General features: G+C 46.5%; 3 protein-coding genes across 6 annotated transcripts; 1 reads left to right on the forward strand and 2 right to left on the reverse strand.

Moving 5' to 3' along the window:
* Positions 1-6,012: 6,012 nt before the first annotated feature.
* Positions 6,013-31,842, reverse strand: dph2 (diphthamide biosynthesis 2). Of its 4 annotated transcripts, XM_085983147.1 has the most exons (8): positions 31,666-31,842; positions 24,692-24,854; positions 19,884-19,996; positions 14,442-14,662; positions 12,703-13,422; positions 11,636-11,818; positions 8,724-8,879; positions 6,013-8,450 (listed from the first exon to the last, which is right to left on the reverse strand). In XM_085983147.1, the coding sequence occupies exons 1-7, from the start codon at positions 31,719-31,721 to the stop codon at positions 8,755-8,757; spliced, it is 1,581 nt and encodes a 526-aa protein (XP_085839273.1). In that variant the 5' UTR covers positions 31,722-31,842; the 3' UTR covers positions 6,013-8,450; positions 8,724-8,754. The 4 variants fall into 4 exon arrangements, with proteins under 4 accessions (XP_085839273.1, XP_085839272.1, XP_085839274.1 ...); XM_085983146.1 differs by having other exon boundaries at positions 6,013-8,879; XM_085983148.1 differs by having other exon boundaries at positions 6,013-8,879; positions 31,704-31,789.
* An 11-nt stretch (positions 31,843-31,853) lies between these two features.
* LOC147122233 (uncharacterized) lies at positions 31,854-35,365 on the forward strand. Its single transcript, XM_085983150.1, has 3 exons — positions 31,854-31,910; positions 32,122-32,270; positions 34,201-35,365. Exons 1-3 carry the CDS (start codon positions 31,903-31,905, stop codon positions 34,968-34,970), a joined length of 927 nt encoding a protein of 308 aa, XP_085839276.1. The 5' UTR covers positions 31,854-31,902; the 3' UTR covers positions 34,971-35,365.
* Positions 35,366-48,139: 12,774 nt separating this feature from the next.
* Positions 48,140-55,944, reverse strand: selenop2 (selenoprotein P2). The gene is made up of 5 exons (XM_085983152.1): positions 55,600-55,944; positions 52,914-53,135; positions 51,782-51,994; positions 50,521-50,653; positions 48,140-50,303 (listed from the first exon to the last, which is right to left on the reverse strand). Exons 2-5 carry the CDS (start codon positions 53,117-53,119, stop codon positions 50,070-50,072), a joined length of 786 nt encoding a protein of 261 aa, XP_085839278.1. The 5' UTR covers positions 53,120-53,135; positions 55,600-55,944; the 3' UTR covers positions 48,140-50,069.
* Positions 55,945-71,612: the final 15,668 nt, after the last annotated feature.

The following is a 71,612-nucleotide window of genomic DNA, read 5'->3' on the forward strand; positions in this document are numbered from 1 at the left end:
AACAAATCCACCCTCCCCCTTTAAGAGCTGACCGGCACCAGTGTGTCTGCCTTCAATCAGCAACTCGCCGCACCTGCACTGCGCCCACCCTCGGTGGTAGTGCCCCGGCTCGCCGGCTTAGCGCCTTATGATAGTCGTGCATCGCCTGCTTTAGCGCAGCAGCAACCTCTTGGGGCGATGCAACTGAATATCGGCGAAGGTGGCGCGAAGTTGCGCCGGGCGCTAAATTTAGCGAACACCCGGCTGTAGCGCCCCAAACGTGGCTATACTGAATTTCTAGGCCTAAATATATTAAAAATGCAGTTCCCAACATTTTCTTTCCTCTGAGACTCACCAGTGCAACATTGAATCCTTCACACCACTTCTGCAGCGGTCAGCAATCCAGAAACATTACAGCAGACTCACACAGCACGCCACACTTACCTGGCGTGGTGTCCGGACGGTGGGAAACCAGAGCCAGAAGTGGCAAAATTCAAAAATAACCTAGCAACTACCTGTTAATAGGCAGATAATTGCCTTTAATCCTCTTCCTGCCGCTAGGTGTCGGGTCCATTTGCAAATCGGGGATCCAACACTTGGGAAAATTGTTTGGAGGCGGGTTGATGGCGGGAATCGCAACCTGCCATCAATCAAAACGATTTTAACCTTAGACCTGCCTCCAAACCCGCCCTCCGAGCGCTGGCAAAATCCAGCCCTAACTCTCCAGCCAGGGGAAACAACCTCTCAGCATCTACCCTGTCAATCCCCCTCAGAATCTTGTATGTTTCAGTAAGATCACCTCTCATTCTCCTAAACTCCAGAGAGTATCGGCCCAATCTACTCAGTCTCTCCTCATAGGACACCCCTCTCGTCCCAGGGATTAATCTAGTGAACCTTTGTTGCACCGCCTCGAAGGCACGTATGTCCTTTATCAGATAAGGAGACCAAAACTGTGCACAGTGCTCCAGGTGTGGTCTCACCAAAGCTCTGTACAATTGTAGTACAACCCCCTTGCAATAAAGGCCAACATACCATTTGCCTTCCCAATTGCTCGCTGTACCTGCATTCTAACTGTAAAGTCTGTGGGTTGTGCAGTTAATAACGACACAGACTTCAGGAGTAACAAACAAACAGGACTTTACTATTCGAAGGTCAGGGCGAATCTGCCCTATAAATCATGCCACAGCACTTATATACCGGTGTGGTCACCGTCGGTATTACTGTATACAGAAGCCAAACAAGTAGTGCCACACCTAAAATAGTTCTCTTAAAGGTGAACGGTTACATACAATAGTCCCTTAAAGGTAGACGGTTACATACACTACAATCCTCCCTTTTTAGCTTACAACATACGTATTCCCCATTAAACATAACATATATTCAACTTCATGTAAAACAATTTACAGATATAGTCTCTGCGGAAAACAGTTCACAGGTTCAGTCTCTGTGGGAACAGTTCACAGATTCAGTCTCTGGTCTTGACTCGGTCCGAACATCTCTGTGGTGTAGTCGGTTCACATTGCTAGCGTGACTCATCCAATAGTCTTTCCCTTGACGTAACAGCTTGAACTTCCGTCCTGCTGAACCAGCAGTGCTGACTTTTACAAACAGCTGGACTGCCTTCGTAATTTTTCCCTACTTTCCCATTAGAAGTAATAATGATTTAGATGGTTATCATCTTCGGCTTCGTCTTTTCCTTTTTTGCTTCTTGGAGACTCTCGGGGCTCCCTTATCAGCTGCCAGCTGTAGCGCCACCATCTCCCTATGTTCTTTAGACTTTACGTGCTTCATCCTGATTTCTGCACTTTGGGAGTTTTCATCACAAGCTGGGCAGACCAAGTCCTCGTAATATTCCGTGTCACTCAACAGGTCATGGTAATATTCGGTGTCACCCTGAGCTAGTCTAGCGAGAGGGCCTGCTACTTCTTCCGTACCCAACTGGACGTTAGCCGACTGTTGTTCCCTCCCAAGACATCTTTCCTGAAGAGACTTCTTTATGCGTTCATATTCATCCCACTCTTCCTGGGTTTCCTGCAAATCCTTCACTAATGACTTCAATACTTCCCCTTCCATCGGAGATTGATTGATCGGGCTATTCAATCCTTCTACTGGAGCATCTGTTTCAACAGTCTGTTGTTCCCATTGACGTGATTCAGCGTACTTTTGGCATCCCAGTAAAATCCGTGTTGCACCCTCAGCTATATCCGTAACTTTTGAGAGCTCCGAACTCCTTCCCTCTGAAGATTGAAGCTCGTGTTCAGATTGTTCCCATTGCAGAGTCTTGTCCCTCAACATATGAAGGAGTTGGCTGACCGTTAACTCTTCCGCGGGAACACTGTGAATCAGAGTCTTCTCCATTTCATCCACCTTTTCCTCCAATGCTTTCACCTTCTTTTCCTCTTGGACTTTGGCTTTCAGCGCTCGGAGAAGTTGTGCCATGATGCTATCTAGCTCTTGTGCCATGATGCTCTCTAGCTCATGTCTTACAGTCTCTGTGTTTCTTACAGTTTCCTTTTCTTCCGCTGAAAGGATTCCCAGTTGAATCTGTTCTTCAAGTTGTTGAACCTCGGTCATTGCCGCCTTTGTCTTGGGTTTCCTTCAATAATTTTCTGAGTTCTTGGACATCTTGCCTTTCATGTTCCGCCATGTCTTTCACCTCTAATTTCTCCTCTATGGATGGAACTTCTACCGATGTGTCTGTCTTGGCCTTGAGCTCATCAAGAATTTCCTGCAGCCTTTGGACTTCTTGCTCATGTTCAACCTTTAGTTGCTCATATGCTTCTACTGAAACTAGCTTTTCGGAAGTTGCCGAGTTAACCCCCTCCAGAATTGTAGCCTGGGCCTGTTCATACTGTTCTTTCAACTTCTCACACTCTGCTTGTAAGGAGTCGTAGAGAAGAACTGGAATAAAATCCTGGCTTCCTGAAGATTCCTCTTCATTTGCTTCTTTCGCAATTTTCTGTTGGAGTTCAGCCAAGGCTGCTATGCTATCTGCCTCTCGAAGTCTCACTGCCATCAAATCTTCTTTATTCTTGCAGTCTATCTCAGCCATTTTCCCTTTACTTTCATTTAACTGAGTGAGTAGTCCCTTATTCTGGGCTGAGAGATATTGCACCTTCTCCTGTAGACCATTGCACTCCTTCTCTGCTCGACATAGCTGGTTACTGCTGATTTGGTTCTGTGTTTCAAGTTCCAACATCCTTTGCTTAGCTTCTTTCAGTTTCGCCCCTATAAGCTCCTCTTGCAACATGGCCACATTATTCTCATCAGGTAAAGAAGCGTTTCTCTTTTCTATGTCCAAGATTTTTTTCTGCATCTCTAAGTGCACATTGCGATTCAGCTTCTCTTAACCTTGCCTGCACTAGCTCCGTCTCCAATTGCAGAACAAAATCCTCAGTGTAGCGTGGTTTGCCTTTATGCTGTATCTCTAGATCATGCAAATATTCTAACTCCTGAACATCATAAGGGAGATGTGATCGGTAATTGGTCACGATGGCTCTATGGTCGCTCTCTGCTTGAGCTAGCTGCTTCTGTTGTCTTTCCAGATTCTCCCATTCGGTGTCATGGAACTTTTTCATTGTTTTCATCTCTTGTACGAGACAGTAACTCAATTGTTCTAATTGTTGTCGTTGTTCGGTGGAGTTCTGTTCTGAAAGTTTGTTCTTCTCTGGAGCATAAGCCTTTATGCATGCCTTCGTTTTTCCAACCTTCGTCGGCAAGTCCATTTCAGCCTTGTCTTTCATATTTGGGTTGGTCTTATCGTCATCCGTTTCAGAATCTGAGCTGCTTGTCTGCACCGAGTCCTCACTCGTTATGGCTTTTAGATAGTGCCATTCCATGTCTATTTTCTTGATCCACTCCCGTCCTAGAAGTGGTGGTCCTCCCTCATGTAGTATGTATAAGTTCATTCTTGGGTGTTCTTTACCCCTATCTCTCACTTTGACTCTTATCTTTCCCATGGGGTATACTTTATGCCCCGTGTATGTCTGCAATACGAACTTGGTATCTCTTAAGGGTATATGTGAGAATAGCCGGCGGTAATCCCTTCGATTTATGACTGATAGAGCTGATCCAGTGTCCAACTCCATTTTCACTTGGATTCCAGCTATTTTCAGCATGACCCAGATAGTTTGTAGGTCAGCTTCCTTACTCACATTGTGAATTCTCAGACTACCCAGCTCCTGGCCGTTTGGGTCTGAGTCTGAATTCTGTTCGTCTGAACTCTTCTCAGCCACCTTGTGTACCTTGTTGTACCTTTCCTGTGATGGCTTCCTTTGGTTGTTGGTCCTTTGGTTGTTGGTCTTCTTCCCTGACCGGCATACCTTAGCTATGTGACCCAGTTTGCCACATTTCCTACATTCCTGGTTCTTAAACCAGCATTGGTTCTGGTCGTGTGTTGTCTTCCCACAACGATAGCATTTTGTTGTTGTCGAGGTAATTTGATCCACACTTAGTGCTGCTGTCTTTAGCTGTATTTCCGCAGTTCCCTTCGCTGCGGCTTCGTGCAATGCTGCAATAAGGACAGCCCTGTCAAGTGTAAGGTCATTCTCTTCGAGTAGTCGCTTTTGCGTTCCTTCCTTTGCCAACCCGCACACGAACTTGTCTCGCAATGCCTCTGTCAGATTCCCTCCAAACTGGCAGTATTTCGCTAGTCTACGCAGTTCGACCAAGTATTCTGCGTTGCTTTCGTCTTTCCGTTGCGTTCTCACATAGAATTTGAATCGTTCAGCCAACATCAACGGTGTAGGGTTCAAGTGGTCCTTCAGGACAGCCACAATATCATCGAAAGTCTGATCCGCCGGTTTAGCTGGTGCTAGTAGATGCTTCAAGAGCCCGTATGTCTTTGCGCCCATCGAGTTCAGCAAGGTTATAGCTTTGTCATCTTCTTCTATTTTATCGGCCTCACAATAGATCTCAATGCGTTCCATGTACGTCGCCCAGTCTTCTACCTCGGAATTAAAATCGTTGATGTTACCACGCTTAGGCATCTTCCTCTCTTTGGGAACAACACAAGTATTTCTTTAAATTATTATTTCTTTTTTTTTTCTAAGATGGCGGCTTTTCCCGCGAAAATGGCGGTTTCCCGCTCTTTCCTTCTCTCCCCGCCCCTTCAATGGCGGTTTCCCGCGTCTGTCGTCTTCTCCGCCTAATGGCGGCTTCCCGCGTTTCTTCCCTGGTGGGAGGGGTACGCTTTCCCCACAGCGGACAGGTTCAGCCGCTGGGCTGGCTCTCGCACAGTTCCCCTTACTCAGCTCTGTCTCTCTCTCCCGCTCGCACGGCTCTACCGGCTCTGGGTACACCCCGTTGACGGAGAACAGTTCAGCCGCTGGACTGGCTCTCGCGCAGTCTCTCTCCCCTTGCTCGGCTCTGTCTCTCTCTCTCCCGCCCGCTCGGCTTTACCGGCGCTGGGTACTCCCGTTGGCGGAGAACAGTTCAGCCGCTGGACTGGCTCTCGCGCAGTCTCCCTTGGTCGGCTCTGTTTCTCCCGCACGCTCGGTTCCCATTCGCCTCCCAGCCCTCTCGCAGTCCGGTGCTTCCCTCCCCGGCTGCGGCTGAGTTTCTCTCTTCCCGCGCCTACGCTCCCGGTCTCAGCGCTTCGTGGCTTCGGTCGCTGCCCGGCTTTCCCGCCGATCGCGGTCTGGCTGTCTCACGACGCCGTTGGACCCGACTTTCCGTCCGGCTCCTTTCCCCCTCGACCGTGGTCGAGTGCACAGCCCTTATCCTCCGGATATTCTTTACACTTTCCCTTACTCACAGTCTCCGTGGCCGCCTTGCTTCCTGCTGATCGGCTCACTCCGCACCGTGGCAGAAGGGACAGTCAGTGCCTGTTGCTGATGGAAGCTTTTGTTGCTAAAGTCTTCCTCCTTTCTATTGCTGCAGCCTCGTGTTTTCTCCCAGCAGAACGACGAGGGCGGTTGCCTCTCTTCGACGCTCTTTAGTTGCTTTGGTAGTCTTGCCGCAGGGTACGATCGGACTCGTCGCCACTGTAAAGTCTGTGGGTTGTGCAGTTAATAACGACACAGACTTCAGGAGTAACAAACAAACAGGACTTTACTATTCGAAGGTCAGGGTGAATCTGCCCTATAAATCATGCCACAGCACTTATATACCGGTGTGGTCACCGTCGGTATTACCATATACAGAAGCCAAACAAGTAGTGCCACACCTAAAATAGTTCTCTTAAAGGTGAACGGTTACATACAATAGTCTCTTAAAGGTAGACGGTTACATACACTACACTAACTTTCTGTGTTTCCTGTACGAGGACACCTAAATCTCTCTAAACACCAACATTTAATAGTTTCTCACCATTTAAAAAATATTCTCTTTTTCTATTCTTACCAAAGTGAATAACCTCACATTATACTCCATCTGCCACCTTCTTGCCCACTCACTTAACCTGTCTATATCCCTTTGCAGGCTCTTTGTGTCCTCCTCATGGCTCATGCTCATTTCTAATTGCTCTTTGCTCAGCTGACTGCTTTTTTTTTTTTTAAAAACACATTTGTTGAAGGGTCTTATATTGTTTCTAGTGGTTTCCTTCATATTTTTCCCTACAGAATTTGTAAGAGTTTAAAAAAAAACTTATTTCTCTTGTATTTTCTTACTAATCCATTTTGGATCGCATTTCTTAAATCTGTGTTTAATAGTCTTTGGTGTGTCTTATCCTGCATGCTAGGTAGAATACTCCTAAAAGGCACATGACTTAATACTCTTTGGCTCTTTCAGCAGTCAGGAATGGCCTATGATTTATAATTCACAGAAAGAGAAAAGCCCAGACCTAATTTTTTTGTTAGTTTGCTTTAACGTCTAATTCTCGGCAGCTGAGTATTAGGTACCAACAAATACTCTTCGATTCCAAATGGATATAAAATAGACAATCCTACCTCACTAAAGGGATGTTTATATGAATTTAACTATTAATCTATCAGGTGTGTGTTGATAAACAGTGAAAACCCCAAACTATAATTTGCTCCACACCCACATCCCCCTGCAATCCAATATTAATTTTCTTTAGAATTAAAGCAGGCATAAAACACAGACCAATTTGCAGTCCTGAGGCGGTAACAGGCAGATGGACTCAGGACAGAAATTCACAAGCAAAATAATGGGAGATCAACTAGTCTGCTTAAATGTTTCCTCCCAGTTACACAAGCTTAAAACAGTGACAGCAAAAGTCAGATGGTGTGTGTACAGTATGAACAACATTCCTAAAGGCTAGAAATAAATTACAGCCGAATAGAATAACATTGTTTATTGATTCAGTATAATTTCAGACACTAATAAAATGTTACAAATGAAAGTTAGAGTAAGGCATCCCAGCATTTAGTCTTCAAACTGGAACATTATTACCATTCTATAATATCTATAATGTGTCCCTGGGTCAAACAAACGCTCATTTATCACTAGAGTTAAAAAGAGGATTGTAGTCAAGATGGGACAGAAGTACTTAAAAACTGCTAACCTGTTAAATTCGTAGACATGGGTCCGCTTCAACGTGTTTGGACAAGATCTAGTCCTACCTCTCCACCACTTTCCTCAATCCCACAACCATCTCCATGCTGTCATTAAGTCACTGATGTGCCACAACATCCTACAATTGCACACTGGGAAGATCAAAGGGATCATTTTCAGCCCCTGCCAAACCTGCACACTTTTTCCATCGAGTCAATCCCCCTCCTTCGCTGCTAACAGGCTGAATCAGTCAGCATGCAATCTGGGCACTCAAATTTCTCTCCACGGATGTTGCCTGACCTGCTGAGTTTTTCCAGCATTTTCTGTTGTTATTTCGGATTTCCAACATCTGCAGTATTTTGCTATCGTACTGGGCATTTTGTTTGACTCAGAGCTTGTTCCAATGGATTGAATTTAAAATCCTTGTCTACAAATCCCTCCACAACCTCGCCCCTCACCTTCTCCAAATCTATGTCCCGCTGTCTCCAGCCTCCTGTGCAACCACCCTCCCTCTGTTCAATCGTCAGGCATCTTGGGCCTACACTTCACAACTCCCTCCGTATACTCTCTGCCTCCCTCCCTTTAAAAGGCTTTCAAAACTCTCCCCACCCTTAAAATCTTTTTCAAAACATCGAATCCTTGCACAAAGCTTCAGCATCTGCTTCTTTTCTCCTTTAAAGCATTTCAGGCATTTTTCTGTGTTACGGGCACTATACAAGTCCAAGTTGCTTCTAAATATGTGACAATGACGCAGGTCAGAAAGTAGCTTATGAAGTTATTAGAAATCAAAGTGCTCCTTTCCATCACGAGACCCAGCATGGCATGGTCAGTGTCCACACAATTGTACCCTCTTTCAACCTTTCCAGAATGCTGCTTCCCTTTTGATGAATGGCAGAGCAGAACAGCTTGAATCATACAACAGTTGCACAGTTCTGTCCATGTTAAGTGGGACATCAAACTTCATCTTTTGTACCTGCTCAGCTGCATCATCTTTGAATCTTTTGGTTGGGTCATTACTGTGAATAATAACAAAACATTTACAATTTCTTGCAAGGCAGCAGCATCCCTCAGGATTCAGAGAATGTTGAGGTTTCTCATGGTTCCTGAGCTGGCTCAATCACAAGGTATTTTACTGCTGGGTAACACGCTAATCAAAAAAAATTAAATCCGGAGAGTGATAAAGACATTTAAAGGAATGTTATAGATGGATTTTTAAAAAATATTTCATAAATATTTCTCGTCAGTCCATCAGTTTATCCTTTAACTTAGATTTCAGCCCATTTGCTCACACAATTGACAACTGCCAGTGCTCCAGTTCCTTCAACTAGTGCCTTCTTCCTCATAGGCAATCGCAATCCCCTTCCGCCCTTCCACTGCTTTTGACACAGGAGTCTCCCCAAGTTTCTTCTCCAGTCCCTGCCAGCTCCTAGTTGCTAAGAACGAGGCTGTAAAATAAGTAATGTTCATGTCAGTGCTACAGACTATAGAACGTGAAAGGAGAAGACAGAATAAATAATGAATATCTGGGATTGAGTAACAGACTAACCTAATGGAAGGATTCAAATGGTTTATTTATAGAATGTGTGTCTGGAGATGATTAAAGGACTAATCAAATCAAACAGCTCAGACAAGTTACAATTAGAACCATGTATACATGGGATTGAGCTACAAGCTGTAATCTAATGAAGGGGTTAAATTGGTTTATATAGACAATGGGACTGATGTGGCAGTGAATATTTTAGCTATTCAGATGACTCAAGTAGTAAATTCCAATATTATTTATAAGGTAATCCATTTCTTTAATGCTCAAAAATGTTCATAAAAAAGGATTAAACAGTATTCCCTTGATGGCTCAGTTGTTAAATGCACAATACTCCGGTTGTGGCCGAACCAGTATTTTAGAAAGTTTCATCATAACTTCCTTGCTTTTGTACTCTATTGCTCTATTTAGAAAGCCCAGGATCCTGTATGCTTTTTTAACCGCTTTCTCAACCTGTCCTGCCACCTGCTACGATTTGTGGACATATACCCCCAGGTCTCTCTGTTCCTGCACCCGCTTTAGAACGGTGCCCTTTAGTTTATATTACCTCTCCTTGTTCTTCCTACCAAAATGTATCACTTCGTTGTAACAAACCGCTACAAAAAACAAGAATAAAAAAACCCAGACGGACCACCCGGCATCGACCTTGGCACCGGCTTCCAGCACGACACGGTCACACCCAGCCCAGTCGACCTTGCAAAGTCCTCCTCGCCAACATCTGGGGACTTGTGCCAAAATTGGGAGCGCTGTCCCACAGAAAGTCAAGCAACAGCCTGACATAGTCATACTCACAGAATCATACCTTTCAGCCAATGTCCCAGACTCCTCCATCACCATCCCTGGGTATGTCCTGTCCCACCAGCAGGACTTACCCACCAGAGATGGCGGCACAGTGGTATACAGTCGGGAGGGAGTGGCCCTGGGAGTCCTCAACATTCAGGTCAAGCATGGGCAAGGAAACCTCCTGCCGATTACCACCTGCTGCCCTCCCTCAGCTGATGAATCAATACTCCTCCATGTTGAACACCCCTTGGAAGAAGCACTGAGGGTAACAAGAGCACAGAATGTACTCTGGCTGGGGACTTCAAAGTCCATCACCAAGAGTGGTTCAGTAGCACCACTACTGACCAAGCCCTGAAGGACATAGCTGCCTGACTGGACCTGCGGCAGGTGGTGAGAGAGCCAACACAAGGGAAAAATCTACTTGACCTCGTCCTCACCAATCTACCTGTCGCAGATGCATCTGTCCATGACAGCATTGGTAGCAGTGACCACCACACAGTCCTTGTGGAGACGAAGTCCCGTCTTCATACTGAGGACACCCTCCATCATGTTGTGTGGCACTACCACCGTGCTAAATGGGATAGATTCAGAACAGATCTAGCAGCTCAAAACTGGTCATCCATGAGGCGCTGTGGGCCATCAGCAGCAGCAGAATTGTATTCCACCACAATCTGTAACCTCATGGCCCGGCATATCCCTCACTCTACCATTACCATCAAGCCAAGGGATCAACCCTCGTTCAATCAGAAGTGCAGAAGAGCATGCCAGAAGCAGCACCAGGCGTACCTAAAAATGAGGTGCCAACCCGGGGTAGCTGCAACACAGGAGTACATGCATGCTAACAGCAGAAGTTCTGATGAAAGGTCATCAACCTGAAACGTTAACTCTGTTTCTCTCTCCACAGATGCTGCCTGGCCTGCTGAGTGTTTCCAGCATTTTCTGTTTTTATTTCAGATTTCCAGCATCCGCAGTATTTTGCTTTTGTAAAACATAGTTAATGTCTGCCTAAGTGCTCCAAGCTGTCCTTCTCCCATAACAACAATGTATATTTATATAGCGCCTTTAACGTAGTAAAACGTCCCAAGGCGCTACGCAGGAGTATTTTAAGACAAAAAAATTGACACCGAGCCACATCAGGAGAAATTAGGGCAGGTGACCAAAAGCTTGGTCAAAGAGGTAGGTTTTAAGGAGCGTCTTAAAGGAGGAAAGAGAGGTAGAGAGGCGGAGAGGTTTAGGGAGGGAATTCCAGAGCTTAGGGCCTAGGCAACAGAAGGCATGGCCACCAAGGAGGGCAGAATGAGAGGATAATACCACCCTACGGTGGTTTCACAACTGCTTAGTGGTAGCACAGCTCCCTCAATTCACCCAAGTGGCCGTTCTTTGGATGTGAATCCCACACAAACGCTGGTGGGCTATTTAACGATGCAGTCATCAATCTGAACACAATCCAATCCTCATCCAATAGCCACTTCCAGCAGGTGTCGTGGGGCAGAAATCAAGAGCCACAACAATGGGCAATCTTTTCTTTCCTCAGGCCAGCGGCACTTCGGCTAACTATCTCCACTGTTGAATGGCCCTCCGTCTGTGTGTGTATGTTGGGGGGGTGGGGGCTATAGATTTGTGCCCATGATTCCCCAAATGGTGCATTCACTCCACAAAAAAAAAGGGACAAGACACCTTGGTCCTCTCATGCCCCACCTCCTTACATTACTGGCAGGCATGGGAGCAAATCACCTGCCTTCCGTCTGGGTCAATTACAATGTGAAGTGTGGATAGACCATTGAGAGCAGAAAAGGGAGAAAAAATGCCTTCTCCCTCCCCAATTATTGATATTGATATTCAATCTTTAAAACGTAACTTAAAAATTAGGATTTATACCTGCTGAGTGTGACTGGGTTACTGCTAAAGCATCATTCCTGTGGATCAGAGATGTGCTAGATGCTTTGTTCTGCCACTCTGACTTTAGCAGGTGGGTTGCTCGCAGGCCTCCTGTTATCAGTGAGACATCAGTCTCCTCACCATTGAAGGTCTCATCTGGAAATTCAACATGGCAGCAGGCACCTGTGAAGCAGAACAGGAAAGTCGTTGTGACATATAATGAGGATTGTTGCTAGTCAATTTCAACCTAGCATATACACAAGGACACAAGGTATTGGTGGTTAGATCACACCAGTCTGGATTATTAAGGGAAAAAACATAGCGAGGAGGGGAAGGTTAGTAACATAGAACTGCATCCATTTTGAGGAGCTGGGTGGTGCAACAAGCTGTCCTCACACCTCCAATGTCTTAGTTTTAAGGTAGCTCACACTGCTGTAATGAGCTTGGGCAGTCTCAGCCTAGTTCCTACTGGCTGTGGGTATGCAGAACATTAATTTTTTTTCACCATAATCCAAGGCTAACTGGCCACATCACAAGGGATAGCCAATAGGGTAATATTCATACTGGTAAAATCAAGGGTGTGGGTTTAAAGCATCTTGTTGGGTAGACTACAGGGAGCTTTACTCTGCATCTGAGCCACATTATACCAGATCAAAGTGTGGTTCATGCATGTATTTGTTGTGAAAAGTGTTCTATTCCCCAACACTGCTGACTTCCCTCGAGTATAAAAGATTAACTAAAATGCAATAGCAAACTTCTTGAGTCTGTTGCTGTACCAAAATAAATGAGATGTGGCGGTAGGTAAGCAGACATGCACAGCTGCTGCAATTCTCTTAGCCTTGCTAAAGTGGAAAGCGATTGTCCACAACATGGCAAAGATTGCAAAACTCACTGTGTGGGGCCAGGAAAGAGAGGTGGGGGGGGGGGGGGGGGGGGAGGAAATGAGGGGATAAAATCATGGCTATGTCTATTTTTTTTAAATATAAAATGGCCATACGGCCAAATCGCTCTCACACACTTCCCCTATATCCACAAGTGCTTCCATGAGGGTGTGTAGATATACGCACCTGGAAGCAGGTCCCTGAAGTCAGTAATGTACTCTCCAGTCCATTTTCTTGCTTGATTGCAAGCAACCTCCATCTCGTATGGCGTTATAACTGGCCTATAAAACTCGCTGGAATCCAGCAGCGAGTTTTCTGGACAGGCTACAAGCACATATATATCCACCTCCAAGAAATTAGCCAGTTTGGCAGCATTCAGTTTACCCATTACAAAGGTGTAGCTTTTCTTGCCAGCCTGCTTGGCGATCCATTTAAGATGGTCAATAGTAGAGAGATAGTCGGCAACGCCAAGAGTCCCCACTAAAATCCCCACAACTTGAGCATCCTTGGCTCTTTCAATCATGTAGTATCGCTTCATCAAAGCCCTGTTAACATTCAGGGTTTCCCATCTCCCGACCCCTTTCACTGGATCAAACGAGCAAAAGGAACATTGATTCCATGTCATCATAAAGTTAGTCAGTGTCAGGCTCTCCTGTCCAACGTAGAACATACTGTAGTCTTTCACGTCACTGTTGGCACAGATGGTGAAGCGCCGGCCAAACTTAGAAATAACTTGATGGCTTGGCTGCTTGCATGCATGGCTGCAGGATCTGAGGGTAGAACGAGGATCAACATCACTTTCACTGCCATCAGTCCTGCATGGATCAGTTGTTCCATTTCTGTCACTACAAATCACTGAAACAACAAGGTTCTCATACTCTGGGTGAAGAAGCTGCTGTAGTTCTTCTAATAAAAGATCAAAGAAGTGCCTTAGAGGGCTGTATAATGAAAAGTTAGACAAAGCAAGAGGTAGAAATTATGTTATGCACTTGCATGCATTATATATAAACAGATGTGGTTTTAGGATCAGGCTCTTGTAGACAGTGGTCCCATCCAACTACATTCTACCCAGCTTTTTAGATTCTCCCCAGCTTTTTAGATTCTCCATCTCAGTCACTGCTGATCTCTATGTAAGTAGGGCCAACTGGGTTGTTTAAAGCATCCTTTGAAGGAAAATAACATCATATTATAGCACAGAGGGGTTGGGATCTGAAGGCCAACTGGTCCTCGCATCCCACAATATGTGTAGAAAGTGCAACAGTAGGAAGGGGTGGGGGGGCAAGTAAAAGTACTTTCCATCTTTTTAAAGCAATCACTGGGAAAGCAATGTCAGTTTCTACAGCATTCATTTTTAAAAACATTTTTTTATTCTCTCAGGTGGGTTCTCATTTATTAATTTCTTCCCTGACAGCTCCTAACTTCCAGTTCAGGACAGGGGATACAGGAAACTCTTTTTTATCCGGCACCGACGGGACCGGCGTGGTGCCGGTTTATCAAAAAGTCCGGATTACAGAGAGTTATAGTTAAAAGGTACGAGAGCTCCGTACACAGAACAAATCCAGGCTTCCCTGTTGCTTAGCAACAGGTGCAAGAAGCCCGGCCACAGACCAAGCGTCCCCCTTGCTTAGCAACAAGCGCAGGAACCCCCGATTACACAGCCAAGAATCAAGAAACGGCCACTAATATGAAGAAAAACTTAACTGAACCTACTCCTGAATTTTGCCGGTTAACCGAGATTTCCGGTTCTTTGGGTGCCGGTAAATCGAGAGTTTCCTGTACAATACACTGACAAAGACTGCAAGGATGCAACCAAGTCCAGAAGCATGGTCCTCACTGTAAGCAAGTCTCTGTTTCTAACTATATAGCACGGGAGAAAGAGAGCGCAACATAAAAGAGGGAAGAGAGTAGAGAGGAAAAACTCTTACCAAGTCCATACGAGTAGATGACATCACACAGGATTATAACATGGGTATACTTGTCTGGATACAGGGCTCGGAAGGAGGCAGCACACTGATGCACATCCACTGGCTTTTGTCCAAACACATACATCACTGGGAGCCTTCGGGAAGGACTGAGGCATGCTCTTCCATAATGTATGATACTGTCAGCCTCAAGATGTTCAGCAGCAACTTCATCTACACAGCAGCTACACAATAGACAAGAGATTTTCAAGAACATTTTGGAATATGTCTGTGAACATGAACAACTACACACCATGAAGAACAATTATTTATAGGTACAGTAGCCTCGTGGTTATGGTATTGGACTAGTAACTGAAAGGTCACTGGTTCCAATCCCACCATGGAAAATTGTGAAACTGATTCACTAAGTTTGGTAATTTGTTAGCTGTAATGGCCATGAAAGCTGCTGGAGCATTGTAAAAACCCAACTGGTGTCCTTCAGGGAAGAGAACCTGCCACCCCTGCCCGGTTCAGCCAGTTCCACACTAAGTGGTTGACTCTCAATGCCCTTGGAATTAGAGATGGACAATAAATACTGCCTTGCCAGCATTCCCCACATTCCAAGAGATAAAAATATTGTATTTTGGGGGAAAAATTCAGTATCGCCCCCTTTGGGGCGCCATTATCGGCCATGCGCAAAGTTTAGCGCCTGGCGCTAATTATCGCCTCCGACGGCAAACTTGGCTTTTAATCGCCCCTGGAGGTGATTGGAGCGCTAAATCAGGCGCTTCACACCTGTCTTAAGACGCAAATGCCGAGGAGCGAGGCGCTACCTCAGAGTGCTGGCGAAGCAAGGAAGAGCAAATCAAAATGAACCTGCAAAGTGCTGCTCAGTATTCAAAACTCATTCACACAGCGTTGAATCTCTCCAGAAGTCTCTCTTTCTCTCTCTCAGAATGCGTGGTGCAAAAATGTCACCAATAAAAAAAGGCAGGAAGCGGTCGCCTTTAAATAGCGCTCCCCCAGTCCCTTTCTGACAGCAAATCGCTCCCCGCAACCTGACGTTGCTAGCGGCAGGTGGTAAGGCAAGGGGCGCCACTCAATATCCGGTCCGGGGCGCTATGCGCTCGACTGACATCATGATCTGCCGGCGCAGGAGATCGTGGCGGTAGTGTTTAGCACCGCCGCAAAATGTCTAGTTAATTTTGCGAGCGGCGCAAACATCGCCGCGCCCGGGCGCTAGTTGCTTTGCACCCCATTAGCGCCCTCTTAAGGCGCTAACGGGAGGCGCAAAGAACTGAATTTTTCCCCCTTTGACCCTAAAATAAAAATGTGAATGTACAATGCAAATTTGTGACCCATCAATATTCAGTCTTAACATCTGTTCATTAAAAACGATTCCTGTTTTGAACCCTGGTTGGCCATGGAGGGATTAATTAAGATATTCTCTACTTTTTCAGATCTTCTCAAGGCACACAGTACTCTTTGACTGCTAGAAGCCTCGGATAACTCATGCTTTTTGGGATGTCCCTAGCCTCTATTCTCTACTTCTCCCAAACAACATAGCTGATATTGCATATTCAGTGTGTGGAGAATTACGGGCAAGAACAACGTAGGTAGAAAGAGGGACGTGGTCCTGCAACAAGAATTTAGGGCGCTAGGCAGCAGATTAAAAAACAGGACCTCAAAAGGTTGTAATCTCTGGATTACTCCCGGTGCCACGTGCGAGTGAGTATAGGAATAGGAGGATAGAGCAGATGAATGCGTGGCTAAAGAGTTGGTGCAGGAGGGAGGGCTTTAGTTTCCTGGATCACTGGGTCTGCTTCTGGGGAAGGTGGGACTTGTACAAGTCGGACGGGTTACATCTGAACCGGAACGGGACCAACATCCTTACGGGGAGGTTTGCTAGTACTGTTGGGGGGGGGGGTTTAAACTAACTTGGCAGGGTGATGGGATACGGAGTGGAGCTATAGTAGGGGTGATGCACAGCCAAATATAGAGGAAAAAACAAGTCAGCCGGGAAGGCAGAACAAATATGTAATGGCTCAAGGGAGTATGGCAAGGCTGGATGGCATTTATTTTAATGCAAGGAGTCTTGCGAGTAAGGCAGATGAATTGAAGGTGTTGATGAACACATGGGAGTATGATATTGTTGCTATCACGGAGACATGGTTGAGGGAGGGGCAGGACTGGCAGCTCAATATTCTGAGGTATAGAATCTTCAGGCGAGACAGAGGAGGGTGTAAAAGAGGAGGGGGTGTCGCAATATTAATCAAGGAGTCAATAACTGCTGTAAGGAGGGATGATATCTTAGCAGGTTCCTCTAATGAGGCCATATGGGTAGAACTTAAAAACAAAATGTGGGCAAGCACTTTGCTGGGAGTGTACTTTAGGCCCCCAAACAGTCAAGGGGAGATAGAGGAACGGATATGTAGGAAAATCTCAGAGAAGTTTAGAAATAATAGGGTAATAATAGTAAGGGATTTCAACTTCCCCAATATTAACTGGGATAGTCAGTGTGAAAGGCTTAGAGGGTGCGGAATTCTTAAAGTGCATCCAGGAGAGCTTTTTGAGCCAGCATGCAGAAAGTCCTACAAGAGAGCGGTCGGTACTGGACCTATTTCTAGGGAATGTAGCCGGGCAAGTGGTAGCAGTATCAGTAGGAGAGCATTTTGGTGACAGTGACCATAATTCGGTGAGATTTAAGGTAGTCATGGAAAAGGACAAAGATGGACCGGAAATAAAGGTTCTAAATTGGGGGAAGGCCGATTTTAATATGATAAGGCAGGATCTGGCCAAAGTGGATTGGGATAAGCTACTTGTAGGAAAATCCACATCAGAGCAGTGGGAGTCATTTAGAAAGGAAATAGAGAGAGTACAACGCCAACATGTTCCCGTAAAAGTCAAGGGTGGGACCAACAAGCCCAGGGAACCCTGGATGTCAAGGGATATACAAGAATAGATTAGGAAAAAAAGGGAGGCTTTTGGCAGATACCAAGGACTAAAAACAGTGGAAGCCCTAGAGGAGTATAGAAAGTGCAGGGGGGTACTTAAAAAAGAAATTAGGAGAGCGAAGAGGGGGCATGAAAAAACACTGGCGGGCAAAATAAAGGAAAATCCCAAGGTGTTATATAAGTATATTAAGGGCAAGAGGATAACCAGGGAAAGAGTAGGGCTCATTAGGGACCAAAGTGGCAATCTGTGTGTAGAGCTGGAAGATGTGGGTGAGGTTTTAAATGAATATTTTGCATCTGTGTTCACTATGGAGGACGATGTAGGCATAGAAATCAGGCAGGGGGATTGTGATATGCTTGAACAAATTAGTATTGAGAGGGAGGAGGTACTAGCGGTTTTAGCGGGCTTAAAAGTGGATAAATCCCCAGGCCCAGACGAGATGTATCCCAGGCTGCTGTGTGAGGCAAGGGAGGAGATTGCAGGGGCTCCAACACAAATTTTCAGAACTTCTCTGGCCACAGGGGAGGTGCCAGAGGACTGGAGGACAGCTAACGTAGTACCATTATTCAAGAAGGGTAGTAGGGATAAACCAGGGAATTACAGGCCAGTGAGCCTAACATCAGTGGTCGGGAAATTATTGGAAAAAATTCTGAGGGGCAGAATTAGTCTCCACTTGGAGAGGCAAGGATTAATCAAGGATAGTCAGCATGGCTTTGTCAGGGGGAGATCATGTCTAATCAATTTGATTGAATTTTTCGAGGGGTTGACTAGGTGTGTGGATGAGGGTAGTGCAGTTGATGTAGTCTACATGGACTTCAGTAAGGCTTTTGACAAAGTCCCGCATGGGAGATTGGTCAAGAAGGTAAGTGCCCATGGGATCCAGGGCAATTTGGCACATTGGATCTAAAATTGGCTTAGTGGCAGGAGGCAGAGGGTGATGGTCGAAGGTTGTTTTTGTGACTGGAAGCCTGTGTCCAGTGGTGTGCCGCAGGGATCGGTGCTGGGTCCCTTGCTGTTTGTAGTGCACATTAATGATTTAGATATGAATATAGGAGATATGATCAGTAAGTTCGCAGATGACACAAAAATTGGTGGAATGGTAAATAGCGAGGAGGGAAGCCTCAGGCTACAGGACGATATAGACGGGTTGGAACAGTGGCAAATGGAATTTAACCCTGAAAAGTGTGAGGTGATGTATTTTGGGAGGACTAACAAGGCAAAGGAATACACAATGAATGGTAGGATCCTAGGGAGGACAGAGGATCAGAGGGACCTTGGTGTGCATGTACATAGATCCCTGAAGGCAGCAGGACAGGTAGATAAGGTGGTTAAAAAGGCATATGGGATACTTGCCTTCATTAGTCAAGGCATAGAATATAAGAGCAGGGAGGTTATGATGGAGCTGTACAAAACGCTAGTTAGGCCACAGCTGGAATAATGTGTGCAGTTCTGGTCACCACACTATAGGAAGGATGTGATTGCATTGGAGAGGGTGCAGAGGAGATTCACCAGGATGTTACCTGGGCTGGAGCACTTCAGCTATGAAGAGAGACTGGACAGGCTGGGGTTGTTTTCCTTAGAGCAGAGAAGGCTGAAGGGGGACCTGATTGAGGTGTACAAAATTATGAGGGGCATAGATAGAAATGAACTTTTCCCCTTAGTAGAAGGTTCAATAACCAGGGGGCATAGTTTCAAGGTAAGGGGCAGGAGGTTTAGAGGGGATTTGAGGAAAAACTTTTTCACCCAGAGGGTGGTTGGAATCTGGAACTCACTGCCTGAAAGGGTGGTAGAGGCAGGAACCCTCACAACATTCAAGAAGCATTTAGATGAGCACTTGAAATGCCATAGCATACAAGGCTACGGACCAAGTGCTGGAAAATGGGATTAGAATAGATAGGGCTTGATGGCCGGTGCAGACACGATGGGCCGAAGGGCCTCTTTCTGACTCTATAACCCATGCCACATCGCACCGTGGAATATCATGTTGGAAGATACTGCAACAATCTGGCACCATTTACTGCTCCATTCAATATTTGGCTGCTGGCAATAGCTCAACTGGAAACCACATAAACAATGTCCAATCTCTCTTAATTATGACTCACACCATTAAGTAAGAGAAGGGATCCCTTATCACTTTCGATCTTACTCAGTCAAAGCTGGATTCAAACCAACATTCTAAAGGTGAAAGATCAGGATATCCAACTATTCATACTATCTCATTTCTGGAGTAGCCACTAGCAGCACAATATATTTAGACCACTCTGGTCTAGTATCTCACCTACGACAGTAAAAGTAAATTTTGCACTGTAGAGAGTTGCATCTATCCAAGTCACAATGCAGGTTTCAATCCAATAGACAAGTTACTATTTTATCCTGATAGATGCAGCATTCACAACAGAGGCACGATTTACCCCTCCACAGAAAGCAATCCAGTTAAAATACCAACTCCACTGAAGCCTAGCTGTTCATTGTTCAGAAACAAGATGTAGCGAACATCAAATCCATTCATACCTGCCGTATGATGTGTCACCCAGTATGAAAAGCCTGGCACTGGTGTTTTTCTCCAGTTTTGATATAATGGCAGAAGCATCGATGAGAAGGTCATCAGGAAATTGAAGAGCCACCTGTGGAGATTGAGAAATATTTTCAGTATCGACTCCCCGATGTCAGCCAATGCCTGCTATGTAACAGCACAGGAAGTGCACAGCAAGAGCCCACTGAAGGACAGGTTGACTGTGTGGTAAACCACTGTTATTGTTGTTCACCGTTGTTGTTGTTGTTGCACACTGTTGTATCTATGCATGCCTAGGCATGCCTCAGCTGGCTCCGCCCCTGGCTCCACCCACACGCCCAGGTATAAAGGTGACTGCTCTGCAGCCCCCTGCCTTCTTGGAAACCAGTCAACCACGAGAGGCATGCTCTGTTCTTTGTTAATAAAAGCCTTTTAGTTACTCTCCGTCTTTTATGAGTAATTGATAGCGCATCAATTTTATTAACAAAAACAAAATGTCGGCGCCAAACGCTGAGCAGCAGGCGCTGCAGCAAACGACGGCACCAAACGCTGAGCAGCAGGCGCTGCTGCATGCCCTCAGACCAACATGCCTGGACCTAGACCCTCAAGAGGCGGGTTCGTCTACCAAGTTCGCACAATGGCTGCGTTGCTTCGAAGCTTACCTGGAAACCTCAGCCGTGACACTAGATGGAAACAAACTAAAAATCCTGGCCTCCAAGGTGTGCCACCAAGTCTACACGCTCATCCAGGATGCGACTACCTACGCGGCGGCTATCGAGCTGCTAAAAGGACAATACACACGCCCGGTAAATACGGTTTATGCCAGACACCTCCTGAGATCCCGCAAACAGCAGCCCGGGGAATCGGTGGAGGCATTCCTACGGGCACGACAGATACTCGGCCGAGCCTGCGATTGTAAAGAGGTATCGGCCGCGACACACACGGAGGGACTTATCCGAGATGCTTTCGTTGCGGGCCTCAAGTCCGACTACTCCCGGCAGAGACTGTTGGAGAAGGGCGAAATCGACCTGAAGAAGGCAGTGTCACTCGCGCTCTCGCTAGACGCAGCCCACCGGAATATGGACGCATTCTCCCCTAACCGCTCCGCACCGTGGACGCCGCAACCTTGGGTCATGGGACCGCCACCCCCGGCACCAACTGCTGCAGCGATGTCCAAGGGCCCGAAATGTTACTTTTGTGGCCAAGCAAAACACCCCAGAGCACGCTGCCCGGCGAAAAACGCTACCTGCTCCGGCTGCGGGAAGAAAGGACACTACGTCAGCGCCTGCAAAGGTAAAACCGCTAACGCCAGCAGCGCCGCGTGTGAACCATGGGGGCAGCCATCTTGTCCGCCATCTTGGACACCTCCAGCCGCGTGGGGATCGGGATCATGGGCGCAGCCATTTTGTCCGTCATCTTGGACGCCTCCAACTCCAATCGCGGGTGACCCGGACTCAACCACCGCCTCGTCTGACGACCACAGCGACTCGCTCGACCATACGCTGGCCTCCGTGACGCTGGACCAATCTCTCCCTCACCAACTGTCCAAGTCCATGATGGACATTACGGTAAACGGCCGCGCCACTACCTGCCTTTTCGACAGCGGGAGCACGGAGAGCATCATCCACCCCGACACGGTGCGCAGTTACTCTCTCCTGGTCCTGCCAACGCGCCATCGGATCTCTATGGCTTCCAAATCCCATTCAGCAGACGTCGGTGGCTACTGTGTAGTGACCCTTTCAGTAAGGGGCACAGGATACAAAAATTTTAAACTTCTTGTCCTGCCCCATCTCTGCGCTGCCGTTCTACTGGGGTTGGATTTTCAGTGCCACCTTAAAAGTGTCACATTAGCGTACGGCGGACTCCTCCCCCCACTCACAGTCTGCAGCCAGCAGCTTTTAAATCGCCCGCCGCGCACCATTTGCAGCCTCTCCACGCTTAAAGTCTCCCCCCCCCCTTGTTCGCTAACCTCACCCGCGACTGTAAGCCCATCGCTACCAAAAGCAGGCGGTACAGTGCCGGGGATAGGAGCTTCATTAAATCCGAAGTAGCAAGACTCCTGAAGGAAGGGATTATTGAGGGTAGCACTAGCCCATGGCGAGCACAAGTGGTGGTAGTGAAGACTGGCGAAAAACAGCGCCTAGTTATTGACTACAGCCAGACGATCAATCGCTACACCCAGTTAGATGCATACCCACTCCCCTGCATATCTGACATGGTCAATCAGATAGCACAATACCGGGTGTTCTCGACGATTGATCTGAAGTCGGCATACCACCAGCTCCCCATCAGGGCTGAGGACCGCCAGTACACAGCTTTTGAAGCTGACGGTCGTCTCTACCACTTCCTCCGAGTCCCCTTCGGCGTCACCAACGGGGTTTCGGTCTTCCAAAGGGAGATGGACCGAATGGTTGACCAGAACGCGCTGCAGGCCACCTTCCCCTATCTAGACAACGTCACCATCTGCGGCCACGACCAGCAGGACCATGACGTTAACCTAGAGAAATTCCTCCGTACGGCCCAGCGGCTGAATCTAACATACAACAAGGACAAATGTATGTTTCGCACCATTCTCGCCATTCTTGGCTGCGTAGTGGAGAACGGAGCCATCGGCCCCGACCCCGACAGAATGCGCCCCCTTATGGAGCTCCCCCTCCCCCACTGCCAAAAAGCACTGAAGAGATGCCTAGGGTTTTTCTCTTACTATGCTCAGTGGGTGCCCAACTATGCGGACAAAGCCAGACCCCTCATCAAGTCCACCTCCTTCCCCCTGACAGCAGAGGCATGTGCAGCCTTCACTCTCATAAAAAAAGATATTGCGAAGGCCACAATGCACGCAGTGGATGAGTCCATCCCTTTCCAAGTGGAGAGCGACGCATCCGACTTCGCCCTAGCTGCAACCCTTAACCAGGAGGGGAGACCTGTGGCCTTTTTCTCAAGGACCCTCCAGGGCCCCGAGATTCGACACTCCTCTGTCGAAAAGGAGGCCCAGGCCATTGTGGAAGCGGTGCGACATTGGAGGCATTACCTGGCCGGAAAACGATTTACCCTGCTCACTGACCAGCGTTCAGTGGCTTTTATGTTTAATAATAAGCAGAGGGGCAAAATCAAGAACGACAAGATCTTGAGGTGGAGAATTGAACTCTCCACCTACAATTACGATATCTTGTACCGGCCCGGGAAACTCAATGAGCCCCCAGATGCCCTATCACGTGGTACATGCACCATCGCGCAGGTTGATAGACTGCAGACCCTCCACAATGACCTCTGCCACCCGGGGGTCACCAGGTTCTTCCATTTCATCAAATCCCGTAACCTGCCCTACTCCATCGAGGAGGTCAGGACCATGACCAGGAACTGCCAAATCTGTGCCGAGTGCAAACCGCATTTTTATAGGCCAGACAGAGCAAGCCTGATCAAGGCCACTCGTCCCTTTGAGCGCCTGAGCGTCGATTTTAAAGGGCCCCTCCCCTCCTCTGACCGCAACGTGTACTTCCTCAACATAATTGATGAGTACTCCCGTTTCCTGTTTGCCATCCCTTGCCCAGACATGACCAGTACCACGGTCATTAAATGTCTGAATGACCTTTTCGCCTTGTTCGGCTTCCCTAGCTATATCCATAGCGACCGGGGCTCATCCTTTATGAGCGACGAACTCCGTCAGTACCTGCTCACGAGAGGTATTGCTACAAGCAGAACCACCAGCCACCCGGGGGAACGGCCAGGTGGAAAGTGAGAACGCGACGGTTTGGAAGGCCGTCCTCTTAAACTTAAAATCTAAGGGCCTTCCGACCTCTCGCTGGCAGGAGGTCCTCCCTGCGGCGCTCCACTCCATTCGGTCACTGCTTTGTACGGCCACCAATGCCACCCCCCATGAAAAAATGTTCACTTTCCCCAGGAAGTCCACATCGGGGACCTTGCTACCGACATGGCTGACGTCTCCAGGACCCGTCCTACTGCAGAAGCACGTGAGGTCCCACAAAACGGACCCCCTGGTCGAGAGGGTGAGCCTCCTCCACGCCAACCCCCAGTATGCTTACGTGGCGTACCCGGACGGGCGGGAGGACACAGTCTCCATACGAGACCTCGCACCTTCGGGTGCCCCTGAAACACTACCATTGCCATCCACCACTACCCATGACCCAACCCCTGTAGACGGCATGCCGCAGCCCCAGGACCCGTCATTGACCACCCAACCACTCAATGAGACGCCAGATTCAACGTTGGATGCTGCACCATCACCGCCGCCACCACGACGATCAGGACGGCATACAAGGCCACCTGATAGACTTACTTACACGAACCTTTAGTACACTTCACCCCGCCGGACTCAAATTTAAACAAGGGGTGAATGTGGTAAACCACTGTTATTGTTGCTCACCGTTGTTGTTGTTGTTGCACACTGTTGTATCTATGCATGCCTAGGCATGCCTCAACTGGCTCCGCCCCTGGCTCCACCCACACGCCCAGGTATAAAGGTGACTGCTCTGCAGCCCCCTGCCTTCTTGGAAACCAGTCAACCACGAGAGGCATGCTGTTCTTTGTTAATAAAAGCCTTTTAGTTACTCTCCTAACTCTCCGTCTTTTATGAGTAATTGATAGCACATCAGACTGCTTTCTGATTTTTCCTCCTTCCTTTGCACTGGACCATAGGAGGATACATATCTGTGGCGACAATTAAGTTCCTGCTCTTAGTACCTGCTTCTAGGGATGTCACAGAGTTAAAGCCTCCCCCACAAAGAGGGAGCGAAATTAGGTACAGTGCCCGACAGGAAGCTTCTAATAAAATTATCCAAGAGATACAAACCTTTTTAAAGCCATGATCTGTGATGAAGCTGCAGGTTCTCTCAATCTCATACTCTACATCAATCGCCCGAGAGCTGGTTCTGCTGGCTGTTTTGAGAACATCTGTGGACCGTTGAATTGCCTTAGAACCATCATCACTGAATGTTGTAGTCATGCCGATCCAACTACGAAGGCAAAAAGAAGACAACAGCATTCAGCAAGTTTCCCGTTGCTAATTAATTTAGACAACAGGTCCAACACTTAATAGAAAACATTGCATCAGACTGACAGTAGCTGATGGCAGTTTTATACGTACTCAGACTTGCTTTCAGGATCATTCATGTTTTCTCCCCTATTAACAAACTGGTCATTGATCATCATTTAGATTATATCAGACAGTTGGTAAGTTAATTAAAATGGAAACTTATTAAATCGCCACCTAATTCCATGTTATAAAGGGAGATATTGGCACCAATGTCTTAGTTGTCTCCCATTTTATTTTTTATGCTTTAAAACTGTTGTTAGCAAGCCAGAATGGTAGGAGACTGGTTTGGAATTAGCTAATAAGCGATATTGGCACGGAATGGCATATGTTAGACCGTTTGTCCCGATCTTCCAGTGGAAAATCTTTGCCAAAATTTGCTGAAGAACTAATTAGAATACGATGCAGCGAGCATAGCAGCGAATCAGAAGCAGTGTGGTCAACGGCCAGTGTATTGATCCCGCTGCTAATGGTGTATCAGGCCAGTCCCAATATCCAGAAATGGTTATAATATACTAATATCTTTTCTATTTTCAGAGGATATTGGTTGGACTAGTACCCCAATTCCTGATTGATGAAACAATTCATTTGTGCACTTTTTATTTTGGGTATCTCCGTCTGCACGCTGTGCAACAAATGTCTCTTTGCAGACAATCTGACCCCAAGCTAAACATGCACGATTGAATATGCTTTTTGGCGGGTATGGTAGCCTAGCGGGTATGGTAGCCTAGTGGTTATGGTAGCCTAGTGGGTATGGTAGCCTAGCGGGTATGGTAGCCTAGCGGTTATGGTAGCCTAGCGGGTATGATAGCCTAGCGGGTATGGTAGCCTAGCGGGTATGGTAGCCTAGTGGGTATGGTAGCCTAGCGGGTATGGTAGCCTAGCGGGTATGGTAGCCTAGCGGGTATGGTAGCCTAGCGGGTATGGTAGCCTAGCGGGTATGGTAGCCTAGTGGGTATGGTAGCCTCGTGGTTATGGTAGCGGACGGGCAACCCTGAAGTCATGAGTTCAAATCCATGTGGAACTTAACATAATTAATATCAGTAGAGAAAAAGTACTTGAGAAACTAATAGGACTAAAAGCTGACAAATCCCCTGGGCCTGAGGGCCTACGTCCTAGGGTTCTAAAAGAGGTGGCTGCAGAGATAGTGGATGCATCGGTTGTGATCTTCCAAAATTCCCTAGATTCCAGAACGTTCCCAGCAGATTGGAAGGTAGCAAATGGAACCCCACTATTAAAGAAAGGAGGGAGCGAGAAAACAGGGAACAACAGGCCAGTTAGCCTGACATCAGTCATCAGGAAAATGCTGGAATCCATTATTAAGGAAGTGGTAACAGGGAACTTAGAAAATCATAATATGATTAGGCAGTGTCAACATGGTTTTATGAAAAGGAAATCATGTTTCACAAAATTATTAAGAGTTTTTTGAGGATGTAACTAGCAGGGTAGATAAAGGGGAACCAGTGGATGTAGCATATTTGGATTTCCAAAAGGCATTCGATAAGGTGCCTCATAAAAGGTTGCTACACAAGATAAGAGCTCATGGGGTTGGGGGTAATATATTAGCATGGATGGATAAAGGATTGGTTAACTGACAGAAAACAGAGAGTAGGGATAAACGGGTCATTTTCCGGTCGGCAGGCTGTAACTAGTGGGGTGCCGCAAGGATCAGTGCTTGGGCCTCAGCTATTTACAATCTATATTAATGACTTAGATGAAGGGACCAAGTGCAATGTATCCAAGTTTGCTGATGATACAGGTAGACTATCCTTTATCCGAAAACCTCGGGACCAGCCGTGTTTCGGTTTTCGGAAAATTTCGGATTTCGGAAGGTGGGTCAGCGGGGGTCCGCGGGGGGGTCGGGGTCGGCGGGGGTCCGCGGGGGGGTCCGCGGGGGGGGGGTCGGCGTCGGCGGGGGTCCGCGGGGGGGTCCGCAGTCGTGGCTTGTCCGTCGCTGCTAGCCTGGAATGCAATGAAGTTCCGCATTTCCACCAACAGGTCATCGTGCTCGGTCGGAACAGGGGCCGGCACCGCCGCGGGCTCAGAGCTCTCGTTGCTTTCGAGCCTTTGGAAGAGAGTCAGGTGGTTCCGCGGGGGGGTCGGCAGGGGGTCGTGCGCACGACTTACGCTGACCCTCTGCTCAGCGTAAGTCGGCGGGGGTCGGGGTCGGCGGGGGTCCGCAGGGGGGTCGGCGGGGGTCAGGGTCAGCAGGGGGGTCGGCCGCACGACTTACGCTGACCCTCTGCTCAGCATAAGTCGTGCACCACTCTGGTCATGTCGTGCGCACGACTTACGCTGACCGAAAAAACCTTTGGTTTTTAGAGGGTTTCGGTTTTCGGAAGTTCGGATAAAGGGTAGTCTACCTGTATAAAGCTAGGTGGGAAAGTAAACTGTGAGGAGGACACAAAGAGCTTGCAAAGGGATATAGACAGATTAAGTGAGTGGGCAGTAAGGTGGCAGATGGAGTATAATGTGGGGAAATGTAAGGTTATTCACTTTGGTAGGAAGAATAGTAAAACAGAATATTTTTTTAATGGTGAGAAACTATTAAATGTTGGTGTTCAGAGAGATTTTGGTGTCCTCGTCCAGGAAACACAGAGAGTTAGCGTGCAGGTACAGCAAGCAATTAGGAAGGCAAATGGCAGGTTGGCCTTTATTGCAAGTGGGTTGGAGTACAAGAGTAAGGAAGTCTTGCTTCAATTGGACAGGGCCTTGGTGAGACCACACCTGGAGTACTGAGCACAGTTTTGGTCTCTATGTGAGAAAGGACATACTTGCCTTAGAGGCAGCGAAACGAAGGTTCACTAGATTGATCCCTGGGATGAGAGGGTTGTCCTATGAGGAGAGATTGAGCCTATACTCTCTGGAGTTTAGAAGAATGAGAGGAGATCTTATTGAAGCATACAAGATTCTGAGGGGGATTGACAGGGTAGATGCCGAGAGGTTGTTTCCCCTGGCTGGAGAGTCTAGAACTAGGGGGCATAGTCTCAGGATAAGGGGTCGGCCATTTAAGACTGAGATGAGGAGGAATTTCTTCACTCAGAGGGTTGTGAATCTTTGGAATTCTCTGTTCCAAAGGGCTGTGGATGCTGAGTCTTTGAGTGTATTCAAGGCTGAGATAGATAGATTTTTGGACTCTAGGGGAATCAAGGGATCTGGGGATCGGGCGGAAAAGTGGAGTTGAGGTCGAAGATCAGCCATGATCTTAATGAATGACGGAGCAGGGTCGAACAGCCGTATGGTCTACTCCTGCTCCTAATTCTTATGGCCACTGAAAACAGTTTGTGAAATGTAGTTTGAAGGTGATGGGGGGGGAAACAAGCAATTTAATTGATTGGGTTACTAACATTTCCCAATTGCCTATTGAGTGCAAAGGAATGAAAAACCACTTCTATTTAACTAGTGGTTAACTTAACAGATGGGCTTTAAAAAAAAAATCACAATTTTTTGCCCCATAAACTCGAATTGTGAAGCTTTTTGAACATGAACTAGACCCAAGGCTTAAGGCAGAAAGAGACAAACTTGAGATTGCTTTGAAGGGAAAGAGGTAAATCTAGAAAAACTTCAACACCTATTGTAGTAACAAGGTAAAAAAAAACGAGTGTTCTGTTGTACATTTCTTTCCAACTCTCCCACCAATGTAATAAAGGGGATTCAACTCAAGATAATCATCAACCTAAACATACTTTAAGACTAAAGTGCTCTCTAGTGGTGATGACTTGCATTTTGTAAAGTAATCAGATTCCCAAAATATTTCAAATATGCTGCCTACATTTCATTCAGAACTAGATTGTAACCCTTTACACAATACTTAAATCTAACTGAGAGATTCAGATACTGCAGAACTGGTTAAAACCATGGTCAAAATGTTAATGCAGTGGTGGGAGGGGGGGTGAAAGAGTTGTCATTTTTGTGGAAAAAGTGCATCTGTGTAGACTCCTTACAGCTTACATAGTCACAGTAAGTGGATGTTTGCAGGTTAGGTTTCTCCATGATAAACTTTACATTTATTTGACTATACTCTACAATAGTTCTACATGGAACTGAAACAAAAATGACCCCAGACTGTCATATCCCACACCCACTCTATGGACCAGACTACTTTCACATCACAATCGAGGCTTGAGCAGCACTTCTTCCCAACAGCATTCTAGCACAGTTTCACTGTGAAAGCAATAGCAGGGAGTTAGCTGTGACATTTCACAGGGATGTACCTCAAAATGAACATCATGTAACTAGAAAGCGGATGTAGACTGGATGGTAGGGAGAGGAACTTAAACGCAGAGTTACAAAGAGCATTAAAATGGATGGGTTAGCATCATGAGTGGCTATAGGGATATGGGTCTTCTAGCATAGTGGTTATGTTGCTGGACTAGTAATCGAGAAGCCTGGAGGAATAATCCAGAGAACACGAGTTAAATCGCACCATGGCAATTTGAGAAATTGAATTCAGCTAAAAAAAAACTAGAAATAAAAAGTTTATCAGTAAAAGTTACCACGAAGCTGTTGGATTGTTGTAAAAAGCCGAATGCTTCACTAATGTCCTTTAGGATAGGAAACTTGCCATGCCTAACCAGTATGGCCTATATGTGATCCCACACCCACACCAACCTGGTTGACTCTTAACTGCCTTCTGAAGTGGTGTAACAAGCCACTCGGTTGTATCAAAACTGCAAAGAGCGGTTCTTCCAATTCTGGCCTCTTGTACATCCTCGATTTCCTTCCTCTCACCATTGGCGGCTATGCCTTCAGCTGTCTAGACTCTAAGCTCTGAAATTTCATCTCTCCTCCTTTAAGATGCTCCATAAAACCTACCTCTTTGATCACCTATCCAAATATCTCATGTGGCCCTGTATCAAATGTTGTCTAACGCTGAAGTGCCTTTGCACAATTTACTATGTTAAAGTGCTATATAAATGCAAGTTGTTGTTGCTAATTTGTGCAGATAAGGCAGACACCAAGACATGAAACTTGAACATTTTCTAAAAAGGAATAAGCGTCAAGAAAAGTTGACATGTCCTGAGATAGGGGAAACACACTTTTTGGAATATGGTACATATTGAAATAATGAAGAAGACCCTCAAGTAAATTACAACATGATCACTGATTTAATGGGCCAGAATTTGTGGTGGGCATGATGGCGTACTGAGAGTACACCATCACACCACCTTTGAAATGGACCGCAAGTTCGGGATTTCCGCATGTGCGAAATCTCGAACTTCCGATCTGTCAACGTGCACGTTGAGAGATCATCTGCACAGCCGAAGAAAAACCAATTGCTAGCGCAGAGTTGGGCTATTTTCCCAACTGCCCAGCAATTATGTACGAAAATTACGCCCTGCGTCTGTTTGCATCGGCGTAAGGGGATACCTCAGGCATGTTTTAACTGGGAACTGGGATTGTCTAATTGTATCAAATGAGTTTTTCTTGTTTCTGCAAAGATTGGAGTTTTAATGATGTCGATAATCATCAGCAAAATTAAATTTTTACTAACAGAACTAAGATGTAGTGAAGTTGGTGGAATGAATCTAATTAGGAATAAAATTCCAATCCTGTAAATTGTAATTAAATCTGATTACGGGATTCCCTTGTGAAGTGATGTAAAATCTAATCCTGTTTCCTGATTGGAGGACCAGGCCCACATGATCTCAGGTACACTTCCGCACAGGCTGCGCCCCTGGGATCCATGGGCCATTACGCTGCCCTCCATTACACAGCGTTAGAGCAGGTTTACAAAGGAGGGCCCCCATCAGGTAGGTTCTTATTCTTTTTGCAGGTCCACGGCATACTTTGCTGAGAACTATGCTGCAGACCACAATTTTTGGGCCAATGATTCCTGGAATAACGTAAACCCGAAAGCATTGCTAATTCTTCAAAACGGTGGTTTACCCTCACTCCTCCAGGGGCAGGTGCACCACCACTGCCAATCATAAAGGCAGCCACAGATTGCAAGGCGGGCCAACTATTCAGCCTAACCATAAAAGCACAATGAGGCTTTCCTGTTGCTGCTCTTCATTAAAAGAAAAGACTTGCATTTATATAGCGCCTTTCACAACCACTGGCTGTCTCAAAGCGCTTTATAGCCAATGAAGTACTTTTGAAGTGTAGTCACTGTTGTAATGTGGAAACACGACAGCCAATTTGCGCACAGCAAGCTCCCATGAACAGCAATGTGATAATGACAAAATAATGTTTTTTTAGTGATGCTGATTGAGGGATAAATATTGGCCAGGACACCGTGAATAACTCCCCTGCTCTTCTAAATAGTGCCATGGGATCTTTTACGTCCACCTGAGAGAGCAGACGGGGCCTCAGTTTAACATCTCATCCAAGATACAGCACCTCCGACAGTGCAGTACTCCCTCAGCACTGCACTGGAGTGTCAGCCTAGATTTATGTCTTGCGTTTCTGACTCAAAGGTGACGGTGCTACCCACTGAGCCACAACTGACACTGGATAAAATTTAGAGTCAAATTCTGGCACCGTGGAATCTGGCCCACAATGACCTGAGTGACCCAGCACTGGATCACAGCAGCGCTTCTATGCCAACCGACTCTATCATGTGTGTGGAGAGGTTCGCAGCAGGATGTCACGGCGTGTGAATCACATGGCGGGCTCAGAAAACAAGACCCAGTGTACAACCCTTGGTTTACAAGGACCACTTTGCCGGTTATGAAGAACGAACCCTGTGGCCTCAGTGTACTAACATAGAACCTCTCATTCGGCCTCCATACCTATCTCTCACCATGGAGCCCAAATGCCGCTCACTCACCCGACTCCCCACTGCCATCCGCGGCGCGTGTCTTCTCAGCCAATCAGTGCGCTCCTCACTGAAATCTACGGGCGCCAAAGAACCAATCAGAATTGGGTAAGGCGCTCTGGAATGATCACCAATCACAGCTCAGCTTGCTGCAGCCAATCAGAACCGAACTCTCCCGGGGCGGCAGCTCAACGCGAGCAAAGCTTTGGGAATGCTAAGGTCAGACTCGTGATGGCGGAGGAGGCGGTGATTCGCTATTGTCTTGCGTTTTTTAAGCCTTTTTCCTTGACACGTTTTCCTTTTTTTAAGTCAGAACGAAGTTTGCACTAAACAGTGTCTTTATTCGGCCTTTTGGTAATATCAAGGCCCAGAATGCTGAGCGGGCAGGTCCGCGCATGCGCAGAGAGTAAGCAATTCCTTTGTCACACAGAGACCGATCACGTCACAGAAGGACCAGTGACGTCACTCTCCCCAGGGAATCCCAAAAGCTGGAAGAGAATCAACAGATCTCTGAGGCAAAAGAAATCACTGCAGTTGGCTCTGAAAATATTACCCCAGTTAAGATGATAATACCAAATAGTAAGTATGTAATATTAGGGTTTTTGATCACACACATTAGAAATAAATAACTTACATTGTCTTGTGATGTCCCAAAGCACTAATCACTGTTATATAGGCATAATACATTAATGTGGGGTTACGGGGTTACGGGGATAGGGCGTGTGTGGGATGGCTGTCGGTGTAGGGACCGGGTGCTAGGGTTTGGATGATCAGCCATGATCTCGTTGAATGGTGGAGCAGGCTCGAAGGGCCGAATGGCCTACTCCTGCTCCTATCTTCTATGTTTCTATGTTCTGCTCTTGTAGCTCATAGTGTCACTTGAATTATAACAGTAAATTAAAGCCTTAATATTTACTGTCAACTATCAATCAATAAATCTATATACGTACTATTAGCTTTCTGCCTTATTCCTGTATTTGTCACATAGAAATACTCCCCTGATACTTCAACTCATCTTAAAAGATATTGCGCGGCTACCCTGGAGCCCCCAAGAATCCATCATTGGCCCCCTCCTATTTTTCATCTACATGCTGCCCCTAGGTGACATCATCCGAAAGCACAATGTCGGGTTGCACATGTACGCCGACAACACCCAACTCTAGTACGATAGCAAAAAAAAATTTCTCTCTTTTTTCTCTCTCCCACATGGCAGCTGTCTCCCATTCTGCCAGCGCATTTCACACCTAATCTAGAGCCGTCTTTTGTCTCCACTAGTCCTATCACCATCTCGTCTCGTTTTGAATACCTCTTAATGTCTCTTCTCTTTTGTTCTCTCCCAGCCTGGCCTCTTAATCTATTTCATTTCCTGTGCTTCTTTAGTTTTGACAAAGGTTTTCACCCAAAACATTGACTCTATTTCTCTCCACGGATGTTGCCTGGCCTGCTGAGTTTTTCCAGCATTTTCTCTTGTTATTTTAACACCCAACTCTATCTCACCACCACCTCTCTTGACCTCTCCTCTACCTCTGATTTGTCACGCTGCTTGTCCGACATCCAGTATCGGATGAGCAGAAATTTCTTCCCATTAAATAGTGGGAAGACCAAAGCCATTGTCTTCGGTCCCTGCCACAAACTCCGTCCGCTAGCCACCGACTCCATCCCTCTCCCTGGCCACTGTCCGAGGCTGAATTAGACCTTTCGCAACTTGGTGGCCTTTTTGACCATGAGCTGAGCTTCTGACCACATATCCGTTCCATCGCCAAGACCACCTATTTCCACCTCCGTACCATCGCTTGTCTCCGCCCCTGCTTCAGCTCATCTGTTGTTGAAACGCTCAGCCATGCCTTTGTTACCTCTAGACCCAACTATTCCAATGCTCTCCTGGCCGGCCCCCCACTTTGGACCCCCGTAAACTTGAGCTCATCCAAAACTCTGCTGCCAGTATCCTAACACACCAAATCCTGTTCGCCCATTACTTTAGCCCCCGGTCTGACAACGCCTCAATTTTAAGAATCTCATCCTTGTTTCCAAATCCCTCCATAACCTCGCCCCTCTCTATCTCTAACCTCCTCCAGCCCTATAATCCTACAAGATCTCTGCGCTCCTCTAATTCTGGCCCCTTGCGCAGCCCCGATTTTCTTCGCTCTGCCATTGGTGGCCATGCCTAGGTCTTAAGCTCTGGAATTCCCTGCCTAAACCTCTCCACCTTTCCTTCCTCCTTTAAGATACTCCTTTGGAGTGCTTTGGGTCATTTTACTGCATTAAAGGCGCTATATAAATGTAAGTTGTGGTTATTGTTGTTAGAAATTAACATTCAGAAATGCATATTGAGAGAGAATGAACTAAAGACCTTAATGCACTGAGAGCCTGAGGAAGGCGGAATGCAGTAACCTAATACACCTTGGAACCAGTTCTACATAGCATTGAAGGCAGAAATAAGTCAACATTTTTATTAATTTTTATATCTTATACATAATTACAAGAATACACATATCTATTTTATTTTCAGATTGGGTTTGTCCCTTTTTCATCACCTTTGGAGCATGTATGATATTAGCAACCATCACCTGTTGTCTGTTTCACTTGAGGAAGACCAGAAACCGGAAAAAAGAGATAATAGCATGGGTGAATGCCATGAAATATGGGGGAAAGATGTACCATCCATTACTACACTGGATTAAGAACAACAGTGATTTATCCATTAAAGCTAGAGTATGTTGCTCAGGAAATGAGGAATGCAAGAAAAGAAAGATTTGGAAAGCTCGCAACATATTACCAGTAAGGTACAAGAAGATACTGGAGGAACAAAGTATGCTTAATCGTGACGCAGGTGACTGTAGTAGTACACAGATTGGAAACAAGCCTTTCCCAAAGTCACCATTGGATATCGCCTCGGGTGAAGCCAGCTCCTTGCATAGTCAGACCAATAATGATCAAGCCAATCGTAGTTCTTCCTCAGAAACTGAGAAGTCCCCAGAGCAAATCTTCGCAACCTCTCCTTTTCTGGATGAAATGTATGCTAATATTCACAAGTATGTGGTGGAACTTGATGAACAGCAACCTGCCATAGTTTGCCCAGATATGAGTGATTCATTAAGTTCAACAGACAACCAGGAGTATTCAGACTCTATTTCAACGAAACTATCTGATTTAAAGCCAGCAAAGCATAAGGCTTCAACCATCAAACAAGAGCACAGTAAGACACCAGAGTTGTCTGAATCAAGCTCAGATACCCAGAAATCCAATGTTTATTCAGTCCCAGACACTGTCTCTTTGTGAAAGTTTTATCTATCTCAGATTCTACATGCCCATGGAATCTGGTCATATTCAAAATGTGTTTAACATGCAAAATTATGGTACTCTAAGACATTCTGCACTATTCCAAGATTCCATTATTCCCACAGTCTGAATAATCAGCATGGTTTTCATCTGTTCTTGCCTTGATCACTTTAAGATCCTGTCAAAACCACTCTCTCCAAACTTCACTTTGTAATCCAGTAATATCCAAGTCTTCTGTTGAACATCTGGTGTGGCCCACATTGGAACTGTTTTCTAAACATCATAAAATATCTTCACTATTTGTGTCCCTTTAACACCTATGCATATTGGCCAACCCACCAGTGTTTTTTTAAAGTCAGTTAAAAAACAAACCAATAAAGGAAACATCTATTTCAGTGCTGACTTAGTGTGCTTTAAAGTGCAAATCTATTGTATAAGTAATAAGTATTACTCAAGTCCTATTGACCCAAAGTTGCACTGAACCTAAATGCTGAACACCATTTTTATGGTTCTAATATGGTAGTTGTATTTAGAGGTTCTCACTGGAAGTTTAGTCCCTCCTCTCCTCAAGCCTACTTTAATTCCAGGGCAAGGTGATATTTCCTCGCCCAATTTCTAATCTCGAGAAACATTCACCTCTGGACAATGCTGCTAACTGACCTTCCAGGGTGAGATGAAAATTGGCTAGGATTCCTGTTTGTGATCTCTGTCCAGTGACTCCTGCTGAAATTACAGGCTGGAATTTTCTGGCAAAACCCACCCGACTTCAGGTGGTACAAAGGTAGTATGAAACTGAAATTGGGGCAGGAAAGCCTATTGCAGCCTCCCCACCCCACCACCACTGGCGGGATCCTTCCTCCACCCACCCCACCTCGCCACTGGCGGGATCCTTCCTCCACCCACCCCACCACCACTGGCGGGATCCTTCCTCCACCCACCCCACCTCGCCACTGGCGGGATCCTTCCTCCACCCACCCCACCATCACTGGCGGGATCCTTCCTCCACCACTGGCGGGATCCTTCCTCCACCCACCCCACCACCACTGGCGGGATCCTTCCTCCACCCACCCCACCACCACTGGCGGGATCCTTCCTCCACCCACCCCACCACCACTGGCGGGATCCTTCCTCCACCACTGGCGGGATCCTTCCTCCACCCACCCCACCACCACTGGCGGGATCCTTCCTCCACCCACCCCACCACCACTGGCGGGATCCTTCCTCCACCCACCCCACCATCACTGGCGGGATCCTTCCTCCACCCACCCCACCACCACTGGCGGGATCCTCCCTCCACCCACCCCACCACCACTGGCGGGATCCTTCCTCCACCCACCCCACCACCACTGGCGGGATCCTTCCTCCACCTATCCCACCCCACCACCACTGGCGGGATCCTTCACCCACCCCACCACCACTGGCGGTGTCTTGTTTTGCACACTTTGTACAAAAATAATAACTTGCAGGACATGGAGTATTACAGTTTAACTCTTTTATTAAGCATTAGGTCTGAACTTACAGCAGTACCAGGGGAAAAGCCTGGTATTAGGACCCCTAGCCTGGGTCTTCAAAACAATAGTAGTCCTTACAGATGCCTGCAGGCCAATGACAACTCAGCATGTGATCACATGTGAATATAATAGGTATTCCTTACAGATGCCTGCGGGCCAATGATAATTCAATATGCAAATGTTACATCCCCTTTTAAAAGAACAATGTTATGCATTACTTTTAAACCTTCTACATAATGTTCTCGGTAGCATAAACATATACAGGAAACTTTGTGATATCCGGCACCGACGGGACCGAGCTGTTGCCGTCCCATCAAAACTGCCGGACAAACCAGCGCTAATGTTGAAACATACGGAGCTTTTGAGCTCCGTATCTGGCAACAAACCCTGCTTCTAAACAGTCGGCCGTACCTTGCAAGCGTCTCTGTAGCTTAGCAACAGCTTCAGCGAGACCTTGCAGAGCCTGACTGGTGAAAAAAAAGCAACGAAAAGAAAAAAATCCTAACGAAACGGCTCCTGATTTTTGCCGGTGGATCGAGCATTCCGGACAGTTAACCTCCGGATAAACCAAAGTTTCCTGTAAGTAAACTCAGCATTTAACTAGCACTGAAAACATCTCAACGTTTCAATAATGATGTACAGTTTTTTTTAGGGCAGCGATCTGCCTACACCCTTTGACAGTTCATAAGTCAAGGATAACTCTAGGCTTGACCTCTCGTCCCGACCTTGTGTGGTATAAAACTGAGCATGCTCCTGAATCGGTCAACAATTCAGGTTTAGGTAAGTATGATGTGTTTTGTGTATTGCTCTATTCATCACACTCTGTTGAACTGATCCTCTCATCGGAATGACGGTGTTGTTCCTTGGGGCTCAGGAGGTGCCTGCGATTGCGGCGGTACACCTGTCCTTCTGGGGTGCGGACGTGATACGATGGCTCAGTGTCAGCTGGCTGGATGACGACTGCTGGCTTCCAGTAGTCATGCTCCTGGATTCTGACGGATTCTCCATTGTGCAGCGGCGGCAGTAGTCTAGCTGACCTGTCATACTATCTCTTTTGGTGTTGCTGTCTCTGTACACATTTTGCATGCACTTGCTTGCAGCTGACGACCTCTGGCTGCAGCTGCTGGTTGGTGCTTGGAAGGATTGAGCGAAGTCTGCGGCTCATCAACAGCTGTGCTGGTGACTTGAAGTTGTCAACCGGAGTGTTGCGGTACTCAAGGAGACTGATGTAGGGGTCTCTTTTGTCCGCTTTGGCTTTGTCCATGGGTGTTTTTGCAATCTGGACAGATTTTTCAGCAAGGCCATTACTTTGAGGGTAATGTGGGCTTGATGTGACGTGTGAAATCCCATGCCTTGGCAAACGACTCAAAACTCTTTTGATTTGTATTGGGGGCCATTGTCTGAGACTAAAGTCTCTACCATGCCATGCCTGGCAAAGGCTGCCTTTAACTTGTGGATCACAGCCGCAGATGTGGTGCTGTGAAGCTTGTCCAGTTCAAAAAATCTGCTGTAGTAATCAACAGTCACTATATAGTCCTCGTTGTTCCATGTGAACAGATCCGTTGCCGCGACCTGCCAGGGCCTGTCTGGGATACGGTGAGGTATCATGGGCTCTTTGACATTTGATGGGCGGCGTTCTAGACAAATGTAACATTTTCCGACAATGTCCTCAATGTGTTTGCACATTCTGGGCCAAAGCATAATGTCACGTGCTCTTTGTTTGCATTTTTCCATGCCCATATGTCCAGCATGAATTTTTGTCAACATCTCTTCTCTGAGACTGGTAGGAATGATGATTTTCTCCCCTTTGAAGATGATCCTGTTGATTTGTGACAGTTCGTCTCTGTGGTTCCAGAATTCAGATATGCTCTGAAGGTATTTCCTCCTTTCCTCAGGCCATCCTTCATGTATGACTTTGCTCAGCAGTGTGAGTTGTGCATCTTTCTCTGTTCCTGCTCGGATCTCCTTCAGTTTTGAGTCACTCACAGGTAAGCTGTTGTACACCATGTGCACCTGCACATCCATGCCTTCACTGAGGCTGCTGTCCTGGTAGCTAAGAGACTTTCTGGAGAGCGTGTCTGCGACAGGAATGTCTTTGCCTGGACGGTGAATGATTGCGAAGTCGTACTTCTGTAGCTGAAGGATCATTCTTTGTAGCCTTGGTGGGGCTGTGGCTAGTGGTTTCCTCATGATTGACTCGAGGGGCTTGTGGTTGGATTCCACAATGACTTGTCGGCCATAGATGTACTGGTGGAAACGCTTACATCCAAACAGAATTGCATATAGCTCTTTCTCGATTTGAGCATAGTTGATTTCACTGTCTGTGAGAGATCTGGAAGCGTAGCCGATGGGCTTTCCTTCTTGCAGTAATACTGCACCTAGTCCGTACTTTGACGCGTCCACTTGTAGTCTGAGCTCTTTGTTGGGGTCGAAGTAGGCAAGAACTGGTCCTGGTTCTCTGGTGATTAGGTCTTTCATTTTCTGAAATGCTGTGTCATATTGTTTGTCCCACAGGAACTCATTGGATTGTTTGAGAAATTGACGCATGGGTGCGTTGATTTTGGAGAGGCTCGGGGCAAACTTGGCTAAGTAGTTAACCACTGTCGCTAGCTCTGCACAGTTCTTCGGCGGTTCCATCTTCTTGATGGCAGAGATTTTCTCTGGATCCGGCTTAATGCCATCAGTTGAGAGGCGATGCCCGAAATAACTGATCTTGGTGGATCCGATTATGCTTTTCTCGGGGTTGAGCCGGATACCTTTCTCCCGTGATCTTTGTAGCATCGCACGGAGGTTCCTGTCATGTTCCTCTCTATTCCTGCCATAGATGAGGATGTCGTCTACGATTGCGACTACTCCGTCGAGGCCTTCATAGGTTTCGTCGATCTTCCGCTAGAATTCATCCTGAGCTGAGATAAGACCAAATGGTAAACGCAGAAGTCGGTAGCATCCAAATGGTGTGTTGAACGTTGTTAGCTTAGATGACTTCCGTGAGCTTGATAGTCCAGTATCCTGATCGTGCGTCCATTACACTGAAGTAACGTGCTCCCACTAGCTTGGGTGTGATGTCATCTAGAGTTGGTAGAGGGTAGTGAGGGCATTTGATAGCCTTGTTCAAATCTCTGGGGTCGAGACAGACTCTGAACTTGCCTGTACGTGGTTTCTCAACCATTACTAACACGTTGACCCACTCTGTTGGTTCTGTTTCCTAGACGATGATTTCTGTATTTTCCATGCTCTGCAGCTCCTCCTTCAGGCGGCCACATAGAGCAAGGGGTATCCTTCTCGGTGGGCAAACCACAGGGGTTGCTTCTGGGTCAAGGTGAATAGTGCATTCACCTGGGAATAGTCCGATTCCTTTGAAAACGTCAGCAAACTCCTCCATGACTGCTTCTCAACTGGTGCTGTCAATGATAGCACTAGCTTGACGAGGTCCATGTCTAAACATGCCTTTAGACCTAGCACTGGAGGTGCTTGAGTGTCAGCAATGTAAAAGTCCAACATCATGTCGCTTTCTTTGCACTTGCATTTCATCATGTATGTGCCTTTTACAATGAGCTGCTCACCCCCATAGCTGGTCAGTCTGCGTGAGGTGGGCTGTAGCTCACACTCATCCTTCAAGCTGTGATACTCACTCAGAGGAATTACATTAACCTGAGCTCCAGTGTCTAGTTTAAACTCAAGCTCTTTGCCCTGTTTTCCTATCTCAATATCTGCAAAGGCTTGCTCAGTCTCTGAAATCTGTTTTTTCTGTGACACAGAATCAATAAACAGTTCCTCTGCATTTGGCTCTCTATCTGGCATTTGGCTGTCACTCACTCTGTGTACTGTTTTTCCAAAAACAGTCCTGCAAACTTTAGCAAATTGGTTCCGTTTACCACATTTAGCATATTGCCTTCCTTTGGCAGGGCAGTGCTCCTTTTCTCCATGCCAGTTGTTTCCACAATATCCACAGTTTTTGAAGCATTTTATGTCTGTCGCTCATTTTTAGAACTCTGTTCTTTCTGTTCTGAAACACGCTCGCTGGGCGGTGTTCTTTGGTGTGTGTCTATTAACTGCATGCACTGTCTGTTCACGCGAGCTGCTCGTGGCACCGGTTATGGTTTTCAACTGTGCTTGGGCTATCTCGTGCGATCTAGCTATGTCCATAGCTTTGTCCAGCGTTAGCCCGGACCCAACATTCAAAAGTTTCTCTCTCACTTTAGCTGAATGTATTCCAAACACGATGCGGTCTCTGACCATCTCATCTTTATCTGCATATTCACAGTCTTTTACCAGCAGTTTTAACTCAGTCACGAACTGTTCAAACGACTCACTTGCTCCTTGTACTTTCTCCTGAAACTTGTACCTAGCGAATATCGTATTTGTTTTGGGCATCACATATGAATCAAAACAGTCAAAATAACTTTTCAGTACCTTTGCTTCATCCGCGGTGAGAGACCTTGTGTTAAAAATGTCTCTCCCTTTTTCTCTGATCCACAGGAGTAGGTAGCTGCATCTTTCTTCCTCCCCTTTGCTTTTCAGCGGACCCGAGAACATCAACTCCACGTGTTGCTTGAACTTGCGCCATTCTCTATGTAAGTTCAAAGATCCCCAATCCATTCGAGGCAAGGGAGCCCCAACGATGTCCATTTCAAATCCCTGTTCTGACACCATGTCTTGTTTTGCACACTTTGTACAAAAATAATAAATTGCAGGACAACGGAGTATTACAGTTTAACTCTTTTATTAAGCACTAGCTGGGGAGCCCCGCGTTGCGAGGGCAATTTTGGGGCGCTTGGTCTCCCTGCCCCTGTGTGTCCCCCCTCTCCCTGTCATGTCCTCTCCCTGTCCTATCCCTTCCTCCCCTCCCCCTCTCCCTCCCCTCCTCTCCCTCCCTCCCCTCCCCTGTCTCCCTCCCTCCCCCACCCCCACACCTACCCTCCCCCACCCCCTCCCCTCCCCCACTCCCTCCCCTCCCCTCTGTCCCTCTCTCCGGCCCCTCCCCCTGCCTAGCGCCTGAGGTCCGGAGCTGAGGTCCCCTGCGTATCGCGCGGCTGATGGACGGCCGCTGTGGGCGGGCGGGCGGCGCATGCGCGGTCAGTGCATGCGCGGTCAGTGCGGGCGGCGCGAGCCCCCCGCGATTTCCGGAGGCCCCCCCCCGCGATTTCCCGAGGCTCTCCCCCCTGCGATTTCCCGAGGCTCTCCCTCCCCCCCGCAATTTCCCGAGGCTCTCCCCCCCCCCCCGCGATTTCCCGAGGCTCTCCCCCCCCGCGATTTCCCGAGGCTCTCCCCCCCCGCGATTTCCCGAGGCTCTCCCCCCCCCGCGATTTCCCGAGGCTCTCCCCCCACCCCCCCGCGATTTCCCGAGGCGCTCCCCCCACCCCTATTAAATTGTTATTTAATTCCCTAACACATCATTAAAATATTTACCTTAGTTCCCTAACACACAGAAAGTGTGGGGGAAAAAATTGTGAAAAATCAAGATGGCGGCCACTCACCTCGGTTCAGAAGGATAAGGCCCGCCCACACACGCACCGATTGGTCGACCGGTGAGGTCACCGAAGCGTAGGATTGGTCAATCGTCGAGTCACTCGACACTCAACTGTAGGAAGGAACCCGCCGTCCGATTGGTGGACCTCGACGTCACACGGTCGCTAATGAGCGGAACGCTGAACGTTTTTGGGATACCGCGGGCGGGATTTTTGTCCGGCCGAAACATAAATACGCCTATGACCGGTCCGGAATCGCAAGCTTTCTTTTGAGGCGACGCGCGCGTCGGTACGCTCTGTAACTTTCAAATGTATAGAGAATGGACAGACATCGGGACAGACAGAAGAGCCGCTTTATATATATAGACTAGCTGGGGAGCCCCGCGTTGCGAGGGCATTGGGGCACGAGGGCAATTTTGGGGCGCTTGGTCTCCCTGCCCCTGTGTGTCCCCCCTCTCCCTGTCATGTCCTCTTCCTGTCCTATCCCTCCCTCCCCTCCTCTCCCTCCCTCCCCCCCCGTCTCCCTTCCCTCCCTCATCTCCCTCCCCTCCCCTGTCTCCCTCCCTCCCTCCCCTCCCCTGTCTCCCTCCCTCCCCTCCCCTGTCTCCCTCCCTCCCCTGTCTCCGTCTCCCTCCCTCCCCCCACCCCTACCCTCCCCCTCCCCTCTGTCCCTCTCTCCGGCCCCTCCCCCTGCCTAGCGCCTGAGGTCCGGTTCTGAGGCCGGGACGGACCGGAGCTGAGGTCCCCCGCGTATGGCGCGGCTGATGGACGGCCGCTGCGGGCGGGCGGCGCATGCGCGGTCAGTGCGGGCGGCGCGAGCCCCCCGCGATTTCCCGAGGCCCCTCCCCGCGATTTCCCGAGGCTCTCCCCCCCCGCGATTTCCCGAGGCTCTCCCCCCCCCGCGATTTCCCGAGGCTCTCCCCCCCCCGCGATTTCCCGAGGCTCTCCCCCCCCGCGATTTCCCGAGACTCTCCCCCCCCGCGATTTCCCGAGGCTCTCCCCCCCCCGCGATTTCCCGAGGCTCTCCCCCCCCCTATTAAATTGTTATTTAATTCCCTAACACATCATTAAAATATTTACCTTAGTTCCCTAACACACAGAAAGTGTGGGGGAAAAAATTGTGAAAAATCAAGATGGCAGCCACTCACCTCGGTTCAGAAGGATAAGGCCCGCCCACACACACACCGATTGGTCGACCGGTGAGGTCACCGAAGCGTAGGATTGGTCAATCGTCGAGTCACTCGACACTCAACTGTAGGAAGGAACCCGCCGTCCGATTGGTGGACCTCGACGTCACACGGTCGCTAATGAGATGCTAATGAGCGGAACGCTGAACGTTTTTGGGATACCGCGGGCGGGATTTTTGTCCGGCCGAAACGTAAATACGCCTATGACCGGTCCGGAATCGCAAGCTTTCTTTTGAGGTGACGCGCACGTCGGTACGCTCTGTAACTTTCAAACGTATAGAGAACAGACAGACATCGGGACAGACAGAAGAGCCGCTTTATATATATAGATAGATAGATAGATTAGGTCTGAACTTTCTCATAGCAGTACCAGGGGAAAAGCCTGGTATTAGGACCCCTAGCCTGGGTCTTCAAAACAATAGTAGTCCTTACAGATGCCTGCAGGCCAATGACAACTCAGCATGTGATCACATGTGAATATAATAGGTATTCCTTACAGATGCCTGCGGGCCAATGATAATTCAATATGCAAATGTTACAGGCAGGATCCTTCCACCACCACTGGCGGGATCCTTCCTCCACCCACCCCACCACCACTGGCGGGATCCTTCCTCCACCCACCCCACCACCACTGGCGGGATCCTTCCTCCACCCACCCCACCACCACTGGCGGGATCCTTCCTCCACCCACCCTAACAGGGAAGTTAGCTAGCAATCCATTGACCATACTGTCACATATAAATGACAGGGAGGTGGGGCCCAGGAACCCAGCCAATTTCTCTCTTTACCACCACTTTCACTGCTAACCCCAGGAACTGCCAGGAGAGAGGTGGCAGTACACCTTGGGGTAGTAACAGGAATCTCGCTATGGCCATTGTTGGTAGGAGAACGTCTAGTTGTGGGCACCTCTCCCTCTCTTCATGCCCCTTACCTAAACTATGAGTCCCTCAGCTCAGAGAGTGTTTTCTGAGAATTTGTCTTCAGGGCACTTCTTCCCCCTTTAAATCATTCTCCCTCTTCTGCTGCACCACTGAACTTATTTTGGCAGCATCAACAGATTCCCGCTGTGTATCGGGGATACCTGCTGGAGCCTGCACTGCAGAATTGATAAGCCCCCAGCAGGAAAATGGGTCGGGGTCACCACAGGGTCGGCAGAAAGTCCGCTTACCCTGGCAGCAAATCTGCACCAGAGGAACATTCAGCCCTACACTTGTGTGGACAGCAGGTCTAACGTGGATGCTTGACATTGCCTCCTGCAGTTAAATAGTACGCTAACACTATCATCAAAGCTCATAAATGAATAATGACCACTTGCACAAAGTACTGGAATGTATCCATGTTGTATGTCAAATTTATGTTGAATGTCGACGTCATCAGCCCTGGGTTCTGACTTCTGATTGTTAAACGATGATCTCCGCTGGACTGTGCACATCTGTTTTCAGAGGATAGGAAAAGGCTCAGCTGTGATATTGCATAATCAAAATGCCAGCATAAGAAATAGGAGCAGGAGTAGGCCATTTGGCCCTTCGAGCCTGCTCCGCCATTCAATAAGATCATGGCTGATCTTTGACCTCGTCTCCACTTTCCTGCACTATCCCCATATCCCTTGATTCCCTTAATATTCAAAAATCTATCAATCTCTGTCTTGAACATACTCAACGACTGAGCCTCCACAGCCCTCTGGGGTAGAGAATTCCAAAGATTCACCACCCTCGGAGTGAAGAAATTTCTCTTCATCTCAGTCCTAAATGGCCGACCCCTTATTCTGAGACTGTGACCCCTGGTTCTAGACTCCCCAGCCAGGGGAAACATCCTCTCTGCATCTACCCTGTCAAGTCCTGTAAGAATTTTGTAAGTTTCAAAGAGATCACCTCTCATAAGTAATATTGGCCTTCAAAGAAAGCAGGTGCCATTATCTGCTAAACCTGTGTTGTCCATGCGACAGCCCATGGACTAAATGCAGCCAGTGAGCTTCTTTAATCTGGCCCATATAGTTCCTGTACTACTTGCAATCTAGTATACTGTATTCGCTGCTAATGATGTGGTCTCCTCTACATTGGGGAGACCAAACGCAGATTGGGTGACTGCTTTGCGGAACACCTCCGTTCAGTCCGTAAGGGTGACCCTGAGCTTCCGGTCGCCTGTCATTTCAATTCACCATTCCATTCCCACTCAGACCTCATCATCCGCGGCCTCTTGCATTGTTCCACGGAAGCTCACCGTAAACTCGAGGAACAGCGCCTCATCTTCCGATTAGGCACTTTACAGCCTTCCGGACTCAATATCGAGTTCAACAACTTCAGATCATAACCTCGGCCCCCATTACATTTTTTATCCACACTTTTGGTCTGTGACTTTTCCTTTTTTTTTTCCTCTCTCTCCCCCACATGGCAGCTGTCCTTCACTCTGCCAGCGCAGATGAGGTAGAAGATCAGCCATGATCTTATTGAATGGCGGAGCAGGCTCGAGGGCCAAATGACCGACTCCTGCTCCTAGTTCTTATGTAATGGTTTTAAATCAGAAAGCCCTAGAAAGTGAGACATGTCCAAGGGACAATGTCACCCCTTTAATACACTGTACACTTTCAACTAAATGTTTTTTAAACTAATATGTATATATTGGACCAACAGGATCGATTATAATGCCTTTGTACTACTATATACCTGTGTAACTTTAACATTTTAAAGTCAAACCACAGAAGTTTGGAGCACAGAAAGAGGACATTCAGCCCATCAGATCTGTGCCAGCTCTTTGCTAGAGCAATCAGAAACTAATTCCGCTGCCTGTTCTTTCCCCATAATCCTGTATTTAACTCTACTTTCAATAGTTATCCACTTTTCCCTTAAAATAAACCAGTGGTACTCAAACATATTTCCATCCTAAACATTGCACTCACCTCCACAGAGAGTCCAAAGTAAAGACTAGTGATGAAACCCAGGCTACCAAATAACAAAAGAAAAATGGAGGTAAATTGGAAACAGCCTTACAATCATGTGCAGTCAAATGTAAGGGGGGGGGGGGGGCAACTAAAATTCATACACCAAACATACACCACACATAAGCACCATAGATTCCACCCCTCTCTGTCCAAGAAAAGATGGAGAGTATGAGGCTAAACTGGTAGGCTCCTGCACAAGTTCTGATCCTGCTCCAAAATCCTACAATCCCTTTGGTCCCACTTTCCTTCCTGACAGATCTGTGCCCGAGAGTAGCTGAGAAGTGAAAACTCTCACTTTCAACAGCAAGAAAGTGCATCTCTTCACCCCCCCCCCCCTCCCCTCCCCACATGATGAAGCCTCACATACAGATCAAGCACCTGTGGGGCATATTCATAGAGCATAACGTACACTTTCTGCCTAAACTTGGAAGGGTGCCAAGCAGTCTACAGGCCCATACAAGTCTGACCCCCTCACCAACTGCAACTGGAATTTTTTGAGGATGTAACTAATAAAATAGATAAGGGAGAACCAGTGGATGTGGTGTATTTGGACTTTCAGAAGGCTTTCGATAAGGTCCCACATAAGAGATTAGCATGTAAAGTTAAGGCACATGGGATTGGGGGCAAGGTATTGACTTGGATAGAGAACGGGTTGGCAGATAGAAAGCAAAAAGTTGGAATAAATGGGTCTTTTTCCGAGTGGCAGGTAGTGACTAGTGGGGTACCGCAGGGATCGGTCCTTGGACCCCAGCTATTCACAATATATATTAATGATGATCTAGACAAGGGAACTAGATGTAATATCTCCAAATTTGCAGACGACACAAAGCTGGGTGGGCGTGTGTGCTGTGAGGAGGATGCCGAGAAACTACAGGATGATTTGGACAGGTTGGGTGATTGGGCAGAAGCATGGCAGATGCAATATAATGTGGATAAATACGAGGTTATCCACTTTGGTGTCAAAACAGGAAGGCAGATTATTATCTAAATGGCAATAGATTGGGAGAAGGGGAAGTGCAACGAGACCTGGGTGTCCTTGTGCACCAGTCGCTGAAGGTAAGCATGCAGGTGCAGCAGGCGGTTAAGAAGGCAAGTGGTATGTTGGCCTTCATAGCGAGAGGGTTTGAGTACAGGAACAAGGATGTCTTGTTGCAGTTGTACAGGGCCTTGGTGAGACCACATCTTGAGTATTGTGTGCAGTTTTGGTCACCTTATCTGAGGAAAGATATTCTTGCCATGGAAGGAGTTCAGCGAAGATTCACCAGGCTGATACCTGGGATGGCAGGAATGACGTACGAGGAGAGATTGGGTCGATTGGGCTTGTACTCGCTGGAGTTTAGAAGAATGAGAGGGGATCTCATTGAAACTTATAAAATTCTGGCAGGACTGGACAGACTAGATGCAGGGAGGATGTTCCCGATGGTCGGTGAATCCAGAACCAGGGGTTACAGTCTAAGGATAAGGGGTAGGCCTTTTATGACAGAAATGAGGAGGAATTTCTTCACCCAGAGTAGTGAACCTGTGGAATTCTCTACCACAGAAGGCAGTAGAGGCCAATTCATTATATTCAAGAAGGAGTTGGATATATTTCTTAAGGCTAAAGGGATCAAGGTGTACAGGGAGAAAGCAGGGACCGGGTACTGAACTTGATCAGCCATGATCGCATTGAATGGCGGAGTAGGCTCGAGGGGCCGAATGGCCCACTCCTGCTCCTATCTTCTATGTTTCTATAACACACCATGGCAGTGAAGACCAGGCTGATACAGCAGGGAAGATGGCAGCACACTATCACTTGCTATGGGCACACCTTCAGAAAAGGTCAGATAGTCCCTGCCCACCTATCATGCTGAAATCTGTAGATCTGCTTTACCAATATGCAGTTATGCAAATAGACTCATGAATGTGTGGTCTTGTAAGCACTGCATAATAAAAATGTACAACTGCACTAACAATGCATGATTTCTTTCCTCCAAAAAATGACATTTTCATTTGTTTATTCATGTGTTAGTGAAATTGGATTTTCAGTTACTCTAACGATTTATTGATCACTATCATTCATAAGAAAGACAGAAGAATTTTTTTTTAATTAAAATTACACAGAAGTTTTTAAAAACACAGATTTTTGGACACAGACTGCAACATATTTCCTATTCAGATAAATTAGGCATAATTATTAGCCAGATATGTCGAGAACAGTCTCCCTCCTTCTGTCCAAAAGTAACACATCCTATTAAATGCTAATAGCCCCAGCTGCTCTCTCTTCTGTCTCTCCCTAGCTGACGGATGACTGAAACTAGTGACACCAGCAAATCAGAAAATACTAATAACACGCACATTTGGACTATTTGTGTGGGGTAATAAAAATGTCTTTTGTGGTTTCTGAGAGATTTCATCAAACAAAATAAGCCAGGGTAACGATCAGGATGCTAAAAGGATGGTAGCTGCCTCAGTTGTGACACTTTCATGATAAAACAGCCCACACACAGTCTGAAATCACAAATGAAGGTAAGGAATTGGAGGATTGCTGCAACCCATGGAACCCTACTTAAACACAAGTCACTATCCTCAGAAAATGAGGGAGAAGGAGAAAAACATAATGTTGACAGAGCATATTAAGAGTGCTAACACTGTGGATTCAGTCTCCAACTCCACTCAGTTATTGATCTGGGACACGCTGCATGGATGCTGCAGCACGACTTTGCAGGTAGAGAGAAAAATGAGAGAGTAACTAATGCACTCCTCAGCACCTTTTAGCAAGTAAATACAGGGGCCACTGGGAGCAGACTTGCCGTCATATCTCTTATCAGCACAGGTGAAAAGGCCAAAGTGACCAAAGATGAGAGGTAATTTACCAAAAAATGGAAGCAAAGCTGAAAAGGGAGAATGGTTTTGGGGAAATGAGAAATTCACACATATTTTGGAATTAGTATGGTTAATTTGGCGTAACCATCTGTTTTAGTGCATTAGTAACTGATCTATGGAGTTCCTATTGATTATTTTCCACTTAAAAAAAAAACTGAATATGGCAAAACTGAACAAAACTGGGCAAAATTCCAAAAGCAGAATACTTTGAGAGATTTTCTTTTAAAAGTGTCAATCAGTCAAAATCTTTTCCTTTGAGCTATGTTTGTGCAGTGTCTGTCTGTAGCCACTAGTAAATAGTTTGAACCAAAGACTTCATTGAGCACATGAACACAAGAGGAAAGATTTCCACTGAATAACACATGAAAGAAATATCAAGGTTTTCATTTTAACATTAAGCCATCAAGAAACTTCTGTACTAAGGTAACAGTACTCCAATTCCTTCATATAATAAACATATTCATAGTCATCTTTGTAGAATAACAGAAAAAATAATATGTGATGAGCTTTTTTTTTTTTAAAATCACAAATGTTTAAACTATACGTTTCCCTCAGTCTTTCCAAAGGACCCTCCACTGGCTGACTAAGAAGGCTAAAATTTGTCTTGTGCTCAGCCACTTACTGCTATTCCGTACCCGTCCTCAAAAGGAGATGCACGAGAACAGCTTGGAGTCGGACAAGGTCATGGTGACCAGCCCTTTCATTTTACCACACTCACAGGCAGCTGGAGTGGGGCATGCCTTTGATCTGGAATGTGCTTTATTGTGGGCCCAAAAACAACAACTATCAGCTCATGGGGCACTACACTGACACACAAGCTTATTGCAGATATCATTTCAATCTTGCCTTTATGGTTTTACTTGGATTTCACTGTTAGTGTTAAAACAGCTCATAAGAGCAAATTAAGCTATTGTCATCTCTCAGCTCCATTATCAAAACACTTGACAGAACATAAAAAATGTTTGTTGTGGGAGGTGCCATAAATCATATTCTGTATGCTTCAAAATTGTTAATATTAAACCAGGATTCTTTTTAGGCAACTTGTGAATCATTACGGTTGATGCTGGCAGTTGTCCTGTAGTCTCCAGTTATTTTAGCTCTTGTTCCTGATGAAGACTCATTTCTTTCCATACCTACTCCGATCTCCGAGTATCCTCATTCTCCAGATTTCCATCTTGGTTATTATTGAAACGATGCTGATGGCCAGCACGTGGAGCTGGGTTTCCTTGTTGATTGGTGTCAGGATCAGGTTTACTAGACACGTGCTGCGCCAGCTGAACTGCTTTATTTTCAAAAGCCTGACTTGTCACCAAACTTGCGGTGTTAGATTGAATAACCTTGTCGGTGGTGGTAATGTTTCTCTCTCTCTGCAAGAAATGGATTAGTGGTCAGTCTCCTGTGAGCCGAATTAAAACCAGACTCTTTCAGTTACTTGTATTTGCTTGAAGTTTGCATCATGACACAATTTAAGAGGTATACTGATGCCACAAACATTACATTTTTGCAGTAGCTTGACCTTTCTGTTTACCAGCTACTATTGTGGTCTTTCTGAGATTGAAATTGCCAATTAATGCTAAGAATTACCTCCAGAGTGATGTCGCTGACACTACAGTTCCCGCAGATATCCTTGTTGTATGTAGCCCGGATTGCTGCTTCAATATAGCGAAAATGGAGGTAGCTATATGGTAATACGATATGAAAGGTCAATTTTCCACATCTAGGGGAAAAAAACAGGAGGAAACATCACAAGAATGGGATTAAATACTTTGAAGTGAAATGCGATTCACATTGTAAACAGTCCCATTTCTTGTAAGTCATAGTGCAGATCCTTTAGAAGACAAACATGCAGCTTCAACAACTGCTCAATTTTTAAGATACAATAGCTAGTTCATTAATCTAATTTCAATAAGAAAATCGATAATTTTAGCTTGTCTCAAAAGTAGATCCCTGGGTTCCCAACAAGGAGACTAGATTTTTTTTTTTTTTTTTTAAAAAGACTTTACATTCAAATCTCTCCTAAATGGTAAATTTCTCAAATTTTAGCAGAATTGGTTGCGAGGGGATAGATAAGTCCCCTCACTGTTTCAAACACACCTCTAAGAGGGTTGACCGAATCAGCCGACCTAATTTTAGCCAAAATAATTATATTTGGCTAACTCCTCAGTGGATAAGTATGTCACATTCTGTAGTATTGTGCCACACAGAGCAGGAAGATTCCACGTTTTTCCCCTGGCCTGTTCAGTTGGTTAATCTCAGGTGGAGATGGCTGCACTTTGCCTCAGGTGTCTCAGGAATACCCAAGGGCAAAAATGTAAAGTATCCACCAGGATTCCTACTGCTGATTGCTACACAGTGATTCCTGATAGAAAGCATGTATGCGCAAGCACATCAATGAGGACCAGATCCGGTTTGGCCATAATCGCAAACATGTTCACACATGACTGCTTATGTGAAATACAAAAGGGCTACCACCACTGTGTTACCCTCTCTCAGCATGAGGCACCATCTTTCTGATAGAGGTGTGGCAGTGAACCAAACACTAGTACTTTCTGATAGGTGTGAAAAAAATTGGGGAGAAATACATTTTGCTCATTTTGTAAATGATTTCAATAATAAAAGCAGAAGGGTTCTGCCATTTTGTTAGCACAGTAATACATGTTAGTGTGCTAACAAAATGGCCAGAATCCATCTGCTTTTAACATTCTAACTTTCCCAGTGGTCCTAACCACTATTGTATGCAAATAATTGAAGGGAGAGGAATCTGTTTAATAGCAACAAATATTCTACTCCGTGCTACAATTTAAACTACTTTTTTGTGTTACATTAACCTCTCAAAGTAACCAACCTATCGTAGACGAGGAAGTCATCCTTGTTACCGTGCAGGATGCGCCAGACATCAGGTTGAAATGGCGATTGCTGGTAGACAGGGACATCCTTGGGAGCGTGCCGTTTGAGCTCCCAGAGCATGGCCCTGGATTGAGGTGTTTTCTCATTCACTATCATATAGCGTACGTCCTTCAGGCCCTGACTGGCGAGCTTGTCACGCAAGCTGCCTAATCTATCAAAGCAATAAAAATGACAAACTGCCAACAGCATTACTTTGCCTGGTACTTTGTAAAGATGAGTATGCGTGCAGGAGATTTCAGATTGGATGTTATTTTTAAAAAATACATGGAGACAACTTGTGATTTGGTGGTGTCATTAAATGAAGGGATCGGTTCACACCAGCATAGCCAACACTTGTGATTCACTCACAAACCCAGCAATTTGCAGATTGTTTTAATGTTTGTGGGAAATTTAAATAAAGCTTTCTACATGTTGACAATTTCCCATTTGAATCCACAAACTATAGGATGTACTCTGTATGAAACTAAGGTCGCAAGAGCATGTAAATTTCTATAGAATAAAATATTTAAAAAGGGGACAAAAGCCACAAATTGCAGGACTTGTGAATGAATCACAAGTTTGGCAACTGTTCCAAAGTTCCTTGTTGAAATGGTATTATTCCAACTACACCAAATCGCTATAGAAGCATATAAAAAAGACACTCAAAAAATTATTCAACCACACAGGACAGAGAAAAAAAGTTCTTAAATAAGAATGAAAATTAGCAGGACTATCTTGAACAAAAAGTACACCCTCTTTAAAAACACATTAAACAAAGGGTGCTCAATACATTCTCAACGTCTATAATGGGTATCAGTTCATGCGCAGAATTCCTAACAGTGAGTTATTGGCTTTAACTCTGCCACTGTGAGGAGTCACTGAGCAAATGGATGGTGTTTTATTCAGTGGAAGAGAGTGAAAAAATCAAGAGAGTTTTTCACACCTCGCCATTCTTGTGCTTCACCTAATGGCTAACGTTAGAATAGGATTGCAGCAAGTCTCCAGCCTGTACTCTTGAATGGAGAAGGTCTGTAGCATTCTGGAGATTACATCGGGGGGGGAGAAAAATAATTATAAAGTACTATACTTACTTGGCTGCCTGCGTCAGACAGAACTGTCAGCTTGCTTTGAGAAGGGCCACCACAACCACATGGCCAAACTGCTCCTCGACTGGGCTCTGGTTGGCAATCTCCCAGTGAGGGGCCACCTGACAGATTCTGGTTTCATTCTTTGCTACTGCCACAGTGATCGTTAGCCCCAAAAGAATCATGAGTAAAGGCAGCTTCAGCCCCATCATGATTTCTTGCACATTCCTATAATTTGGAGTGTACAGACAATAAATTTCTTTAAAATTAACATTTTAAAAAACAGCAACAGAGGCACAAAAGGTCCCAATTAACCGGTATACCAATTTTATTCTAGAAAAAACATCAAACCCCAGTATAAATCCAACTCTTGCAGATTTTCAGTGTGAACTGAAATTATAAACTCCGGGACTCATATATTCAGTTAACTTTTTAAGCCAGAACATTAGCTCATTGGTAGAACTCTTGCAGCACGGTGGCATAGTGGTTAGCACTGTTGCCTCACAGCGCCAGGGACCCGGGTTCGAATCCGGCCTCGGGTGACTGTGCAAACTCCACACAGACATTCTCCCCGTGTTTGCGTGGGTTTCCTCCGGGTGCTCCGGTTTCCTCCCACAGTCCAAAGATGTGCAGGTTAGGTTGATTGGCTATGATAAATTGACCCTTAGTGTTAGGGGGATTAAATACGTGGGGTTACGGGGATCAGGTGGGATATGTGTCGGTGCAGGCTCGATGGGCCGAAATGGCCTCTATCTGCACGGTGGGGTTTCTGTGATTCGGAGTCAGCAGGTCGAGGTTTCAAGCCCCACTCCAGAGACTTGAGCACATAAGCTATGCTGGTACTTCAGTGCAATACTGATGGAGTATCGCACTGTCGGAAGTGGCATCTTTTGGATGAGACAGTAAGCCGATGTCCCATCTGCCCTCTCAGGTGGATGTAAAAAAAATCCCACTGCACTATTTGAAGAAGAGCAGGGGCGTTCTCCTGGTGTCCTGGCCAACATTTATCCCTCAACCAACACCTAAAAACAGATGTTCTGATCATTTATTTATTTAACTGCTGTTCGTGGGACTTTGCTGTTTTCTACATTATAATAGTGACTACACTTCAAAATTATCGAATTGGCTGTTAAGTGCTTTATGACATCCTGAGGTTATGAAAGGCACTATATAAATGCAAGTTCTTTCTTTCTAGAAATGCCAACTGCAACTTAACTGTTTGTCCATTTCCCCACAATAACAAAGAAGCTTGGTTGCCTGTCAAATCTTGCCAACTCTCCCAGCAAACGAATGGTGAGGTATGCTGCTCACCATACTGTTCTTTAGGAGCTCATGATATCTGCTGCCATCTAGTGAGGCTCAAACCCAAAACTTGGTCAGCTGTCTAATGACTGACTAGATGCTATCTGCCTTGGTTGGGGGGGGGTGGGTAAGTAAATGGAGTGTCACTGTCTTCAAGACAACATCTTACAATGGAAGTTTGCAACCAAGTCAATTCTCTGTGGCAGCTCAGCAATCGGATACCTGAACCAGGCAAGTCTGTTGTAGTATTCCAGAGCTCTCCAGACTGGCTCACCAATGAAATCGCATTGGGGGTTGGGATTCTTCCCACTCAGCTCCAGATAACACTCCAATCCCAGCATCCCAACAGGTAAAGTGGCGTTGCTAGACAAGCAGCGAGAGGCTGATCAGTGTTCTGTGCCTCATGGTTCTAGCGGAGACAAGATTTCAGCAGTGCCCCCAGAACATACTTAGGGGTCCCTAAGACTTGGCCAACATCTGCCTATGGTCTTTGGATTTAGTTAAAGGGGTGCTTCCCTACAGGAAGACTATGCTCATTCCACATCAAGCAAACAGAAACTCATTCGGTGTAAATTTCTTAGTAAGTTTTGACATATCAATAACCCAACTAACCAAAAATAAAGGAATGCTGAGTGGCACTTGTAGTGAAGGGCAGAATTGGCCATTTATCTTGAATAAGTAATTATGTGTAAAAGTATATCCTCTGATTTTTTTTAAAATCAGTTCAGCGAGTTTTCTAACAAACACATCAAACTCCCCATTTCCAATGTTCTGAGCATGGCAACCTTTCTTCCATTTGAACCAGATCTTTTATTTTTAAACTAACTTTCGAATAGCCAGGCATGGTGGACACGCTAAAACAGTAGTAGCCCCCGCTGCCTGGGGATTCGGCAAACTCACAAGTAAACCAGCCTGGTCAGAGAGCAGCTGGGGCTGACCAATTTCACCAGAATCGCGCATTTGTGCCGGATTTACTGAAGGTGGAGTATAGAGACCGGCGGGGGCGGGGAAAATGCTGCTGACTTGTCGCATACATCACAACATTGAGCAATCGGCAACTTCTGCTGCTGCAAAAGAAAAGCGCGTGACCAGAACAAATGAAAAACCGGAACACATACAAGAATTTAAAAACTGGTAAAAGAGCATCCGGCCACCGCGGAATTTCACACACATTGCAAAATGATGTTATTGCAATTTCGTTATGCAGATTGGAGGTTTTGAAAGTAAAAAAAAAACACTTGCAATCGGAACAGATTCAATTCGGATGTTTAGGAAAGATTTAGCAAGGGCAAGTTTGAAACCCACGCGGTTCAGATGATGAACATAGAAAAGTTTCTTCAAAAAACAACAGCTGACTGTTAGCGACAAAATAAACCAGTCAGCACTTTACCTTGCTGCTGACTTTCACTCCCTTGTCTCTGCCCTGGGTGTCTGCTCCAAACCCTGCTCTCCCAGCACGCAGCCGCAGGATGACCCCCTGCATTGGAACCGACCCGTTTGTGGAATGTTAACCCTTTGAGGACTGAATGATTCTGCTCCGTTGTGGGGAACGGTGAATGGTGGGCTAATTTCCTTCCTCCGCTTAAATACAGTTCCAACACTTTATACTGCCAGGCTGAGCGTGCAAGAGTGGCCATTACCGATTTGCAACGTTTCTTCCTCATATGCCACCAGAATCTTTAAACGTGAAACAGACATTTCTCCTGGTCCAGCAAGCATTCACTTAGCAATGTTGATGCCACCGCTAAGCAGAAACATAACAGATCAGTCGTACCCAGTGAGAACGGTGCCAACAGCTCCAGCAGTCTGTGATGTCACAATGCGGAGTTAACGTGTTTCATATTCATGAATGAAAAGTCATCGCCGAAAGGTCATCGACCTGAAACGTTAACTCTGTTTCTCTCTCCACAGATGCTGCCTGACCTGCTGAGTGTTTCCAGCATTTTCTGTTTTCATTTCAGATTTCCAGCAGCCGCAGTATTTTGCTTTTGCTTCATATTTATCTCCTTTCTTTTTTGTATTGTAAAACTTTTTAAGCTCATTCCACGTTTATAGTTTTGGTTGGTAACGACAGTGTGTGCAACTGAGGTTGTGGGTTCAAGTCCCACTCCAGAGCCTTGAGCACAAAAATCTAGGCTGACACTCCAGTGCAATACTGCAAGGAGTGCTGCACTGTCGGAGGTGCCCTCTTTCGAATGAGACGTTAAACCGAGGCCCCGTCATCACATTGCTGTTTGTAGGAGCTTGCTGTGCGCAAATTGGCTGCTGCATTTCCTACATTACAACAGTGACTACACTTCAAAAAGTACTTAATCAGCTGTAAAGCGCTTTGGGACATCCGGTGGTCGTGAAAGGCGCTTTATAAATGCAAGTCTTTCTTTCATACAGGCCAGAATGTCCAAAGTCTGATTCTCAGTTTGTGTTGAGTGAGTTAACTGATCCCAGCTAGAATGATATTAGAAGGAATGCCTCAATTGCCTTTCACCATCCCTAGGCAAAGCGGCCAGAAGTTGGCCAGGGTTCCTGGCCCTGATTAATATCCAGTGACTCCTGAAAAAGAAAAGACAAACTTACATTTATATAGCACCTTGCTGCATCGTTTCCTCAGAAACACCTCAAAAAGCTTTACGTGAAATTAATTACTTTGAAGTGCAGTTTCTGTTGTTTATGTGGGTAACTGCACCAGCACAAAACAGCGAACAGCTGAATGAGCAGCTAATCTATTTTTGGTGGTTGGTTGAGGGACCATCATGTCCACCTGTAGCACTGTAATAGGCAAGATGTCTCAATTTAACATCTCATCCAAAGGACACTTCCGGTAGTATAATAGCTCGCATTCCTGCACTAGGCTGTTACATTAGATTATGTGCTCACGTTCAGGAGTGAGGCTTGAACCCATAGCCTTTGGATTCAGGTACAAGAGTGCTACCAGTTGAGGTAACCTTTGCTGAAACGTGCATGTGTGGACATTGGGTGAAGACTGGATCAACTTTGTTACTTGTATATTGTTTGATCAATTCTGACTATTGGATCAATAGAATATTGTTAGGTATTTTCCATGTCTACTTTGTTGGATAATAACTTTGGGTGAATGAAATGAATTGGAATGAAAAGGGTTCAGCAGGGCTGCTGCAAGATTCCTGTAGCTGAACTTAAGTGATATGGTGAAATTAGCTATTGTAGTACTGCCAATGATTTGTTTCAATGTAAATAAGATTACTGAGCATTTTGTAGCTGTGGGAATAGACCAGATAGTATGCAATTGCCCTTGTGGAAAGTGCTGAGGTTGGGAGGATTTGAAGGGACTGAAGACCTGGGAATCAACAGCAGACTCCCAAGGTAGAATAGTTATCAGAGATGAAAAGAATGTGGTGGGTGATCAGGTAGCTACCATTTACTGGGGCTAAGTGCAAGGACACCACAGTATTACTTCAGTAAAAGAATGCCATCTAGTCAGACAAATGTAAAAAAAAGTTCATGTGACGTCTGGGAACAAAGGAATTGTGGCCAGTAAGACATAAGAACATAAGAAACAGGAGCAGGAGTAGGCCAATCAGCCCCTCAACATGCTGGCTGTCATATAGCAGTGATAAGAAAAGGTATAGACCAGAGAGGGAGGGTCTACACCTAGACAGGGAGCTATGGTGAATCCTCCACAGAAGAAAGAAAGTTTGACTGGTGTGGCTCACATGGCAGACAAAATATCACTGTGATCACGGTGTTTTGAATTGGTACGGTTGCCTCATAGTGGAACATAGGAACAGGAGTAGGCCATTTAGCCCCTCGAGCCTGTTCCGCCATTAAGTGAGATCATGGCTGATCTGTGATCTAACTCTATATGTAGTGCACTGTCCTCTTACTGCTGTGATCCATGTTGCTGCTTTACTGGGGTACTTGAAGCTTAATTGATTTTAATATACATATATATGTAGTCATATCTGATACAACAGGCCTGAACTCAAATTATATTTAGAGACAAGGTACAGCTTTGGCTAACAATTTACATGTAGTTACCATGTAACTGATAGCTTCATGGAACGCATTCTAGAACAAATTCAAACAGTCCAGCTTTATTATTAATCACAAAAGTGGTGCTGTTGGCCTGGTAAATGGAGTTGCCAAACACTTCGGTGAATTTGTATACAGAGGCAGTACAATGATGGCAACCCCAAGAGCACACTTCTTCTTGCTGTTGATCACAACTGTTGTGACAATATTCATCTACTCTCATTCAGGGCCTCAAAGGATAAAAGATGGGACATTTCATTAACTCTCGTAACAATACTGACCCGGACAAGCATCCACAACACAGAGTTATTTGCCACTAGAAACAGTTTCTCCTTAGTTACTCTATCAGAAACATTCACGATTTTGAACACCTCTATCAAATCTCCCCTTAACCTTCTCTGCTCTAAGAAGAATAACTCAAATTTCTCTAGTCTCTCCACATAACTTAAGTCTTTCATCCCTGCTACCATTCTAGTAAATTTCCTCTGCATCCTCTATAAGGCCACAATACTCCAGCTGGGGCCTAACCAGTGTTTTATAAAGATTTAGCATAACTTCCTTGCTTTTGTACACTATGGGCTGGATTTTCATTGAGGAGGCGTGTAGGAGGCGGGACGACAACTTTCGGGGTTGTAGTCCCGCCTCCATCAAGTTGTGGCCAACCCATGCAATTTTCACTTGATTGACCTTGTTGAGCCCGCCCAGCGGGCTCAGCAGGCCAATTAAGGGCCACCCGGCAACAGGTGACGTCACAGATTGACATTTCATCTGTCAAGAACTTTTGACAGATGAAATATCAGCGTTTGACAGCTGTTTGAAGCTGTCAAACACTGACAATCTGTACTCCAAGTTAATTCCTTCCTCTCAGACTGATTTAGAGATCTCTCCAGAACAGAAAGCTGAATGCTGCAACTTTTGACAGCTCGCGGCCATTCTGCTTTCTGTGCCGGTGAGATGAGGGACTCCTGAGACCTGAAGGAAGGAAGGCTGTAAAGGTAAGTAAATGTAAGTAAAACTTCTTTAAACACTTTACACACACCAAACACACTTACCTCTGAACTCATGCACCCATCACTCACCTGAACACCGGACATCTCGAACCCTCCAAGCCCTTCAGCCCGACGGCCCGCCTTGCTAACTTGGTGTGGTTTGGAGCCGCCGGGAATCCCACACTTCAGCAATAAAAATAGGGATTAGGCTAAAAACTGCCTGTTAACTACCTGTTAACAGGCAGTTAATTGGCACTAATCCCCTTCCCGCCTCGGGGAGGTGGGTCCCAGCACAGATCGGGTATCCGCCTCCTTTGAAACTGGCATGGAGACGGGTTGGGGGTGGGATAGGTTTGTGCCCCCCGATTTTGAGATTTTAACCCCCCACACGCCTCCAATCCCGCCTCCACGGCCCAATGAAAACCCTGCCCTATGCCTCTATTTATATATGCCTTTTTAACAGCCTTCTCATATTGTCCTGCCACCTTCAAAGACTTGTGTACTTACAGCCCCAGGTATCTCTGTTCCTGCACTCACTTTAAAATTGCACCATTTAGTTTATATTGCCTCTCCTCATTCTTCCTACCAAAATGAAACACTTCACACTTCTTTGCATTAAATTTCATCTGCCATGTGTCTGCCCATTTCACCAAATGTCTATGGCCTCCTGAAATCTGTTACTGTCTTCCTCACTGTTTACTACATGTCATCTGCAAGCTTTGAAATTATGTCCTGTATACCCATGTCCAGGTCATTAATATACGTCAAAAAGAGCAGTGGTCCTAATAGCAACCCCTGGAGGATTCCACTGCACAATTCCCTGGTTGACAGGGCCCTCGACCAATGTTCCCTCTAATTTTTTGGGGGCCATGCAGCCCATTCAAAATTCAGCACATGTGTGGTTTCTCCCTTTAAAAGTCGGTGCAGCTGACTGCGCAGGACTTCCCGAGTGCTGCACAACTGCGCAGTTTAAAGGGAACACTGCCTTCAACTGTGTCTGTTCCATTTCCCCATTTCTGCTCTCACCCCTTCCCCTCCCTCCCAGAACCATGATAGGATTCCCCTTGTCCTCATCTTCCACCCCACCAGCCTCCATGTTCAATGGATCATACTTTGCCATTTCCGCCACCTCCAGCGTGATCCCACCACCAAACACATCGTCCCCTCCCTTTCAGCATTCCGAACGTCATTAACCTGAAACGTTAACTCCGTTTCTCTCTCCACAGATGCTGCCTGACTTGCTGAGTATTTCCTGCATTTTCTGTTTTTATTTCAGATTTCCAGCATCCGCAGTATTTTGCTTTTGTATTTATCATAGAAACATAGAAACATAGAAGATAGGAGCAGGAGTAGGCCATTCGGCCCTTCGAGCCTGCTCCGCCATTCAATGTGATCATGGCTGATCATCCAAATTCAGTACCCTGTCCCTGCCTTCTCCCCATATCCCTTGATCCCTTTAGCCTCAAGAAATATATCCAACTCTTTCTTGAATATATTTAATGAACTGGCCTCCACCGCCCTCTGTGGCAGAGAATTCCACAACTTCACCACTCTCTGGGTGAAGAAATTCCTCCTCATTTCAGTCCTAAATGGCTTACCCCTTATCCTTAGACTATGACCCCTGGTTCTGGACTCCCCGGCCATCAGAAACATCCTTCCTGCATCTAGTCTGTCCAGACCTGACAGAATTTTATAGGTTTCGATGAGATCCCCTCTCATTCTTCTAAACGCCAGTGAGTATAAGCCCAATCGACACAATCTCTCCTCATACGTCATTCCTGCCATCCCAGGTATCAGCCTGGTGAATCTTCGCTGCACTCCCTCCATGGCAAGAACGTCCTTCCTCAGGTAAGGTGACCAAAACTGCACACAATACTCAAGGTGCGGTCTCACCAAGGCCCTGTACAACTGTAGCAAGACATCCTTGTTCCTGTACTCGAACCCTCTTGCTACGATGGCCAACATACCATTTGCCTTCTTAACCGCCTGCTGCACCTGCATGCTTACCTTCAGCGACTGGTGCACAAGGACCCCCAGGTCTCTTTGCACTTCCCCTTCTCCCAATCTATTGCCATTCAAATAATAATCTGCCTTCCTGTTTTTGCCACCAAAGTGGATAACCTCACATTTATCCACATTATAGTGCATTTGCCATGTTTCTGCCCAACCACCCAACCTGTCCAAATCGTACTGGAGTTTCCCGACATCCTCCTCGCAGCTTACCCTCCCGCCCAGCTTTGTGTCGTCTGCAAATTTGGTGATATTACATCCAATTCCCTCGTCCAGATCATTAATATATATTGTGAACAGCTGGGGTCCTAGGACCGATCCTTGCGGGACCCCACTAGTCACTGCCTGCCACTCGGAAAACGACCCGTTTATTCCAACTCTTTGCTTTCTGTCCGCCAACCAGTTCTCTATCCAAGTCAATACCTTGCCCCCAATCCCATGTGCCTTAATTTTGCACGCTAATCTCTTGTGTGGGACCTTATCGAAAGCTTTCTGAAAGTCCAAATACACCACATCCACTGGTTCTCCCTTATCTATTTTACCAGTTACATCCTCAAAAAATTCCAGTAGATTAGTCAAGCATGATTTACCTTTTGTAAATCCATGTTGACTTTGTCCGATCCTGTCACTGCTTTCCAAGTGCTCTGCTATTACATCTTTTATAATAGACTCTAGCATTTTCCCCACTACCGATGTCAGGCTTACCGGTCTATAATTCCCCGCTTTTTCTCTACCACCTTTTTTGAATAGTGGGGTAACATTAGCTACCCGCCAATCCATGGGTACCGTTCCAGAGTCTATCGAGTTCTGGAAGATGATCAGTAATGCATCTACTATCTCTAGGGCCACTTCCTTAAGTACCCTGGGATGTAGACCATCAGGCCCTGGGGATTTATCGGCCTTCAGTCCCATCAATTTTCCTAACACCATTTTCCTACAAATACTGATTTCTTTCAGTTCCTCGCTTTCATCAGACCCTATGTTCCCCGGCATCTCTGGGAGGTTATTTGTGTCCTCCTTTGTGAAGACAGAACCAAAGTATGCATTTAGTTGGTCTGCCATTTCCTTGTTTCCCATTATAAATTCCCCTGTTTCTGACTGTAAGGGACCTACGCTTGACTTCACTAATCTTTTTCTCTTCACGTATCTATAAAAGCTTTTACAGTCAGTTTTTATGTTCCCTACTAGCTTACTCTCATATTCTATTTTCCCTTTCTTAATTAATCCCTTTGTCCTCCTTTGCTGACTCCTAAACTGCTCCCAATCCTCAGGATTATTGCTTTTTCTAGCCAATTTATATGTCCTCTCCTTGGATCTTATGCTATCCCTAATTTCCTGTGTTAGCCACGGTTGAGTCACCTTTTTTGTTTTATTTTTACGCCAAACTGGGATGAACAAATTCTGTAGCTCATCCATTTGGTCTTTGAATGTTTGCCATTGCCTATCCACCGTCAACCCTTTGAGCGCCATTCCCCACTCAATCCTACCCAACTCGCTCCTCAGACCATCGTAGTTTCCTTTATTTAAATTGAGGACCCTTGTCTCTGAGTCAACTACTTCATTCTCCATCTTAATGAAGAATTCGATCATATTATGATCGCTCCGACCCAAGGGGTCTCGTACAACAAGATTGCTAATTAATCCTTTCTCGTTGCATAATATCCAGTCTAAGATGGCCTGATCTCTGGTTGGTTCCTCGACATATTGGTCCAGGAAACCATCCCGTAAACACTCCAGGAATTCCTCCTCCACAGTATTGTTACTAATTTGGTTGGCCCAATCTATATGTAGATTAAAATCACCCATGATGACTGCTGTGCCCTTATTGCACGCTTCTTTAATTTCCCTTTTAATGCCATCCCCAACCTCCACCTTAACTGTTTGGAGGTCTATATACCACTCCCACTAATGTTTTTTTCCCCTTAGTATTTCTCAATTCTACCCATACAGATTCTGTAGTGTATGTACCCGTTTACCTTTAAGGGAATTATAGAATGTAACCGTTCGCCTTTAAGAGCACTACTTTAGGTGTGGCACTATTTGTTGGCTCATGTATACTGTAATACCGATAGTGACCATACCAGTATATAAGGGTTGTGATACGTTAATTAGGGCAGATTCGCCCGAACCTCTGAATAGTAAAGACCTGTTTTATTTGTTAATCTTGGAGTCTGTGTATTATTTGCAATACAACCCACAGACTTTACAATGGCGACGAGGCCGATCGTACCCTGCGGCAACAGTAGTTCCTAAGCAACTAAGGAGCGTCGAAGTGAGGCACCCGCCCTCGTCGTTCTGCTGGGTGAAAACTCGAGGCTGCAGCGATAGCAAAGAGGAAGATTTTGGCATTGAAAACTTCCATCTGCAACAGGCACTGACGGTCCCTTCTGCCACAGTGAGGAGCGAGCCGATCGACAAGAGAGGCAAGGCTGCCACGGACTGTGAGTAAGGGAACAGTAAAAGAAAATAAGGAAGGAGTAAACCAGAGGATAAGGGCGGTACACTCGACCACGGTCGAGGGGGAAAGGAGCCAGACAAAGTCGGGTCCAGAGGCGCTGAGACCGGGAGCAGGCCGGGTGAGACAGAGCCGAGAAATCGGGAATTGGCCGAGAGCCAGTTCAGAGGCTGTAACTGTCCGCCGTCATCGGGGGTACCCGGAGCCGGTTGCCTGCCACGGGAAGGAGAGCGCTGAAGCCGACGCGCTGGCTGGGGATCTGAAAGCCAGCGGAGAGCGCTGAAGCCGACGCGCGGGCTGGGGATCTGAAAACCAGCGGAGAGCGCTGAAGCCGACGCACAGGCTGGGGACCGGTAGCCAGCAGCCGTCGCCCGCAGGTCCGGAAAGAAGACCAACAAGCAAAGGAAGCCACCACCACAAGAAAAGTACAACAAGGTGCATCAGGTGGCTGAAAAGAGTTCAGACGAACAAAATTCAGACTCAGACCCAAACAGCCAGGAGCTGGATAGTCTGAGAATCCACAATGTGGGTAAAGTAACTGATCTACAGACGATCTGGGTCACACTAAAAATAGCTGGAGTCCAAGTACGAATGGAGCTGGACACGGGATCAGCTGTATCAGTCATCAACCAAAAGGACTACCACCGGCTATTCTCTCACATACCCTTAAGAAATACTAAATTCGTATTACAGACATACACAGGGCATAATGTATACCCCATGGGAAAAATACGAGTCAAAGTGAGAGATAGGGGCAAAGAACACCCACGAATGAATCTGTACGTATTACCTGAGGGAGGACCACCACTTCTAGGGCGGGAGTGGATGCAGAAAATAAACATAGAATGGCACTACCTAAAAGCCATAGGGAAGGAGGACTCGGTGCAAGCTATCAGCTCAGATTCTGAAATGGATGATGATAAGACCAAGTCGAAAACGAAGACAGGCAGAAGGACTTATGGTACCAAGAAGAATAAAGCTGCAGAGCAGAACTCCAGGTTGACAGAGAATTCTGAGCCTGTTCAAGCAAAGGATTCATCCATGACGGAAGAACACCGAGCTCGGATGCAAACTTATGTCAAAGTACGACAACAAGTAGAACATTTGAGTGATCCTCTCGTACAGGAGATGAAAAATATGGACAAGTTCTGGGACACCGAATGGGGGAACCTGGAAAGACTACAGGGACAGCTAGCTCAAGCAGAGAGCGACCATAGAGCCATCATGGCCAAATACCAATCACATTCCCCTGATGCTGTTCAGGAACTAGAATATTTACAGAATGAACCAAAGGAAGAGGAATCTTCAGGGAGCCAGGATTTTATTCCAGTTCTTCTTTACGACTCCTTACAAGCAGAGTGTGAGAAGTTGAAAGAACAGTATGAACAGGCCCAGGCTACAATTCAGAAGGGGGTTAACTCGGCAGCCTCCGAGAAGCTAGTTCAGTAGAAGCATATGAACAACTAAAGGTTGAACATGAGCAAGAAGTCCAAAGGCTGCAGGAAATTCTTGATGAGCTCAAGGCCAAGACAGACTCATCGATAGAAGCTCCATCCATAGATGAGCAATTAGAGGTGAAAATCATGGCAGAGCATGAAAGACAGGATGTCCAAGAACTTATAAAAACATTGAAGGACACCCAAGACAAATATGAGGCGGCAATGTCTGAGGTTCAACAACTTGAAGAACAGATTCAACTGGGAATCCTTGCAGTGGAAGAACAGGACACTGTAAGAATGGTCCCTGAACATGAACTAGAGAGCATCAGGGCGCAACTTTTCCGAGCGCTGAAAGCCAAAGTTCAAGAGGAACGTAAGGTGGAAGTATTGGAGAAAGAGGTGGATGAAATGGAGAAGACTCTGATCCACCGTGTTCCCAGGGAAGAGTTAACGGTCGGCCAACTCCTTCATATGCTGAAGGACAAGACTCTACAAGGGGAACAATCTGAACACGAGCTTCAATCTTCAGGGGGAACGAGTTCGGAGCTCTCAAAAGTCACGGAGATAGCTGAGGTGGCAACACACATTTTACAAGGATGCCAAAAGTACGTTGAATCACGTCAAGGTGAATGCATGAAGAAGGCTTTTCAAGAAAGATGTTTAGGGAAGGGACCACCGTCAGCTAACGTCCAGATGGGTGAGGAGGAAGAAGAAGTCTCTCTCGCTGGCCTAACTCAGGATGAACCTGAATATTACCATGACCTGTTGAGTGACACTGAATATTATGAGGATGTGGTCTGCCCAGCTTGTGATGAAAACTCTCAAAGTGCTGAAATCCGGATGAAGCACTTAAGGTCTAAGGAACATAGAGAGTTGGTGGCACTACAGATGGCAGCCGAGAAAGGAGCTCGGAGAGTTTCAAAAAGGCAGAAAAGAAAAAGAAGAAGCAGAAAATAATAACTGTTTAAAATATTATTACTTCTACTACCTCAGTCCGAACACTACGAAAGGTGCTAAATTTGTAAAAAAAATCCAGGGACATTATCAAGACAGCCAGTGGGTTGTATAAGTCCGCACTGCTGGTTCAACAGGACGAAAGTACAAGCTGTTAAAAAGGCTATGGAGGAGTCACGTTACCAGGTGAACTGGCTACACCAAAAAGATGCTGTCTGGGACGAATTAATACCAGAGACTGAATTTATGAACTGTTCCCACAGAGACTGAACCTGTAAACTGTTTCCACTGAGAGTATGTTTGTAAACTGTTATATGACATTGACTCCATCGAGAGTATATCTGTAAATTGTTATATGACGTTGACTCCATCGAGAGTATATCTGCAAACTGTTTATATAAAGTTGAAGATTGTATGTTTAACGGGATTCTGTAAGTAAAAAGCTAAAAAGGGAGGATTGTAGTGTATGTACCCGTTTACCTTGAAGGGAATTATAGAATGTAACCGTTCGCCTTTAAGAGCACTACTTTAGGTGTGGCACTATTTGTTGGCTCATGTATACTGTAATACCGATAGTGACCACACCAGTATATAAGGGTTGTGATACGTTAACTAGGGCAGATTCGCCCGAACCTCTGAATAGTAAAGACCTGTTTTATTTGTTAATCTTGGAGTCTGTGTATTATTTGCAATACAACCCACAGACTTTACAGATTCCACATCATCAGAGCTAATATCCTTCATTACAATTGTATTAATCCCTTCTTTAACCAGTAATGGTTAAAGAAGGGATCAAAAAGAAATCATTGTGGACTTCAGGAAGTCCAAAGGCGGAAGTCACACCCCCATCCACATCAATGGGGCTGTGGTGGAAAGGGTGGACAGCTTTAAGTTCCTCGGAGTCCACATCACGGAAGACCTCTCCTGGTCCCTCAACACCTCCTCTCTGGTGAAGAAGGCCCAGCAGCGCCTATATTTCCTAAGGAGGCTGAAGGGATGTAATCTGTCACCCCTGATCCTCTCTCTAACTTCTACCGCTGCACTATAGAGAGCATCCTGACAAACTGTATCACAGTATGGTATGGCAGCTGTAGCTACTATGACCGGAAAGCCCTGCAGCGGGTAGTCAAAACTGCCCAACGCATTACCGGCACCCGGCTACCGACCATAGAGCACATATACCAGAAACACTGTCTACGGAGGTCACGGTCCATCATCAAAGACCCTACCCACCCCAGCCACAGTCTGTTCGCCCTCCTGCCATCTGGGAGACGCTACAGATGCATTCGCACCCGTACGACCAGATTTAGGAACAGCTTCTTTCCCAGGGCTGTCATCCTACTGAACTCCACAAATAAACCCTAAAGCCTGCACATCTGCCAATGCACTTTATTATGGTTATATTTATGTTAATATACTACAAGCCAAATGTATGTTGAATGTTTAAATGTCTTAATCCAAATGTACACTCTCGGGAGCCGCAAGCCTACATTTCGTTGTACTGCACTTGTGCACTACAATGACAATAAAAGTTGATTTGATTGATTTGATTTTTTTGATTAATGCTACCCCACCTCCCTTTCCTTTTTGCCTATCTTTCCTGAATATCGAATACCCCTGGATGTTGAGTTCCCAGTTTTGGCCATCCTTGAGCCACGTTTCTGTAATCCCAACCAAATCGTATTCGTTTACCTCTATTTGCGCAGCCAATTCATCCACCTTATTACAAATGCTCCTCGCATTAAGACACAAAGCCTTCAGGCTTGTTTTTTTAACGCTCTTAAACTTATTAGAATTATTATTTACTGTGGCCACGTTTGATTTAAACCATTGATTTCTCTGACTGACACATTTGTTTTTCTCCTTCCTATCTTTTGCTTTTATCCCTGTTTTCCTTTCCTCTGTCTCCCTGCTCAGGTTCCCAACCCCCTGCCATTTTAGTTTAAACCCCCGGAACAGTGCTCGCAAACCTCCCCGTAAGGATATTTGTCCCGCTCTGGTTCAGGTGCAACCCATCTGACTTGTACAAGTCCCACCTTTCCCAGAAGCAGGCCCAGTGATCCAGGAAACTAAAGCCCTCCCTCCTGCACCAACTCTTTAGCCACGCATTCATCTGCTCTATCCTCCTATTCCTATACTCACTAGCACGTGGCACCGGGAGTAATCCAGAGATTACAACCTTTGAGGTCCTGCTCTTTAATCTGCTACCTAGCTCCCTAAATTCTTGTTGCAGGACCTCATCCCTCTTCCTACCTATGTCGTTGGTCCCAATGTGAACCACGACCTCTGCCTGTTCACCCTCCCCCTTCAGAATGCCCTGCAGCCGTTCAGTGACATCCTTGACCCTGGCACCAGGGAGGCAACAAACCATCCTGGAGTCACGTCTACGGCCACAGAACCGTCTATCTGTTCCCCTTACGATAGAATCCCCTACCACTATTGCTCTCCCACTCTTTTTCCTCCCTGAGCAGCAGCAACACCCCCGGTGCTAGGAAGTTGGCTGCTGCTGCCTTCCTCTGGTGAGTCATCCCCCTCAACAGTATCCAAATTGGTATACCTGTTTGAAAGGGGGATGGCCACAGGGGTCTCCTGCACTACCTGCCTGCTTCTACTGCGCCGCCTGGTGGTCACCCATTTCCCTTCTGCCTGTGCAGCCCTACCCTGCGGCGTGACCAACTCATCAAACGTGTAATCCACGACCCTCTCAGCATCGTGAATGCTCCACAACCCATCCATCCGCAGCTCCAGCACCTCAATACGGCCCGTTAGTAGCTGCAGCTGGATGCATTTCTGGCACACGTGGTCATCAGGGACACTGGCAGCGTCCCTGAATTCCCACATAGAGCAAGAGGAGCATAACACGGGGCTGGGCTCTCCTGGCATGACTTACCCCTTTAATTAATTTAAATTAATTGAATACCACCAGTTAAAGATATACTCTAGGGCGCTTATTTACCAACTGTCCCCACTACACCACAGAGACCCAAGAAAATATAAACCGCAGAATTTAAGCTTGTAATAAAAGAAATACTCACCAACCAATCACTTACCTGCTTCCTGGTGACGTCACACTTGGATTACTTTTTACCTCTCTCCTCTGCTGTTGAATTGGTCGCTGCTGCTCTCCCCCAGGTCCAAGCTCTCTGGTCGGGCCTCGCTGAATCCGCCGCTTTTAAGTGCCGCCGGTCGCGCTGCTGCTCTCCCCCAGGTCCAAGCTCTCTGGTCGGGCCTCGCTGAATCCGCCGCTTTTAAGTGCCGCCGGTCGCGCTGCTGCTCTCCCACAGGTCCAAGCTCTCTGGTCGGGCCTCGCTGAATCCGCCGCTTTTAAGTGCCGCCGGTCGCGCTGCTGCTCTCCCCCAGGTCCAAGCTCTCTGGCCGGGCCTCGCTGAATCCGCCGCTTTTAAGTGCCGCCGGTCGCGCTGCTGCTCTCCCCCAGGTCCAAGCTCTCTGGCCGGGCCTCGCTGAATCCGCCGCTTTTTCGATTTCATTTTAATCACTAAATCTTTAGTCATCCAGGGAGCTCTAGCTTTGGATACCCTTTCTTTTCCACTCATGGGAGTATGTCTAGTCTGTACCCAAACTATCTCTTTTTGAAGGCCTCCCATTGCTCATTTATTGGTTTACCTGCCGTTCTTTGATTTCCAATCCGCCTGGGCCAGATCCCTTTTCAACTCACTGAAATTAGCTCTCCTTCAGTTGAGTATTTTCACATTTCATTTTTCCCTGTCCTTTTCTATAACTACTCTAAACTTAATGATATTGTGATCACTGTTTCCCAAATGCTCTTCCACTGAAACATGCTCCACTCACCTTACTTCATTCCCAAAACTAGATCCAGCACAGCTTCCTTCCTCATTGGTCTACAAACATACCGATCAAGAATGTTCTCTTGTACACATTTCAGGAATTCTTCCCCCTCTTTGCTCTTTACACTATTATTTTCCCAGTCTATATTAGGAGAATTGAAGTTCTTCCATCTTTCTGCAATTTGCCTGCAAATTTGCACCTCTATCTCCTTCCCACTATTTGGTGGCCTATAGTAAATGGAGTGATTATTTGCACTGCATTTTTGGCTCTCTCTGCGCATGCATGCCCGTTTGATACTGTACATGTGCACTTGATCAGCTGTGGCTCAGTGGGTAGCACACTCGCCTTTGGGTCAGAAGATTGTGGGTTCAAATCCCACTCCATGGAACTTGAGCACATAAATCTAGGTTGACTCTCCAGTGCTGAGGGAGTGCTGCACTGTCAGAGGTGGCGTCTTTCGGATGAGATGTTAAACCGAAGCCCCGTCTGCTCTCTCAGGTGGACGTAAGGATCCCATGACACTATTTCGAAGAAGAGCAGGGCAGTTATCCCCGGTGTCCTGGCCAATATTTATCCCTCAACCAACATAACAAAAAACGATTATCTTGTCATTATCACCTAGCTGTTGGTGGGAGCTTCCTGTGCACAAATTGGCTGTCGTGTTTCCCACATTACAACAGTGACTACGCTTCAAAAGCACTTCATTGGCTGTAAAGCGCTTTGAGACATCCGGTGGTCATGAAAGGCGCTATATAAATGCAAGTCTTTCTTTTCGATCCAGTTGCGCGTGCCACGGCTGCAACCTGCACTGCCACACAATCCTCAGCTCCATGTGGAGAAGGCCTGGGATCCCTTGGTGGCCGGGGGTGGGCGGGGGTGGTGAGATGGGATCGAGGCGGACAGGGGCGGGAGAGAATGTCGACAGGGGGGCGCGGGGGAGAGGATAGAAAGGGGGAAGAGAGGATTGAAGGTGGGGAAGAGACAATCGGGGGGATGGAGGAGAGGGGATCGAAGGGGGAAGAGAGAGGATCGAAGGGGGGAGAGAGAGAGGATCAAAGGGGGAGAGAGGATCGAAGGCGGGAAGAAAGTATTGAAGGAGGGGGAGAGAGGATCGAAGGGGGAGAGAGAGGATTGAAGGGGGAGAGAGAGAGGATCAAAGGAGGGGAGAGGAGAGGGGATCGAAGGGGGGAGAGATGAGAGGGGATCGAAGGGGGGAGAGATGAGAGGGGATCGAAGAGGAGTGGATGAGAGAGGAGAGGGGATTGAAGAGGATGGGGAGAGGAGAGCGGATCGGGGAGGGGGGAGATAAGAGAGGGGATAGAAGGGAGAGGAGAGGAGCTCGGAGGGGGGAGATGAGGTCAGGAGCTCGGGGGGAGAGAAGGTCAAGAACTCGGGGGAGGGGAAGAGCACGGAGAGAACAGTGGGGATGGGGGAAAGAACATGATCCAGGTCTAAAGTGAGGGGATGAGAGCAAGGATGTGATCCAGATGGGAAGACGGATCATGTTCTCCCCCCACCCCCGCCCCGCGTTAGACGTGTATCACGTTCTTCCAACCCCACCCCCTTTACACCTGCACCACGTTCTCCCTCTCCCTAGACTTGGTTGATTTCTCGGAAAGCCCGGCACCTGTGTGGCAAGTTACATCATTGGACTGGATGAAATCTGGACGTCCTGACACTGTCACTATTCACTTCATACCCAATAAACCTGCTAACAATCTGTGACCCACACCCTGGCACC

This window comes from Somniosus microcephalus, chromosome 3, assembly GCF_052327205.1.
Source record: "Somniosus microcephalus isolate GS21.2 chromosome 3, FLI_Smic_1.0, whole genome shotgun sequence".
Classification (NCBI taxonomy): domain Eukaryota; kingdom Metazoa; phylum Chordata; class Chondrichthyes; order Squaliformes; family Somniosidae; genus Somniosus; species Somniosus microcephalus.

Excerpts from the sequence above, each read along its gene's own strand:
- dph2 (XM_085983147.1), bottom strand. The coding sequence starts at position 31,721 with ATGGCAGTGGGGAGTCGGGTGAGTGAGCGGCATTTGGGCTCCATGGTG. Across the intron at positions 24,855-31,665 it reads GGCTCCATGGTGAGAGATAG|TTGGATCGGCATGACTACAA; the intron begins GTATGGAGGCCG and ends TTGCCTTCGTAG. Across the intron at positions 19,997-24,691 it reads CAGATCATGGCTTTAAAAAG|GTGGCTCTTCAATTTCCTGA; the intron begins GTTTGTATCTCT and ends CAATCTCCACAG.
- LOC147122233 (XM_085983150.1), top strand. Across the intron at positions 32,271-34,200 it reads TAAGATGATAATACCAAATA|ATTGGGTTTGTCCCTTTTTC; the intron begins GTAAGTATGTAA and ends TTTTATTTTCAG.